The sequence below is a fragment of the Aythya marila genome, assembly GCF_965140915.1.
Source record: "Aythya marila genome assembly, contig: HAP1_HAP1_SCAFFOLD_173, whole genome shotgun sequence".
NCBI lineage: Eukaryota > Metazoa > Chordata > Aves > Anseriformes > Anatidae > Aythya > Aythya marila.
The window spans coordinates 93,503-165,035 of NW_028137021.1; the positions used below are offsets into that span (position 1 = coordinate 93,503).

General features: G+C 44.0%; 1 pseudogene across 1 annotated transcript; it reads left to right on the forward strand.

Moving 5' to 3' along the window:
* The first annotated feature begins 2,496 nt into the window (after positions 1-2,496).
* On the forward strand, positions 2,497-38,870 carry LOC309891231 (ATPase family AAA domain-containing protein 2-like; annotated as a pseudogene). Its single transcript has 5 exons — positions 2,497-2,507; positions 5,576-5,735; positions 6,596-6,687; positions 7,115-7,353; positions 38,751-38,870. The product of its transcript is annotated as an ATPase family AAA domain-containing protein 2-like (transcript).
* The last annotated feature ends 32,663 nt before the right edge of the window (positions 38,871-71,533 follow it).

Consider the following 71,533-nt stretch of genomic DNA (forward strand, 5'->3'; position numbering starts at 1 on the left):
GGCAGTTTGGGGTCCAGGTATCAGTGGTTATGCGTGGTTTTCTCTGCTTCACTTTCTCCAAAGCTGTGAAAAAATAGTTCTTTTACAGCACTGTACAGTCACACGTTACGGATGGAACCAGCTGCATCAACTTCCAGTACGACGGTGTTGGAAAAAGGTGCCTTTGGTGGTCAGGAGCACAACAGCTCTGGTGAGGTGTTATTTAAGTGTGTTCTTACATCTGAGTTTCCTCATAGCAGTATGTAGCTGAGGGGGTCCAGGTTTCCCAGGTAAGATTGATGTTTTTTCTCCTACCAAGCACCAGCTCAGTATACAAAGCTCTGTTAATAACACCCAAGCGTGTAGATGTTAAACTGAAACTGCTTTTAAACCTATTTGTTGTTACGAAAATAGCTTAATACACCATCTTCACAGGGTAAAAATTCACATGGAAGGACAAAAAAACCCAGAAGCGCTTCCTGAGCTTCAGTTTACCAACAGCACCATCGGATTTAGATCCTGGCCTGGCAGCCAGGATGCAGGGTCTGTAAGCATTGCTGCGATGTGCAAGTGCCAAGGCAGGTTTCTGGCCTGCCCTGAATAAAATACCTTTTTTTTTTAATACAAACAGCGTGCCAGGTACGCTGTAATGCCAATGTGCCAGCTCAATAGAGGATGTCAAACAACAGAGGCGTTTATCCTAATTTCTGGCATGAAAACACTTTTAACAGCATTCTTTTCATGAAGAAAACCCTCTCTATCTTCTCCAATGCTCCAGGATCTGCTGCAGCTGCAGCAGCCGCGCTGGTACAACCCACATCTTTGCCAAATCTTTTCAATAATTGTGCTTTACCTCGGCAATGTTGAGGTCACTCCTCTTCCTCCTCCAGCTGAGCAAGCAGCTCGCTGGCTCTGCCACACCGCAGGTGCGGAAGCGAAAGCTGGGAACACAGGAGTCAAACTCTCAGTGCTCACAAAGCCACCAGGGCAGAGGGCTGACACAGAGGCACCCCGGATCCGCTCTCCCTCCCCGCTGCGAGGCTCGCAGCAGCCCCAACCCGAAGCACACACAATGCTTCGCATGGTGATGTCACCGCTGATTCTGAGTCCCCACGTGAGGATCTGCTTCACCACTCTCAACGTTGGTGTTGGTTTTTGATTTTTGTTTTTTTTTTTTTTTTCTTTTAAACATTCTCAGCTTATGGGAAACCATCAGGTAAACCACAGATCGCTAGGGAAGAAGGCCCACACGAGGGAAGTCCGTGCTTTTCTTCCAGGCAGTGGCACGTGCTTTAACACGCCGCGTTCGACAAAGCAGCTCTCCCCGTTTTGCTCAGTGGCAACAGGCACGACTGCAACGCACACAGGTGTAGGCAGCACCTGCAGGTCCCAAACCCTTAACCCGTTTTTAGAGAGCACCAATTTTTTAAGTAGTGCTTTTCCCTTAATCCATGACCCCTTCTTTCCTTTATTTCTATCGGGTGGCTCTCCTCCATTTTCCTCCTCAGTGTCTGAGCAGACACTGGGAATCGTTTCCGGAGGAAGGGCACGGCTGAAGCTCCTCCATCTACTCTCCGAGAAAAGAGAGTATGTTAAAGAATACATCTTTCCTTTCTTTTCCCTTTTTTAAATACAATTTCTGAAATCAACGCTGCGGCCTGGCAGCAAATACCTACGGGACTAAAGGTGATTCCTCATCCTCACTGTAACGTTGTAGTTAACCTCCCAACGAACCCATCTCCCCAGGAAGCGGCCATTTGAGATGGGAAGGGGCAGAGCAAGAGGAAGCTCTCCTTAGCCTAGCTCTTCCCCCAACACCACCTCGCCACCCAGCACCAAATTCAACTCACCTGCTCCGCCCGATCACTCGAACGGGCGTCCGACGCTGGCACACGCTGCAGCGGTGGTTCTGACGTGCCTTAAATCACCTCTCCGCAGAATATCTCGGGTCTGTACGCTCAAATAACGCAGTATTTGAGAAATAACGCCCAGAGCTCACACTCTGAGTGCAGCCCAACAGCACCGAAGCACCGGTAGGCTAAACATTCCAAACCTGGCAACAAGGCTGACCCAAGCAACAGCACGGAACCCTTCTGCACCTTCAGCGTGGACATCAGCGTAAGGAAACACAGACCTCCTCGATCCAAATTTTAAGCGAGAAACGCAAAAGGTCACCCAACCGGCTTGTTTTCAGCAAGCTAAAGGAGAAATTAAGGCGACAACCGGGTGCATCCAGAGTTAGTCAGATCCTGAAGGCAGTTCCTTGGGGGAACGGAGGAGCAACGCGCCAGATGAGGGCTGCCTTACAGCACACCCCTTAGAGGCACTGCTACGGAAGGAAGGCAGAAGGTTGGAACTCGAAAGAACTCGCAAGGCGCCCGTTAAGGGGGAAATCTTTCATTTTTTTCTCAGCAGAACCTCCCCTCTCCCTCCCCCCTCGCCCCCCCCATGAAGGCAGCCCGGGGACTCTTTGCTTCCTTAGGGAGAGGGCAGGGACGGGGCAGGGTGGTGGGACAGATGGCCAGAGGGTCAGATGCACGGACAGACAGACAGCCGGACAGAGGGCCCAGCAAGGCCTGACGAAGGGTTCAGGAGCGGGAGGGAAGGGCAGGGCGAGGGGAAGGGCGGCCCCGGGCCTGACAGGAGACCTTGGGCCTAACACCGGGCAGCGGCTCCGCGTCTCACAGGGCCCAGAAGGGGCTGGTACAGGGGGAGGGAACACCCCAGCCCCCAGCCCTGCCTCCAGGCCCTGCGCCCTTCACCCCCCCCCCTCCCCTAAGGGCACCCCGACCCACAGGGCCCGCGACACGGCCTGCTCCCCCTCAGGGCAGCAGAGGGGAGCCCGGCCGGGCAGGAGGCCTTTCCCCTGCCCCCCGCTGGTCTATGAAGGGCTCTAGTTACCGGCGAGCAGGGATTTTTACTGATACTGGCCGGACAACAAAGACTACTTATTAGAGAAGTACAATTCTTTTTTTTCCTTGTGATAACTTTTCTTGACCAAAAAACACGATTGTGAATGAGGGAAAATGAAAGATGTAACATGGGAACGTGCGGATACTCACGATGATGCAGCCTTCTATCCGCATGTTCGCTGCGCTGCTGGGATAGCAGCTGCGGGAGCCTGGCAGCAGAGGGCAGTGAAGCCAAGCAGCTGGGATCCGTCTCTGGGGAAGGGGGCACTGAGAAAGCGCTTGCAAACGGGGCACAAGCCCTCAGCCTCTGGAGGCGGCGCCTGTCAGGCGTGAAGGAAAGGGATCCCTTCTGGGAAGATGCTGTGGGCTTGCTGAGGCTCGAAGAACAGACGGTGCTGGCTGCTACCAGCGTGCTGCAGCAGCGGCAAGACAGAGCCGTGGTGGTTTTCCTCAGCTGGGCAGCTGAGCTCCAGCACAAGCGCTCTCTCCCTGCCCCTCCTCCAATGCCAAGGGGAGAAAAGAGGCTGGCAAGGGCTCAAGGGCTGCCAGAAGGACAGGGAGATCACTCCACAAGGAGCGTCACGGGCAAAGCAGGCTCAGCACAGCCTGTTCCAGTCCAGCCCGGGGCCTGCTCCTGCGGGGGCTCTCCACAGGCCGCGGCCTCCTCCAGGCCACAGCCACCTGCTCCACCGGGGGCTCCTCCACCCGCAGGGGGGCTGCAGCGTGGAGATCTGCTCCACGGGGGACCCATGGGCTGCAGGGGGACAGCCTGCTCCACCAGGGGCAGCCTGCTCCACCAGGGGCCTCTCCCTGCACAGGCCGCAGGGGAACTGCTGCTGTGAGCCTGGAGCACCTCCTGCCTCCTGCTGCACGGACCTTGGGGACTGCACAGAGCTTTCTCACTCCTCCCTGAGCCAGACGCTGCTGGGCAGCAGCTTTTGTTCCCTTTCTTAGATGCAAGATCTTCTTAAATTCAGTCCAGCCAAGTAGGAAAAGTAAATGTGGACAGCTGTATCTTGGCAAAGAAGATAGTAGGGAGCAAGGAGGTTCAGCAGTCAAGGTGGAAGGTGATGCCATGAGGCTTACAGGCTAGTAATGTTCTAGTGAAACCCAGCCTTCCTAAAGAAACCTGCCTGACTACTTGATGTGAATAACAGACTCTGTTCAGCTCTTTCCTAACATAGAAACGGTGCTGACTGCTTCTTCAGAGTAACAGAAGTTCGTGATACTACTGAAGTAGTTGTGGTTCAGATGTAGATCTGATTTCTCGTAAGCACACTGAATTCACAACTGTTGATCCTCCAGAGGAGGCTTTGCAATTGAACACCTGGAGAATAGGTAAATTTCCCGCTGTTGTTCTCCTCTCCTCTTGTTTTGTTTTGTTTTGTTTTGTTTTGTTTTGTTTTGTTTTGTTCCTAGTAGCATAGGCTTAAGACTCTGAAGAAACAGGCTGCTTTTTTTCATTTCCAGCACTGGCTGTTTCTCCTGAGCCCCGCCTTCTATTTTTGCAGTCATAGGATATGTGGATGTAAATTCGTGGAGAGAGGTAGAAAACTCTTTCAACTGGTGTTTTTTCGGCTATGTGGGGAGAACAAATAGAGTGGCTTTGAATATTCTGGCTCTTATTCAGAGCAGCATGTGGAGGGAGACAGATGCGTTTGCTTTTTTAGTGCAATGGCTTCAGAAGCAAGAGGGGAAAAAGCACTTTCTCTGGGAGCTGAAGAAGGTGTCCTAATCACAGGAGAGGTTTCTAAATGGCATATCTTTGCGAGGGTTCCTGTAGTTCGGAGGTTTTTGTTTGTTTGTTCGACGTTGGAAGGTTTTACTCTTAATATTCATGTCCTTCAGCAGAAGTGAGAAATGTGATTTTATTTTGTGCAGTGTCGTGGACCCTCCGAAATCTCCTGGGAATGATGAATACCTCGCCCAGTACCAATGTGATGACCGTGGAGACAAGGAGAAACCAAGAAGATCAAAACAACGTGACCTCATTTCAAAAGAAACCGTTTTGTCCGGCAAAGAGTCTTGTGAGCCTGGTGAGAAATTGCGGCAAACTTCCTCTCTCAAGTCTGACGCTGAATGTAGCTCTAAAAACCTTTCCTCCTCAGCTGTTACAGAGAGATGCCAAGATACAAAGGACAAGACTAAAACCACTGAGAAAGAGCATTACGAATGCAAGAGGGAACATGCTCCTAGTGAAGAGAAGGAGAGTCAAAAAGCAGGTCCTTCCAGCAAGAGAAGGGTAAAGTTGAATACAAAGAATACAAACTTGAGCTCCTGATTGGCTTCATGCTGAACTCTGTGCTGTTCTTGTCCTAATCTTGGTCTCTCCATAGATAATATGGTTTAAATCCAAATAGAATCGTGCGATGAGGAAGATCTCACTGCAACAAATTCAACATCTAAAATCAAAGTTGACATTTTCCGTGATTTTCTTCCTGAGCAGAAGTGTGCAGTACTCCTTTTATATTAACGTAGAGATTATTTCAAACAGTCTTGAAGTGCTTGATGACTTAACAGTCTGCAGATTTATTATCAAATCAAAAAAACCCCGACTTGGTAGACTATTTTTTTCCCAGTTTTGAATGACCACTAGGAAGAAGGTTATTCCGGCATCAAAAAAGTCATGTGGAATGTATCAAAATTTACTGAACCAGTAAGTAAAACTTATATTTTTCTATTAGTTCCATTGTTTCAACTCTTCAGACGCTTATGGATGGCATAGATAACAGAGGGGAGATCGTGGTAATCGGAGCTACCAACAGACTGGATTCTATAGATCCTGCTTTACGAAGACCAGGACGCTTTGGCAGACAGTTCCTCTTCAACTTGCCAAATTAAGAGGTGAGAACTTAAATTCAACGTTAGTGCTACCATGGCAAAGTCCAACTTTATAGGAAAAAAAAATAATTGACAACTTGAACAAAAGAGTGACACGTGGAGACACTGCGTTGTTCCATGGAGGGCAAATCTGGTACTGGATATATATGGTCAGGATGATACCACCAAGTAGTTAGTTCTATAATCAAACCTTTAATTCCCAAAGTTGTACCTGTTTGCTTAATTATTTAGTCCACTTGGGCGCTTTCATCATGAAGTTGTGTTTTTGGTCTCAATCCTTCACTTATGAGTGAATAGGGGATGTGTTTGCATTTGATTGTGCCCCGGATCAGTGGTAGTAGTTTGAGTCATAATTCTTTTCTTCTTTATAGTAATTGTAGCAATTGGAAGCATTGTGCCAGAAGTGCTTTCTGTGAATTTACTGGCTGGAAAGCAAATGTGATGAAGTAATGAGACTGTCCCAATGAAAGCTTGCTAAGTTTTAGAGAAGTTTTTTGGACAGCAAAGAAATGTTTCTGGATAAATTTTTCATTACAGTATTTTCCTCTGGGTCCTTAGGTCTCGTAGTTTGGAAACTTGTTATTGAAGCTATAAATGCCTTTTCTTTCACTGTAGGTTCCTAGAAAAAGTTCAGTATAACAAATAAGAACTATTCAATTTCCTGGTTGACAATGCAGAGTGTATATTAAATAACTGTAAAATACTTGAAAGTTGAGCAAGTAAGAAAAGTGTATTAGTAGATGAGGGGTTTTGAGGGAGGACTGTTTTTTTTGTCTGTTTGTTTGCCTTTTGGTTTGTTTGTTTCTTGTTGGTATTTTTAAGGAAAACTTGGGACAAGCTAAAATGCAATGATTTTGCTTCAGGGTTGGAAAAGAAATTTTCAAGATTCATACTTGTGACTGGACCCCTCAGCCACCGGACATGTTGCTTGATGAACTAGCTGAGAAATGCATTGGTAAGACTGAAACAGAAACGGATTCTTGCTTGTGACCAAGTTGTAAAGAACCTTAGCTTGTACCAGGCAGTACCCATGCTCTTGTGCCTTGCTGCACAACTAGTCAACGAGGCAGCTGGCACGCCTTCATAGCAATCTGAGTGAGATGCTTTCATCTATTTACTCTTTGTTATCGTTCCTCTTGTTGTCTGAGAACATTAAATGGTTCTGGGGCATCTTCCTCAAGAGTATAGTTTTTGATGAGGAGTCTGCTTCAGCTGCATAAGCGCAGGATATCAGGCAGTGAGCAACATGAAACACCCCTGCAGAGCGGTAGCACTTTGAATTCCCTGTTAAGCTGTTTGGTTTTGGCATTACAAATTCTTTAAATGTTGCATGTTGTAAACCTGGGCCTTGACCGATGTAACGTTTGATTTTTGTTTGTTAGGATACTGTGGTGCAGATATCAAATCCCTCTGTACTGAAGCTGCGCTGTGCTCTCTACGCCGATGCTATCCTCAGATTTATGCAAGTAGGGAGAAGTTGCTACTAGACGTTAATTCTATTAAAATAAAAGCAAAGGACTTTTTCATGGCTATGAAGAAGGTTGTTCCAGCTTCAAACCGGATCAAGGCTTCACCCGTATAAGCACTATCACCCATTTTCAAGCCACTTTTTAAAAGATCAGTAGAGAATATTTTACAAGTTGTGCAGAAGATCTTCCCGCATGCACAGCTTGCGCTAAAGAAGGACCGACAGCAAGGTATAACCACAGCATCCACTTCTTTATAATTCTGCTAAAGCAAAAACTTGCGGTTTGTGCAATCAACTTAAACCTTTCAGACATAATGGTGGTAGAATTTTATTATTTCCATGTGCATGTCTTTTTTTTGGGCAAGTCTGGAATACAACGCATAGGTTTTATTGTGGATTCGAAACTGAAATGCCAAATGGAAGCTCTGAATGACTCAAAACACAGTAAAGGACGATGCGTTCTCTACTGAAGCATCCTGCTTCTGACGGCAGCTAAGATAATTAGCATTTGTAGAGGTTGACTTGAGGTTTGAAGTATAAGGCACCTATTTTTCTTTAAAAAATCAAAACTCAGATCTTTGGAGGGGAAGCATTTCTAGGTCAATGTTTCTAATTCCTTTCTGAAGAATGTCAGGACCAGGATACAAGTATAACTGGTCTAAGCTAAATATTGTTTTAGCTATCATCATTTTTAACCAGTCTCCTAATTTAAATGTTTGTGGATCGTACTATACACGTGAGATCAATTAGCATTGATATTTACTAGATGAATGGAATTCTGTGGCCATCACATCCTTTATCCCCATGCTTTCATTGTGGGAACCTCCTCCAGAAAGAAATGGTCTTGTTTGTTTTTGTTTTATTTTAGCTATTTAGCAACTGCAGAAATTGTTCGTAATCTCCTTTATTCTAAGGGGGAGAAAAAAATCACCAAGAGTAGCGTACCTTATACGTACACATCAGTGGGACTTAGTACAGCTTTGTAGGGCCTTGTTCCATCTCCTTAGATCTGTGGTGGGCTGAACTCTAGGAAATAGCTTTCAGTGTGTGCTCTCAAATGAAGAAAGGGTTTTGGCACTGATTTAGAAGCTGTATTAATGGAAGAGAAAGAGACAAAGGCTATTCAGGAAAGTTAACAAACCTCTTTTGCCTTTCAGACCATTTCAATCCTATTTTACAAGATGATATGTTTGACAGTGATGACGATGCATCCTTGGTTTCTGGAGATGAATTAAAAGATGGAATGCCTAACGGACCAGAGAAAAATTGCCTCTGTTTCAGCAGGTAAAGAAAGATAGATCCCTGTTACGTTTAAATTCTCAGGTCTGCTGAGCCTTTGTAAACAGTTCCAGCTGTTAAAAGTGCGAGGGGTGGTAGACGAAGGGGCAACATCAAGTTTGTGTGTTGAAGGGGTGCTTGGTATTCACAAGAAGAAAGGGTGGAGGGACTAAAGTTGTAATGAAGTTGCTCTGAATGACCAAATTGAAAAGCCCAGGCTTCTCTTCGTAAGCCAAAGTGATCCGTAGACTACCAGAACACGTTGACTTAATCCATGGCATTCTTTGAAAGACTCAAGACCACATAAATGTGCAGTCTGTCCTTTTAGCTAAAAATACCCCAGCTTTATGGGTTTGTGTTGCCACCTTTTGCCCTTCTGTTTTCCAGGATTGTTAAACCAGTAGTGAATTATGTAGCAGAAAGAAAACTGAGAAAGGGCTTGTTAAAACACCTTGAGAGAAAATTGAATGGTGTCTTTATTTGTTAAGCCACCGAGTTGTGTTAATCTTGTGATATTTTAGTATGGAAGTCATGCAAGCCCACAGTTGGAAAGTTAGATCATGTTGTCACAGCTGGATCAGTTATTTTTCTCAGTTTCTATTGCTGTGCTGTCCAGAAGATTTTCTGTCCTCTAGAGCAAGGCTAAGTCTCTAGCATCTTTGATTTAAGCCAGCAGAGGTACAGCCTGATTGTAGTGGGGAAACAAATGCTCCTCACCAATTTATTTTTAAATAAAAATAAATTTATAATAAAGTAAATAATAAATATATAATAAATAATAAATTTATAATAAAGTAAAGCAAGATTGCAGGGATATTAATTTGCAGTCTTGGTTTAGTAAAGAATAGGAAACACAAGGGAAGAAGGTGAAACAATTGGAATGACTGAATAACTTAACTGGAAATCTTACATGTATTTAATGTACCGCTGCCATTTGGATTATTTGGGGAGGGAAAAGAAAGTCTATAGGAAAATTACTTGGAACATCTGTGTGTCTATTCAGCACCTCATTTATAAACTTGTTTTCTTAACTCCTGTTCTAGGAGTGCTTTCTGTGAACCAACATCATGCCAGCCCCGTCTGCTAATAGTAAAAAAGAAGGGTACGGCCAGGTTTCTTACGTGGCACCCGCGGTGTTGCACGCTTTGGAGAAATTTCCCGTTCACACCCTGGACCTTTCTGTTCTGCTTACAAACGTTGCATCGCCAGAAGAAATCTGTGGACAGGTACCTTTTTTCTTTTTCTTCTCATCGGATTCACTGACTGTATGTAAAGGATCAATGGAGTTGCAAGTAAGGTGAGCAAAATTCATTGGTAATGGAGGTGGCCTTGTTTTAATGTGCTGGGATGTTTGCTTCTGTCTGAAAATGCCCTTTTCTTTTAGACAGCACCACAAACAATCTGGATGTTGTACATGTCGACATTTTCCATACCCAGTTTTACAGTGAGGCTGTTGCTAGCAGCTCAGGAAGCTGGGCGGTGTTGCTAATAAACATCTCTTTGTGGAAAGAAATGCTGCTCATGTCACTGGGATCCAGAAAGTAGTTCTCATTGCCTCCTAAGACTGTGTGCTCCCAGTAGATGGCTCTGTATCAGACTGCATGTCGGCTACTTTTTGTAGCCTTCTTCTAAATTATATTAGTAAGGCAACCAAGGTTTGGGGCTTCTGTTTATTTTGTTTTCGCACGGACATACACAACTTGTGCTGTTGCAGTATGTGCAATAAAAGCATTAACATTCAGAAAACACTTCATTTGCACGGTGATGTGGTTTTAACTAGAAAAAATGAACAGATTTGGTGTTTTTACTTTTAGGCAGGAAATCCATTTTCTTGTTTGGCATCACTACCTTAAAATATTTTTACCTTTAGTGGAAACATTTGAGAGCCATACAAGTAAGGACAGACATGTTACACGACTGAATACTGATGTGTCCCTTAAGAGGGACATTTCCTTTCTTTGTTATGCGATGATTGTGGCTGTGGCCATATAGTTACGGTGTCTAGCCACTGCCTGAATATATCCTTCCCATCTTCTGACTAGAGTTCTCCGAATACTGATAATCTGAAAGGGTGCACAGAGAAATTCCTTATGTGAAAGGATGCTTGCCACTCTGTTCACGCAGTTTCATTTCATGGGGCAGTCAGATGGCTATGTAGCTATGTATTAAGAGGTTCTTGTACGTGTTTTAGTTTTCTTACCCAAGCTTTCCTTTTCACTAGCTGATCCGAAATGCTCAGAAGACAGCACCAAGCACAATTTATGTCCCAGATATCCATTTATGGTGGGACAACGCTGGACCTGCCTTGAAACTTACTTTTCTAACTCTACTACGTAACATTCCAGCATTTTCGCCAGTTTTGCTGCTTGCTCCGTCTGATGTACGTCACTCAGATCTCCCAGAAGAGGTATTTGTCAATACTTTTCTTACTATTTCTTCAGTGTCTTGTAATTTATATATGCTTTCAGCATCAAAATGCTGTGCTTTCTTAAATGCATGCTGTTATTACTCAGGCACCCTAACAAATCACTTAAAATTTGCTTAGAGAAAAAGAATACTGTGAAAGCATCTGCTTCAGGTTTTTTCTGAATCAAGCAAGTGACTTTCACCCCCTTCTCACACATGCAAATAATAAATTAATACAATAATTCTGGTGGCTACAAAGTGGTTCAGTCAAGAATATGAAGTGCTTGAAATGACAAGAGGATGTTCTTACTGAAGAGATTTCTTCTGACAGTCTGCCATTCCATGCTATGTTGGGTAAACTGCTAATAATGCAATTTAGTAGAGAATTGAAACACTTTGATTAAAAAAATAAATAAATAAATCAGTTTCTTTCTTCATATAGGCCAAAGCTTTCCAAGCTGGAAAGCTGAGTTCCAATTTCTGCTAAAGTAACTTTGGAATCGAATTCTAGTTGTAATCCTAAATAAAGTGTAGTAAAAGTACGTGCAGAACTTCATTGACTTCTGAGAGTTTACATTAAGGGAAGGTGCCCAAAACAGGACCACGCTGTTGTCATTGTGATGATTTGGTCTCAGTCATTGGGGGAAGAGAACGGGTCTTACCTAGACGTGTTTATTATCAACTGCTTTGAAAGTGCTTGAGTTCCCACAGAAGTTTTTGTACAGGCTGTAAATTCCTTCTAAAATAAGTAGTGAAATTCCTTACCTACCTTTTAATACTAGAACTTGAAAATGGAGGAAGACGTAGAGGTACTAGCTACTTCAGACACCTTTTGGGAGAGAAATAAAAACTCAGCAAAAAGCCCTCACTTGTCTGCTGAAGCCTTTCTCTTCCCTCTATAGCCATAAAGGTTCTAAGTAAGGGCTGCAGCAAGGCAAGTAAATACAAAGGAGGCGCTGTTGGATGTGGTGAAAGCCATTACTTTATCAGTGTAGCGTACAATCCCTTCACCGAGCATTAATTCTATAGGTGATTCTTAAAGGTGATATTTGAATTTGCCGTGCCAGCCTGTGAAAATGTAGCCTTTTAAGGCCAGGAAGATAACTTTTTTCAGTTTGTGTTCTTCAGGTTATTATTAATTTGAAAAGGTACTCGTCTTTTTGGAATAGAAGATGAGTTTTTTGTGGCCTTAAATCTGAAATGTCTCTCGTCCTTCTGCTTTAGATCCAAAAATTATTTAATAAGGAATTTGGAGAAGTGTGCAATATTGAGTTGCCTGGTAGGGCAGAGAGAGCATCTTTTTTTGAGGACCTAATTCTAAATGAAGTGGCTAAGCCTCCTGTAAAGAAAAGAGGTGAGGAGGATATGAGAAGTACATCTAAAACTTTCCTATCGAAGTTACTAGCTCTTTGGGCTTTGCTTTGGTGGTCATTTTCTGTCAGTAATTTGTCATATGCTTGTATTTGAGTACTGTAAATTGGCTAATTTTTCCTGATGAATTGAAGTTGATTGGACATTGGAAGTCGTGCCTGTAGCACCACCAGCTGAGCCTCAGAAGCCACAAGAGTGATCCCCACAAAAGTAGGGATGTTGGAGGAGGAAGAGGAGGATACCTTGCGTGACCTTAGAATTTTCTTGAGGGACGTTACTCACAGACTTGCCACTGACAGACATTTCAGGGAATTTGCAAAGCCCGTTGACCCACAGAAGGTAAAGTAGTGCTGATCTGTGTGTGTCTGTAACTTCTCAGTGTTCGTATTTCTCAGCGTTTTGGGTGAGGTTCAACTTTGTTTTTAGGGCTGCACTGTAAGGATTTTGCAAGAAGCAGAGGCAGTGCTTTTACTTCTGCTGACTCTCAAATGTCTCTTATGGGATTATTCGCTGAAAGCCCTGGTTTCATTCTAAAAAGCCAGTCCAAATGCCAACACAGTTTGCTCGTGAAAAGGCTTTGATATGTAGGCGTGTCACAGCACTGAAAAGCACAGAGATCTTTCCTTATAATGACAAACAGTATTTACAGGACTACTTTAATGAAGTCTGAAGCCCTTTCTTGGACTGTCAGTTCCTGTGGGAACAGGAATAAGAGCAGCAGTTTGTAAAAATAAGTTTTGAGATCCTGTTCTCTGTTTCATCTGGAACTCCTCAATAGGAATCAACCATAAGTGCAGTGTGTTTTCTTTTTCCTCCAATTGGCTGCTTAGATGCCTTTTTCTCCTTAATTTATGAGATAAGCCTAAACTAGGGGCGTATATTTCAAAGACAGATGTAACTTGAATATACCTGCGGATCAGCAAAGTCCTCTTCTTGTGGGCATCCACTGGCTTTTCTTCCCCTTTTCTCCTAGGTTCTTGAGCTGTGAAAAATCTAGACAGATACATATGTCCTCATCTGAACTGGTCATTAGTCTCCTCTTCTGGTCTGAGGGAAGAAATGAGCACCTCAGGGCCCAGTTATCTCATTCTAAAGTAGATGCCTGCAATAGGTACTTCACAGGTGCAATTCATGCACCTTTTCCTCAATGTCGACAACGAAGAGAATGCCGGATGGCTTGCTCAGCTTTCACTGTTGTGATTTTCTGAAGCAAAGTGAAATGAATCTCCCACCCTCAGTGTTTCTTCTCTACCATGCACGTGCTTCTGACCTCCCTACTTCTTGTTGTCCTCTCCTAGCCGCTCTAATGAAAAATGAAAGAGCCCTTCCATTTTTGAGAAGCAAACTGGTTAATTTCAGCGTCTTCTGATGCATCGCAAATGTTCAGGGTTTTTAGGAAGTCGTTTATTTAAAGTTTTCAGAATAATTTTAGTAGACAGTGTGCAAGGTTATGAAAACCTCTGAATGCTTGTATTTGATCTGCAGGTACCTGACTATGCCACAAGGATTAAAGAGCCGATGGATCTTTCAACAGTTCTGACTCAAATTGACTCGTGCCAGTACCTCGCTGCAGGAGACTAGCTGAAGGACATCAATCTAATCTGTAACAATGCCTTAGAGTACTACCCGGATCAAAGATCTACAGGTGAGGATGTGCTTTTTAGCCCTAGTTTAAAAAATCTGTCAAACGTATAGATGGAGAAATGCTGTGTGCGGACAATAGACTTCGGATGGATTAGATGATTTTGGACGTCCAGACTGTAAATATTTTATCATTTTGCTACTTGGGCATGGAATTGTGATATAAGTGTTCCCAAGGAACTAGTGCTTTTGTTTTAATTAACTTCGATGTTATGCTGAAAATATTCACTGAGAGAACCTTTCGGAACCAACCTATGAAGAAAGCAATTTTTTTCTGTGATCAAAACAGTTTCATTGGTTGGTAGACAACATTCAGTTAAAGTCTGTAAAATTTCAGATCGTCACAGCGCCTATGTTTTGGAAGGCACTGCATATTCAATGGTGAGGAACGAAACGGATACAGAGTTTGGACGACTTTGTGAACAAATTAAAGAATCTCGTGAGAAAAGAGGTACGTGCTTTAACGCTAAGGATTTGAAGACTTGTCTCTGCATTTGTAACTAAAAATGCACGACGAAGATCTTTGGTATCTATTCTTTCTTGCAAGGTCACACCTCTGCAGCGTGGCTCCATGCGACAGCTCCAAGTCACCACAGCAGAACCCTGCTACTGAAGACGAGAAACCAGATGAAGAGAGTAATGAAAATGAGGAGGTGCCAGCGGCACCTGTAGATGCCAGTACACCCATTTCTAATGGCAAGTTGCATTTTATTCAGCTGCTCTTGTCGTTCATACCTTCTCTGTTCTTGAGGCGCAACAGGTGTCTCTGATGCCTGGCTCTTTATGGCAGAGGTATTTTGTTTTCAAATTGACTTCCAAATGGGAGAGAGAAATCCAGAGGTCATTCATTCAATATAGTGATGAATTAAAGTTCAAAGAAAGTTGGTTCATTTGATGTACTCTTACTGGAACTTCATTTTGTAAACAGAACGACCCCCCACTCAAGGATATCACAGCTTCCCTCCTGTACTAAAAATGATAGTACTCACCCTTGTAGGAGCAGCAATGTGAAGAAGGTCAAGGGCAGTAAGAAGGGTTCAAAGCTTTGATATAACAAGCCTTACACTTTTTTTGACAGAGCTCCTAATAAGCATCTTTAGCAAGGTCTGGAGATGGGAGAAAAACTCAAACTAGATTTTAATTCTAGGATGTATAATGTCAAGCTTGACTGTTCCTCTGAACAGTCAATTGAATTTAATTTTTTTTAATTTAAATTAATTAGTTTAGTTTTTTTAATTTAAATTCAATTGAATTTAAAGTTTTGAATTTAAATTCCAATTGAATTTATTGAAAAAAATTCCAATTGAATTTAAAGTTTTTGTTGTTGTTTTTCACGAAACACTAAGTTTATGTGAAAGGTTTTGCTGCAATATCTTTTTGCCAAGGATATTAAGCTTAAGTTATCCACAAGAAAATGGTGGGGAGAGGGAAGCTTTAGTTTTGAAAGCTTTTTTTTTTTTTTTTTTTTTTTTCTCTCCAGGTTTTTCTTGAGCACAGCAGCGTTTCAGTGTCTGCCTGCCATTAGTTGCCCCACTACCAAGTCAGGAGGGTCAATTAAACTTGCGTGAGGCAGAATTTCTTTATCTGAATCTACGTGGTTCACATAAATATATTCTTGTTTCCTTCTTTCCCTAGGATTATTCTTCTCCCAGTATTGAATGTTTCAACGGACACCGTTTAAGATCAATGAGCAAAAGCATCCTGCGGTGTTCAGTCTCCAGCTTTGAAGAAAGTATGGCGATACTGAGGGGAAATGTCAAGAGAAGATGCTTTTCAAGGTACTGTATTTCTGTATGTTCAATCTCTGTTCGATTTGTAGATTGAAAAGCAAGAGAGAAAGCATGTGCAGTGAGTTGTGGCCTGATAAACCTCCGGCTAAAATCAGCAGAGGCCTGTGAGCATGCTGATGGCGTACCACTACCTTAAAACTAGAGTCCCTCTTCTCAGTGAAAGTCTCCCGCTTTTCTAAAAAAAACTGTTTTTTTTTTTTCCCAACCCCTTTGAGGTGTTCTTGTGGTTTAGCCCGGCCGGCAGCTAAACACCACACAGCCCTTCTGCAACCCTCCCACCTCCCTCTCTGGAACGGGGGAGAGAAATGGGAAAGTGAAGCCCACGAGTTGAGATAAAGACAGTTTATTAAGACAGGAAAATAATAATGATGATGATGATGATGATGATAGTACTGCTACTAGTAATGTGTACAAAACAAGTGATGTACAATGCAGTTGCTCACTACCCGCTGACCAGTGCCCAGCGTAACCCCTAGCAGCCCGGCTGCCCCGCCCTATCCATGGTGCAGCGTGTTGCCATAAGGCATAGAATTCTTTGGCCAGTTGGGGTCGGCCATCCTGAGTCTGTCCCCTCGCAGCTGTTGCTGTGCGCCGATTCTGATCGCCAGTAGGACAGTGAGACACCGAAAGGTCCTTGGCTTGTTGTAAGTACTGCTCTGCAGCAATTGAAACATCGGGGTGGTATCAGCACTCTTCTAAACATCCTTTCACACATTCTAAGCCAAAACATAGCAACCTACCCGCTACTAGGAGGAGAACTAACTCTGTCCTAACTGAAACCAGGACATGTATCTTTTCCACTTGGGTGCTATTGCTCATAATTTTGAGAATTCAACACGAGCAAGCTAGGAAATGTGGGTACATACAGAACCGCGTGTATATGGCACGCAACAGACTTGGGATGTGGATCCTGCGTGAGGCCTACAGGCTTCTCTTTGTATACCATGGAGCACTGGCTTGTAAACATGGTGAAATTTCCCATCCTTGATGGGTCTAATACAACAAGTCTTTTCTCCCTTCTCTGCCGTGTCCTCTTTCTTAATGTAGGCAGTTGAGAAAGCCAAAATTGGAACGAAAAAAAGAATATAACACAGGTAAGTGGCTGTAAGTCCCTGGGATACCTATTTACGCTGGTTACTGAAGAGGATGGCACTTGGTCACTCCATGGCTTTCATTTGGCCCCAAAGCCTTCTGTAGTCATCTGAATTCACTCCTCAGTGACTTTTCTGTGAAGAGAGGTAGGTGCAAATAGGAGATTTTATGAATTCCTTGGGGAGGGAGCAGTGTGAATTGCAGCTTGGTAGGCACAAAGCAAACTGTTCTAATTGTGCAAAGTAAATCGATACTTGATAAGTTCAAACTTAGTTTTATAGCTGGCAAGCACAAAAGTAAACCTTAGCTGTGATCCTACCAGCACAGTGGTGTAGCTCTTCCCTTCCCCTTGTCCTCTTGGCTCTTTTAATGACAGTGCAAGCAACCAACCTGTGCCAAAGGGTGCTGTATGGCAAACAATGGGCAGGCTTTTTTCTAAAAAGCACGAGTTTGAGTTATCTGGTGTTTGGGTGTTTCTCTTGAAATGATTCTTCCCTCCTTGAGCTGTTAGATCCTAATGCAGGAAATGGAAGTGCTGCATGCATAAACAGAGTAATCAAACATACACCTCTTAGGAAGAGGCTTGCAATGTCCTAGTGTTTGTTTTGAGCACTGTTAGATACAGTTTGACATGAATGGAGTGAAAACACCTTAGAGAAAGGTGTTGATTGTTCTCACTTTTCCAAGACAGAAATAAGTGGAGTAGATTTCCCTCCTGCATGGAACAAAAGTTGCACGTTTGTTTTTGTCTGGCTAGCTTTCAGTCTCTTTAAAAATTTCCCCACAGGTCCCAGTTTTAAGTAGACAGTTTAAACGTGCAGAGCGATAAAGAAGTGGAATGCAGTGGTTGTGACAACAACTTCTGATCTGAAATGTAAAGAAAAATCAATCCACTTCAGGGTGCCTTTTTTGTTTGTCTGTTTACATTTTACAAGAGCAACGGTGAAATAAGGAGAATCCCATCTTCACTGTTTCAAAATCCTTTGTTTCTGCGTTTCAGTCACCAGAACATTGAGGAGCAGAGCTGGTGCAAAAACTGTGAGACGAGTCCACGGAGAAAACAGGGACTTGGAGCTGCGCCGCAGCTGTAGAGTCGGACACAGTCAGTACTCGACTACTAACTCATCCATTCTATTTGACAAACTTATGACAAAGTAAGTCATCTTTTCTTGCAGACCTCTTAGAATGATCTTTCTTAGCAAGCCTTTGCACTATGGCATGATGTTGGCCTCGACTTGCTCTTTATTTTGACAGCAAAGAGTTATGGCTGCTCCTGGCATTTCCTTCATGTTTACAGGGAGACACCGTTACCTGGCTAGATAAACAGATTTTCTTGAAGGTGCTATTTCAGCATATAAGAATTGATTTAAAAAACAACAACAACAACAAAAGTGCTTCATGGCTTACTAGTTTTGTAATCTCACATTTCTCCAGGAATACTTGATTTGCTGCATTTCACCATTACACTCGTCAGCACCGCTGATTCTGGTTTATCACTATTTGCATTGCAAATATCCTTGTCCAAAGCTTAAACTGATGTATGCACTGCTTGAAAACAAAACCTGAAGTTGCAGAGCAGAAGACTCAAGTCATTATGTTAGCAGCTGTGTAACCATACTGCTTTCCAAGCATAAGATGTCCAGCTTATTTTGTTTCTATGAAGAGTTTAAATGGCTCCCGTTAAGCAAAGATGTCCCCACACTGATACTTACTATTAAGCAAGGATTCCACCTCCTTTGGCTGAGGTCTGCTCCCTTACTCATATTCGAACATTCATCCAAGTAGCCTGCAATTCCACACTCTCGGTGGAAAGTCCATAGAATAGAAAAGGTTCCTCCAGTCTCTTCCTCAGCCTTTTTTTTTTGAAGCATGCAATAAAGCAAAACATTCACAGGCTGCCCTTCCATGCAAAACAAGGCAAATTAGTAAGACAGGAGCCACAAAACTGATTGTCCTTTAAAGTTAAAATGAGATTTGAAATAGATCAAGTTAGCAAGTGTTGTAAGTCTGTAGCTAAGTCTGGTTTTGCCAATGCAGCACAATTCCCTATCACGTAGCCAGAGCTGCTTCTGTAGCTCCAAGAAGCAAAACTGCTTTGAACAAATACTGTGTCATCAAAGCATTCGTTGGCTCAGTAGGCACGGCTCAGGTTCAACAAGTTTGTGAAAAAATGAGTACTAACAGAAGCAGCAGGGTCCAAAGAAACACTTTATGTCCCCACTGCGAAATGAGGGGCTTTACCTTGAGTGTTATGCACACTGTCAATAGAAAAGCACTGTAACAGAATCTGCCACGGCAGTCTGCATGTTACTGAAAGACCATCGGAGTAGGACTGCAGCAAGATCGTTCCGAAGTTACAAAAAAACCATGGGGGTGGGAGTTTAGTTGCGTTAGATAACACAATCTTAGATAAAGATTTTGGTCTTAACGTAAAAGTAAGGATGTCTACTGATCTCTTCAACTCCAACAACTGAAGCCCAAGTCTGAAAAATCGCCTTTAAGAATGCAAAGAAAATATTTAACTCTTCTGTATGTTCATACTTTGCTATCAAGCAAAGGAATGAATGCTGATGCCTTAACTATGTAGGGCTGTAGCTTACAGAGAGACTACACCTTCCTGTTTTTTTCCCTTTAAAAATGTTAAATGCACGTGAAATTATTTGGGGGTGTTTTCACATGCAAAGCCTAATGCAGTGCATGCAAGCCCTGTCATCTTCTTCCTCTAGTAGTGTCGCGTTAAGGGGTGTAGCCAATTGACCGTCATGGGTCCCGTCGGATTCAGGGTGCTGAACTATCACGGTCACGGATTCACCAACAACGCAGTACGGCCTCGCTCTAGTCGCGTTCAAGGAGAACTCTCACAGCTAGGAAGAATGCAATTAAGTGCAATTTCTTACGGCGACAGGTACACAGGTTCTTTGGATTGTCAGTGATAAATTCACTGTCTGCAAAAGCAAGCTAGCATGCATGAAATGCACAGGCACACAGCCTAGGTATTAAGACATTAAAAAGCATCAAAACTCTAGAGATTTCTAAGATTCCACAGAGACGCCTGGTATAAGCAAGCGTTCAGATCTTACCCCACGGCGTCCCAATGGAGTGGGGGTGGGGGAGTGAGAGGCTCAGCCTGTCGAGTGATGTCAGAAGGAATCCTTCCTGATAGTATCTTCCCTAACATCCCCTTTCTCTTAAACCAATTGGTATTATTTTCTATCTTTAAGGTGGAGCTTGAGTGACTCTAGTCGTGCATATCTTGGTTGTGCTTGGTAGAAATGATCTCACTTGCGTTTAAAGGTACAGACTGTGAGAAATTCCGAGGGCGTGCTCAGTGAGGGGTGGTTGCACCTTGGAGGCGGGGTGCTTTTGGAATGGAGGTGTGCTTATGATGCCTAGTCGCTTAAGGCAATTACTCCACAAGTAGTAACTTAGTGTTGATTTAACTACAGCATATCTAAAACATAAGAAGGATGTTAGTAAGGAAGAAGCTGATGAAACCAGTCCTTAAATCTTACTACTTATTGTGCGTGAGCAGACTGGCGTGAGTTTTAGCTATACTGGCAAATATCAAACCACACCTGTGTCGTCCCAGAGCTGGGAAAAAAAAAAAAAACAAAAAAAAAAACAAGGAAATGTTGAAGCAAATAGGGAGGCCTGTAGCTTGTGCAGTCTTCTAGCTGAGAAAATAAAGAAGGAGAGAGACAGGTAGCCTTGAGCTAGCAGAAGCAAGGAAGAGAAGGGCTAAAAGGGAAAAAACAGGAAGGAGAACACGAGCTCCAGACTGACCTATAGTAACCTTTTTCTCATTAAGGGTCATTAGCACATTAAAAATCACACCTGTCAAAATGCTAATCTATGCTAATGTGGGATTCGGTGTGTGTGTCCCCTCTCCTGTTCCCCCTCCCCCCCGGTATTCCTCTGTAATGCACAAGCTCAGTGGAGATAAGTTAGGTGAGCTGTAATAACCAATCCAAAGGAGCCAAAGAGAGAGTTTTCACAAGTTTCCTGTGTATAAATGATGACGATTCCAGTCAGAGGTGTGCTTGCTTTGCGAAAGATGGCCAAGTACCTGACTCTGCAGAGTTCTATAAGTAATTATATAATTAAAAGACCTTTGTGTGCATTCCGACTCTGGGTGCTTATTGGCGTGGTGCACTCTGCACGAACCTGCGGACAACATCTGTACTCAATGTCATGCCTACAGACAACCCTTTACTGTTGGGACCTGCATATTTTTCTGTGCATTCAACACAACCCCTTTGGCACAACTAGTTAACCACATAGCTGCCAGTCCACCACTCAGTTGCACTTGTGAAGAGGAAAAGCTATTTCCATCTACTGGAGGAGCACATCCTCTAAATGCAAGCTTCACTCAGCTGGTCATTTACTGCAGGACAAGATTTGAAAAGTGTTGTTGAGTTCTGGGTTTCCTGCTTACAGGAAAAATTAAGTGCTAGATCGCCCTCTACTCCGCTTTGTCTGCTGCATTTAATGGAGATTAAACTGATTTCGTTTGCTCCTCCGTTTATGGACAATGAGCTGAAGGAACAGGTACAGCACATTAGCCTGGAATGCCTTCCCTCCCAACCAAAGTAAACTGGATCTGTAACTAACACAAGCAGAAGCAAGGCTTCCGTGTTTTCAGCTGAATAAAGTTCCAACAAAATCATCCTCTGGGATTTGAAGCTTACTTCACATGACACGCCAATGACTCTTTTCCCTCTATTGTAAAGCGGATCCCTGCTGTTAGTTGCTCTAGAAGCAAAAGAATCATCGTTTTGGTTAACAAATAGCCGCTTCTGCAAATGAGAAGTGTTGTGTTCTCTCTTCCCTTTGAATGACTCCACACTTCTCATCAGCTACTGGATTGCTGACCTAGAATCAGAGAACATCCCAAGGTGGAAAGGACTCCCAATAATCACCAAGTCCAACTCGTGGCTCCACACAGGACCACCCCAAAGTGAGACCCAATGTCTGAGAGCATTGTTCAACACTTGTTGACCTCCGTCAGGCTCGGTGCCATGAGCAGTGCCCTGGGCAGCTGTCTCAGTAGCCAGCCACCCCCTCAGCGCAGCACCTGAGGCGCACGGGGCTCGGCGGGGCGGCCCGGGAGGGGAGGACGGCGGGGCGAAGTGGCAGCTCCCTCAGAGCCGTCTCCCCGCCGCCTCGGCCGCATGTCGGGGCTTTTTTGTGTCGGGGCTTTTTCGTGTCGCGCCCTCAGGCTCTCGCCGTGGGTGAGATGCTGCTCCCCAGTGCGGACCCCTTGCACGCGGGGCCTGCCCGCGGTGGCGGTGGGAGGGAAACCCCAACCCCAAAGCCCTCCCGGCAGGGAGAGCTCGGGGTGAGGGCCGATCCGGCACCGACAGTAAACACACGCCGGAGGAAACGCTCTGGTTTTAGCCGTGAGCAGCGCGGCCAGGTTCAAAAGGCATCACGCTGGAGCTCGGAGTTTGGCGGCGTTCCGAGGCCGTTGTGGCGGTTGTGGAGACGGCCCTGGCTGAGGTGGCTGCTGCTGACGCTGCTGTCCCCTCTGTCCCTGCTGTTGCCGCTGTTGCCTCTGTTCCCGGACCTTGGAGACCCCCGGCGGCTCCCTGTGCCAGGCCCTGTGGCCCCGGGGAGCTGCCCGCCGCCTCGTCGGCCAGCCCGGCAGCAATCCTGCCAGCACAGAATAGCCCACTGTGTTTCAGGGTAAAGTGACGATTAATTTCTATTTCCTGGCCTGGGTGCTGCTTTCTTCTTTAAGGAAGCTTCAAGGTTAAAGGTTCAACTCAGTTATGTCAGGGTTCAACTCCGTTTCGTGAAGGGGCTCTTGTACGAAAGCTTAAGCTGGGATTGACTCTCTGCTAAGCGGAGGCCAAACATGGACCTACTGAGAAGCAGGTCCTAAGTGATAACATTTTCTAAAGAGACTGCTAAACACATCTGAAGAGTGCTGCTGCAGAACTCTGAATGGGGGGATAGCAACTGTCTTAACTGATCTGGAATCTTGAATTTACTTTTCAATGGACAAGAGGTGTGTCTCTCAAGGCAAACAAAGAGAGGAGTAACACCCGATACTCATGTCAACATAAATTTATGCTCAGAGCGTAGGTGTAGGAACAGCATCGGTATGTATATGGAACATCGGGAGAGGAAGCTCTATCGGTATTTACAGTTTTTCTACTACCTTGTCAGAGAGACGTCATCTCCAAATGAGAAATGGATGTATTTTGAAAAAGTGGTGGTGGATCGGATTTCTTCTTTCTAGTGTTAATATTTGCTTTTGAATCGTACTTAATACCTGGTAACACCTCAATCAGTTGTCAAAAATAAACTTAAAAATGTGTAAGGCTTATCTCATTGGTCAGTATAAAGATCAAGGTCTTCCCTTCCCTTCCCTTCCCTTCCCTTCCCTTCCCTTCCCTTCCCTTCCCTTCCCTTCCCTTCCCTTCCCTTCCCTTCCCTTCCCTTCCCTTCCCTTCCCTTCCCTTCCCTTCCCTTCCCTTCCCTTCCCTTCCCTTCCCTTCCCTTCCCTTCCCTTCCCTTCCCTTCCCTTCCCTTCCCTTCCCTTTCTCCCCAGTATTGTTTTTCTGTTCTCCTTCTCACTGCAGTCTTGATTTTGTTTCTTGTCCCTTAAGTATGTTTTCAATGTGTTGCTGAAACATTTTCCCTTTCAATCCTAAAAAAGGAGCTGTCACTGGTGAAGATCGGAGCTTATCCCTGAGCCCAGGAGCTGTCACCTTAGTCTTCCAATCGGACAAGGACGACTTCATTTCTCATGTAAATGCATTTGTCAGGTTTGCGTATTGTTTTTTCAGGAATGGAAAGTGTGTATAGAATGGATTTAAAATCAATTTTAAATGTAAAACGTCAAGGCAAAAAAAGTTCTAATTACAACCTCTGCACACAATTTGCCAGCTGTGGGACTAGGAGTTTTCTTATTTACTGTGTTTTGTTTAACGTGTCTGAAGTTTAATGGATAGCAATCAAGGCGTGCTAGAAATCTGAAAGCACTTTATGCTTTGTTCTCTCCGTCATTTTGGTATAACAAACTAGCTTATGTTTTAAACCCTCCATGAGGTTAGTGGTTTCCCTAAAGGTAACAAGTCCCTGTGTGCTACAGTAAAACAGTAACAAAACATGAAGTACAGAAGTTCATCCTGTCATTATTCAGCTTCTGCCTATGGACACACAGCTATGCTTATTTAAAGCGGTATCACCTTGAAACCTAATCAGCATTTTAAAAAGGACTTTGTAGCAGTTATTGGCTTTTGTCCTGGAGGGCTGAGGTTTGTTTTGTTTTGTTTTACATTCAGCATTTCCGTTTCTAGCTTACATTCCCCTGTTGTTTTGCATGAGGAAAACGTGCAACTTTACAAAGTAGAACGGAAAGAGCTGCTTTTTTCAGTTTGTCGTAGGAGTTTTAAATGTGGTAGGAGTAAAACACCAGAAGTACTGCTGCCAAAGTTATATTCAAACTCGTCTTTCTTGGAGAAGCAGAAGAAGCCCAGGGAGAAATAAATTTGCAAACATGCTCTTCATGCTCTCCTTTCCCAAGATTTCTCTGAGATATAGCCCATCCTCTGTGGGTTTTGAGGTATATGGTTCCCAGGAGTGAAAAGGAGGGCCAAACATCTCTCCTCTTGGATCTCAACATGCCAGGGCTTTAGTGTACTGCCACTTACGGCTCCGCTTTTTCACCTGGAAAAAGCGACCACATGATGTAGACTGAGGAGCCCTCACAAATTAACTTGCTATCACCAAGTGACGCCCATGAAAGGTGTATTTAAAAGCTAGGCTCATTATAGAATCACAACGAACCCCTCATGACTGGTGCAGTAGACAGTGAGGTAGAGGGCGAGCCCTGGAAAGACAGAAGAAAAGTAGCAGTGAGTTCTGGGTACCTTTGTGCAGACGAAACAGAAAAAGGCAGGCAGTGAAGTAATAGTGTTCCGTTACTCATGCCAGCAATAGATAATTGCAACAATTATCTATTAGATCATAGGTACTAATTAACAGATAATTGCGCAACTCCGGAAATCAATAAATAACTGATTCCCCTCAGAGAATGTCTTCTACATTTTTATATTAAAAAGACTCCAGAGTTGTAATGGATTAAAATCCTACGGAAGGGAAAGAAATGGCATCAGCCACTAGTTCTGCAGAAGCTAGAAGTAATACTGATAGAGTTTAGATGGAAATTTTCACTTTGTGTGTTTAGTTTGGGGATTCTTTTTAAATCATTCATACCAGCGATTTAGTTCTTAAGGCTGTTTCTTTGAGATTAAGTGACAGGACTTCTGCTACTCTTTTCTTCTTGGAATGCTTCTTGATATTCTTACGTCAACCAGAACTTCTGTCTCTGTCGCAGATGTGAACAATGACCGTAGCTAAGAAGCCCAAATCTTCAAAGCCTAAAAAGCCCTCTTCAAGGCGGTCTGGCAAATCCAAGAAACCAAGTCCTAAAATACTGATGTCACGCACCACCAACTGGGGCCGGATAGTGCCTGCAGAAGATTCAAGCCAAGTCTCTGTGGCCCAAGGACGTGGAGGTGCTATTTACTGTAGATCATCTGAAAAATCTAAGGCTTTTGCCCCAAGAGATCTAAGTAAGTGTGCGTTTTATCCTGCCTCCATTTTCTTCAAAGCAAAAGTAGAAAATGCAGTTCTTACTTGTTGCACTGATAGAGAAGGGGACTACTGTGAACAAAGACTTCAAAAGCGAATCCCCTAAGGCAACTGAAGTGACTGATGTTACAGAAATTAATTTTGATATATTTACAGTCAACAGAGAAATGTGGGGAGCTTTTTGTAATGCACAGATTCCTCCATGTCTTTTCTGTTTTGCAAAGAAAAGTGTTTGATGGTTGCTATTCACAGCTTCCATTCTTCACAGGTTTTTTGAATGATAACATTGCTCAGGAAAAAACCTGGTATCTGTAGGGGTACCGTCATTCCTAGTTCCTAGTTTTTACGTTTTTACCGTATAATTTCAAGTCTAAGTTTGTGGTTTAAGTTATAATAAGGAAAAAAACAGTAGTTGAGTTAATCAGGTTAAAGATTATAGATGGAGAGGAACTTGGCATTAGGTGCTACAAACAGAATGGCAGTTAGCCTTGCCTTAGAAAAATTAAAATGGTTGACTAAAGTTGTTTGTTTTTTTTTCCCCAAAACATTGTGTTGACCAGCCAATTTGAATTTGGTGGTATTAAAGCTGTCTGCAATAAGTTTTTCTGGTTTGGATTGTAGCTAGCTCCTCTAGGTGCTCCTGCAGAATAGTATTTTTTTAAATACCTTTCTTAGAAACAAACAAACAAAATCTCTTTTTAAATTTAACTTTCTTGCAGTCGTTAATGATGGAATTGCTCCGCCACAGAGCATTCTTTTTCCACCTGAGAAGATTTGTATGGATTGGCGAGAAACACAAAGTGTTGGAGTTGGCCTATACAATCTTGGCAACACATGTTTTCTTAATGCTACCCTACAGTGTTTGACCTACACACCCCCACTTGCCAATTACATGCTTTCTCTTGAGCACAGCCAGTCATGTGAGTACTTTCTAACAGTATTTTGAATCTGTTGGATAGCTCTGAAGGTGAAAGAACAGCAGTGATTCTGTGAGATAAGCTTATTTGCCTGATTTTACCTGTAGAAGCTGGCTTTGAGCACCGTATTAGCAGTGGGCTCCGAATAGCATATGGAGTGCAATTAATGCACCATGTTTTATTTAGTTAGTTAGTTATTTGTTTGTTTGTTTATTAAAGGATCATTTATTGCTTCATGGGAATAATGAAGTGCATTGGACAGTAATGCATTTAGTAGTAATTTTGGAGAGTAATACATTTTGCAGCCTGTGGAGTTCACATTCCTGTCAGCCTTTACAACTGCGACTTTGCAGTAGTCTTTTAGATTTCTCATCACAAAATGCATTTGAATACAGGCTTAGTGGATATTTTTCTTCTGTAAAGTTGTGTGAAATGAAATGTTACAAGACTGTTGGGACATTGGCATCTTGGGAGAATAGAATGTAGCAAGGAGAGTGGATATTGTATCTATAGTTTAAATTGTACTTAGATGTTTGTAGTTATGGATATTTCGCTGGACTGGGATGCTTTGTTCTTTCACTCTTCAGGTCGTGAACAAGATTTTTGCATGATGTGCACGATGGAGACTCACATTAACCAGGCCCTGCATTGCACTGTTGATGCCATCGAGCCTACGCATGTTATCAGTAATCTCAGTCGTAAGTGGCTTCAGATGTGTTTCTTTTCGATAGCTTGTAATCTTCAAATAATTATTTGATGCGTCTAAGTGGTTTTAACACTCAAATGAAGAGAGATTCTAGAAATACAAGAATGATTTCATTTTTAAATGGGGTCAATACTATCATCTTCTTATTTAGGAATAGGACAACATTTCCGTTTTGGCAGTCAAGAAGACGCACACGAGTTCTTACGCTATACTGTTGATGCTATGCAGGAAGCGTGCTTGAACGGAAGCACCGAGTAAGCATAAACAAGTTCACTTTCATACATTCTCTAGCACCTTCTAGTCCTTTATTTACTCTCAGAAATGATCTCTAGCACTTTTTAGTGCCTTATTTACTATCAGCAACGAAAGTCTACATCATCCTTGGTTTTCATCAAACTCTTTGAAGAGTTAACTCTGTGCCTTAAATCTTCTGAGGTCTGATTATAATTTATTTCCAGATTGGACAGATCTTCTCAAGCTACCACCATCATTCATCAAATATTTGGAGGATTTCTAAGATCGAGAGGTACTTGAAAAAATATTCCTGTCCTTAGAACTGATCTGTGTCTTTTGTCGGTAGTAAAGCAGTCTGTAGTTTGTCTAAAGTAGTATCTGTCAACAACTTGAATTTGGACAGTTAGTCTCCTTCACATAATGTTAAGCATTTATATTTTGCTTCCAGTGAAGTGCTTGAATTGCAAAGCAGTTTCGGATACGTATGAGGCATTTCTTGATATCACTTTGGATATAAAGGTAAGATGTTTTCTAAATATAATTCATGATGTTTAAGTACATGCATAACTTTCTAAATTAAACTTGTTTAACTTAAAAAACCAAACCACATATAATGTTAAAACATAAGAGCTTGGTGGTGCTAAGGAAGTGGATTGGACTTTGTCCTTCTGTGGAACCCATGTAAATAGTCTCCACATTTGCATTGGGTTTAAGGGGAAGGAATTCTCTTTCTGCAAAAATGATAATGCTGTCATACTTCTTTGTTGTTCTACCTCAATATACATCTAATTGTTAGACTGATGAATTTGTCCCCAGTATTGATGACAAAGCACACTATAGATGCTGTCTAGGCTACTGGAAAAGTATTTGTTCCAAAGTCAAATGCCTTCCAGGTGAGGTCAATGCTGAGCATGCTCTTTCTGCCTCCTTCTTCACAGTGCTCCTAGTAGATCGCTTGAGTATGTTAGTAAGATTCTCTTATAAACTACTAGTGTGTCTCTGGAATTTTGAATTACGGTGACTTTACGCTCTTCTTTCTCGCTGCTCTAGGCGGTTTCGTCTGTTAGCAGAGCTCTGGAACTCTTTGTGAAACCTGAAGAGCTGGATGGAGAGAATTGCTATAAATGTAGCGAGTAAGATTTTGACGGATTAGGTCTTAATCCTAGATGTCAGTTTTCTATGTTGCATGACTCTGTTGGACTACCTCTAAACTTTGGATCTACTTACAAGTTTTGTGGAAGTTTATAAAAGACTTGGATTTTTGTTTCTTTGGAGGGGGGAAGTCTTGTTCATAGGCATTCCCTATGGGTTTGCAATTCTCTGGCTTGTATTTTGCCATCAGAATTCAAAAAGAGGTGCTTTTGTTCTTTCTATTTATTAGCTCTCGACAGTACTTTTCTTGATGTAAACTGCCCAGTTTCCGTTGTTCTCTGGGCTAGTGGCTAATTTTCACTGCTTACGCCGTAGGTCCTACCTTGGAGCGGGCAATGTGTCAAACTGAACTATTTTGTTTCAAAGGATGGCAGATGGTTTCAGTGTCTTTCCAGACAAGCTCAGTACATGAAGACTTCCTACTGTTAAATGTCTCCCTCCTGTAGAATGACCATGTGCTTCTGTTGTATTTTTGATGTTGATAGTCGACCTATGTTGGAGATTATTTGCAATTTCTAGCCCTGGGGACCAAGGCTCTCTCGTTCCGCTTTCAGTATTTGTATTTCCCTTGAAAGCTGAAAGAATGTATCCAGGATTGGAGTTCAAATAGCCACTTTTGTAGACCAAGAAATGGTACCTTGCCATCCAACCTGGTCATACCCTTTTGTGAGAGATTCCTGTTCCCGCTATGCTCTGAGTTGTTGGGAAAATTGACCTTCTTCTGTGTATTAACAAACCTGACACGCAGTGCATGGGTTTATGAAAAGAAAAAAGACCAACCTATTATGCAAGTAAATATCATTCAAATAGCATAGGCATGCGTGAGACATTAAAAGGAGTTTGTTTTGGGGGCGAAAAAAGAAGATGCCTTCAAACACTTATCTCTGCTTGTTTTTAAGGTGTAAAAAGATGGTTCCTGCGTCCAAGAGATTTACCATACACCGTTCTTCCCAGGTTCTCACAATATCACTGAAAAGATTTGCAGATTTCACAGGTGGAAAGATCAACAAGGTATATTTACCACTGTAATGCAACTATATCATTGTGTAATGGGACATCCCCCAAAGCTGAAAGTTGTTAATATTTTCAGACAATAATTGTAGACTAACGACTATGGCTTATTCTTTCTCTTAATATCAATAAAGTTCCCGCTTGACAAGAAGCATATGCTTTCCTCTGAGAAGGCTGATTCATCAGGAAACAGTTCTCTGCAACTTCTAGTCTTAACCATTGTTTATGGGAAGACTTATTTGTAGTGAATCAAGAAATATATTCTAGAAATATATTCTAGAAATAAATTCTAGTCTGTGTTTTTTGGAAGTGTTTTTCTCTGGCTAGTCCACGAAGTACTCTGGGATAATTTTTCTATCTTCTTGGTGTCTCTTTAGGAGGTGAAATATCCGGAGTATTTGGACCTGAGAGCCTACATGTCGCAGTCAATGGGAGAACCACTGCTCTACGCCTTCTTTGCCTCTGTCTTCAATGCCGATGATGGGCTTCGGGACCCAGGGTGCCCTGAGCTGGAGGACCGGGACGGTGGGGATGACAAACTCCCAACTGACCCTGAACGTGTGCAGGATTTGCTACTCCACCTGGATCCCTACAAGTCCATGGGTCCGGATGGGATTCATCCCCGGGTGCTGAAAGAGCTGGCGGATGTCATCGCGGAACCTCTGTCAATTATTTTTCAACGATCCTGGGAATTTGGAGAGGTCCCGGTAGACTGGAAGCTGGCAAATGTTGTGCCAATTTTCAAGAAGGGTCAGAAAGAAGACCCTAGCAATTACAGGCCTGTCAGTCTCACGTCAGTGCCTGGTAAAATCATGGAGAAGTTGGTTCTCGGACTCATTGAGGCGCACCTGGGGGACAAAGCAGTCATTGGTCCCAGCCAGCATGGGTTTGTGAAGGGTAGGTCCTGCCTAACTAACCTGATTTCCTTTTATGATAAGATCACCCGTATGGTGGACCAAGGGAAACCAGCTGATGTGATTTTTTTGGACTTCAGCAAGGCTTTTGACACGGTTTCCCATAGGATCCTACTGGACAAAATGTCCACCATACAGCTAAATAAAAACATCATACGATGGGTGAGCAATTGGCTAACGGGCAGGGCCCAAAGGGTTATGGTAAATGGAGCTGCGTCAGGCTGGCGGGCGGTCACCAGTGGGGTCCCTCAAGGCTCCATTTTAGGGCCGGTACTTTTCAATATTTTTATAAATGATCTGGATGTAGGAATAGAGGGTATTTTGAGCAAGTTTGCTGATGACACCAAACTTGGAGGAGTTGTGGACTCAAATGAGGGCGTAAAGGCCTTGCAGAGGGATCTGGACAGGTTGGAGAGCTGGGCGATCACCAACCGCATGAAGTTCAATAAGAGCAAGTGCCGGGTCCTGCACCTGGGACGGGGAAACCCTGGCTGCATGTACAGACTGGGCGATGAGACGCTGGAGAGCAGCCTAGAAGAGAGGGATCTGGGGGTCGTGATAGACAGCAAGTTGAATATGAGCCAGCAGTGTGCCCTGGCAGCCAGGAGGGCCAATCGTATCCTGGGGTGCATCAAGAACGGCATCGCTAGTAGGTCAAGGGAGGTGATTGTCCCGCTCTACTCTGCGCTGGTGCGGCCTCACCTCGAGTACTGTGTGCAGTTCTGGGCACCACAGTATAAAAAGGACATGAAACTGTTGGAAAGTGTCCAGAGGAGGGCTACGAAGATGGTGAAAGGCCTGGAGGGGAAGACGTACGAGGAACGGCTGAGGTCACTGGGCCTGTTCAGCCTGGAGAAGAGGAGGCTGAGGGGAGACCTCATCGCAGTCTACAACTTCCTCGTAAGGGGTTGTCAAGAGGCAGGAGACCTTTTCTCCATTAACACTAGTGACAGGACCCGCGGGAACGGGGTTAAGCTGAGGCAGGGGAAATTTAGGCTGGACGTCAGGAGGGGGTTCTTCACAGAGAGGGTGGTTGCACACTGGAACAGGCTCCCCAGGGAAGTGGTCACTGCACCGAGCCTGTCTGAATTTAAGAAGAGATTGGACTGTGCACTTAGGCACATGGTCTGAACTTTTGGGTAGACCTGTGCGGTGTCGAGAGTTGGACTTGATGATCCTTAAGGGTCCCTTCCAACTCAGGATATTCTATGATTCTATGATTCTATGATTCTATGATTATATGCGGTGCTGGTACATCACGGTGTCAACTGTCACTCAGGACACTATATATGCTATGTAAAGGTAGAAGTCAACAGCATTTCTAACAGGGTAAAGGTTGTGCTGGCAAACCAATTAAAGCATGACTAGCAGCTACTGTTTCTAGGGAAAAAGATTTCATTATATTTTTATTGGACATGTGTGTATTTTGTTCCTATCCGTGATTTCAATTGGAAAACGTGCAATTCACCTAAAGAAATCGTTGTCTTTATTTGTAGGCTGGTAATGGACTTTGGTATCAGATGAATGATGCTAAAGTAGTGCGTACTGACATTAAAAGAGTTCTTGGTCAGCAAGCTTACATACTTTTTTATATCAGGTAATAACAAATCTTAAAATGTGTTCAGAAGAGATTTACTTTCCCGTTATTGATATTTTTATGTTTTGCAAGTGTTTTTCTTGCTATCCGGGGAGAAGATTATTATTTGTCTAATTCAGTTCTGTCTAACCTGAAATTCTCTGTGTCGTTTATTATCTTTTGTTGCTTGGCCTTAAACTGCAGCACTTGTGTAAATTGCTATCTATGTGTTATCTGTAGCTGGCTAATTTAGAGAAGGAGAGAAATGAAGGTCATCTGTGGTGTAAGAATGAATTATTGCTCTGCAAGTGATAGTCTTAGTAGGAAGACTGTTCTCTACTTTTCAGTTTGTAGTCTTGGCGAAGCCTTCTGTAGAGAAGGCTTCCATATCGTATGAGCTGTTCCTCTAAAATGATAGGATGGGATTTAATCCAAGAGTAGGCTGAAAGAAAAACTAAACTACGATCACTGCTCTTTTCTGAAGGCGCTATGATTTGACACTTGGAGAACGTGCGTTTTACTTGCCAGCTCCATCTTATCCCTGTTTATTCCCTCCTGGTCAGCAGGGGACTAATAGTAAGCAGGCTGGATTTATGGGACCACGACTTCTTCCTCATATGATTAAGGTAATTCAGGGAAGTGGGAGGGCAGATAACGGCACCAAACTGCTAGTGGGTTTGGGGTTTGGTGTGGGGTTTTTGGTTTGGTTTTCGGCATCTTAGTTTTGTTTTCCTTCCCACGCTGCAGCTTTCTTCACAGCCCTCATGCTACAGCCAGAGTCACTCAAACAGTGTTTACTGCTAAATTGTGCAGCCATGCGACTCCATTACTTTATACCTCCAAGACAGCTTTCTAAAGCACAGAGAGCTACGCTCTTTGACAATTTAAGCAGAGTGTACTAATCCTCAAATCATTTAAAAGAGGACTTGTTTTTCCTATCCTCGTCACTTTAGCTAAGACAGGGAAAACTAATTGTCTTATTCCTGAGCACCAGAACAATTATTTCAGGCTTTTCAGGGTATGTTTAAAGGGGAAAATAAATATATTTGGGAATAGCAGCAGGTAATGTTAAGTTGCTTGGCTGTTTTTCAAAGATGATGTTAATTTGATACCAATCTGCAGTAAACCAAAAGCAGGAATTGAATACGCTTATTGGACTTGCATTTATCCTTAAAGGGCAGTGTGTTTTTCTTTTTAGGTGTTAAGACCATTTGTAGAAACACTCAGTAGGAGAGTTTTGTGTTTCAAAATGTTACATGCAGTGTTTGTGTTAATCCATCTTGCAATTTCTTCTTTTTAAATACAGAATTCAAGCCGTTTAAATGGAAATGGATCCATAAAAGAGGACGCAAAGACCACTGGTGTCACCCTAAAAAGGCCATCTTCAGCACCACCAATGGCCTGTGTTCAAAACCAGGCAATTACCAGGCCTTCAATGACTGATACGTCAAGAAAACAGAAGATCACCATCAGTATTCACAATAAATTGCCTGCTCGTCAGACTGTGTCACAGCCTGACTGTCTTAGCAGTGCTGTGGAGGATGAAGATCTCTACCAGGCTGTTCCTTCATCCACAATTACAAATTCGGTAATGCAAATGAAGCAAATGCAAACAAACAAAAAAGTTTCTGATGAAATTTTTGTGGAGCCAACAGTGAATGAAAATCCTAAACTCAGCTCTGATAACACAGTCCCTTATGGTGCAGAATCTTCAGGAAAATCTGAGGAGGAGTCAAAGGGCTTATTTCAAAGGAATTGCAATGCAATGTCCTCTAATGGAATTTTGGTTGGAAAGGTAGTCCGTACATTGCAGCATTCCAACTCTTCCTGTCAGAATGCTGACAAAGGAAGATCCCAGCATGAGCTGCCAAAAACAGATTCACTAAATGGTGCTATTAGGTTAGTTAATGAATCTAAAGAAAACGGACTGAAACTTGATGATTCCACTTGCCGAGTTGAACATGTTAAACCTTCTGAGATGTTCTTTTCTAAAACAAATGGATTGCTTGAAACATAGATTTGCTCCATCGAGAATTTCTCACCTACGATGTATCCGGAAGTGTTTATTGTGTTCCTAATTCAGGTGAAATACTGAGAAAACACAGCACAAATGTGATCGTAAGACTTTGTCGTATTATCCCATTAGAATTTGCAGACCTGAGCTTACATTAGAACTTGTCAACTTAAGCTCAGCTGAGATAAAAATTCCTAATTTCATAAAGTAGATTTTGGGGGGTGAGTTGGGGTTATCTTTGAAGTGTAGATAACGCATACAACTCACAGCGGTCTTGCTTACCATTTAATGGAGACATTCTGACAAGACTAGTCCTCAGTACTACTACAAATAGTATTTTTTTGTCTGCTGACTTGTGCGTTTTAATTGCAGATGCCTGGAGCTATGCCTTCAGTCAATCGAGAAGTCATCACGGAGTCCCTCACAGCCAGCCAGCTGAACAGCTTGTCAGAGGAAATGAGGTAAAATGAGCACAGTCTTATTAAGAAAAGACTTTATGGAAGTTCGTTACAGTTTTATCTGTCTACTAATAGTACTTAATGGAAGGATTTAAATTAGTACAATTCCATACTGTGTGTCCAGTGTCACGAACAGAACTAATGATCAGCACTGAGCATATCACTCTGATGCAGGTTGGTGCCTCAAGGAGAACTTGTGTTCCTTTATAGAATGTTTTTCCGTTTTTCTCCACTGTCTGGAGAAACATTGGCTGTTCCCCGCTCGCCCCTATGCCTTTTTTCTCAGAGCAGCAGGTGGAAGGAGACAGATGCGTTTGCTTTTTTAGTGCAATGGCTTCAGAAGCAAGAGGGGAAAAAACACTTTCTCTGGGAGCTGAAGAAGGTGTCCTAATCACAGGAGAGGTTTCTAAATGGCATATCTTTGCGAGCGTTCCTGTAGTCCGGAGGTTTTTGTTTGTTTGTTTGCCTTTGGAAGGTTTTACTCTTAATATTCACGTCCTTCAGCAGAAGTGAGAAATGGGTTTTTATTTTATGCAGTGTTGCGGAACCTCTGAAATCTCCTGGGAATGATGAATACCTCGCCCAGTACCAATGTGATGACCGTGGAGACAAGAAGAAACCAAGAAGATCAAAAGAACGTGACCTCATTTCAAAAGAAACCGTTTTGTCCGGCAAAGAGTCTTGTGAGCCTGGTGAGAAATTGCGGCAAACTTCCTCTCTCAAGTGTGACACTGAATGTAGCTCTAAAAACCTTTCCTCCTTAGCTATTGCAGATAGACGCCAAGATACAAAGGACAAGACTAAAACCACTGACAAAGAGCATTACCGAAGCAAGAGGGAACATGCTCCTAGTGAAGAGAAGGAGAGTCAAAAAGCAGGTCCTTCCAGCAAGAGGAGGTGTTCTCAGAGCGTGGAATTTGTTGAGCAAAAGAGTCACAAGCAGGAGTACTGGGAGGGAAGCAGGTACAGATCTTTCCCTCGTGAAAGAAACAGCCCTGAGAATGGCAGAAGAGCAGTCAAATATTCAAAGTACAGATCTGGCAGTGGAGGAAGATCAGAACAAGGTAGCAATAGGTACTACCGATCCAAAGGGGAAAGAAGTTGGAGCAGAGAAAGATACTATCGAGACGAAGCACGGAGATGGGAAAGATGTGGCTATTACAAGGATTACTATTCACCTCATGCGACAGGAGACAGTAGAGAGAGAAAGTTCTCTCACGGCGATGCAGCCTTTGACAGATCGACTGCAACTTACTACAGCAGGTCACATAAGCATTATCGTTACAAAAGCGGATGGCCTCACGGTTCCCTCTTGAGAGAGGAAGATGTACGTCGCTTTAGCACACCCCGAGCAGACTTGCATCGTTGCTCGGTACCTCAGCAACATTCCGGAAGACATTCTCGTGAAAGACATGCGCTTCCACCTGTGTCAGCTCATTTGGAGAACTGTCGCCAGAAAAATGAAACAGAAGGAAACAGAAAAAGAAAATATACCCGTGCAGAAGGTAGTGAAAGTGAAATAGAAAGGAAAGACAGAAAGATAGAAAAGGAGCTTTTAGGTGGTGAAAAAAATGCAAAAATATCACAAGTTCTGGAAGAAAAAGAAGTCTAAGGATAAAGATGGAGAGAAGGATTCCAAGTAAGCAAGGATTCCAGCATACTCCGCATTTTTTATCCTAATTCTTTTCTGGGTGCTTCTCATGTCTTCCTTTTTTTTTTTTTTTTTTTTCCTGGTAGTTTCTAAGTTATTTAGATAGCATCAGCTGGCTGGGGATCATGTTGTTAGGTTGATCAGTGAAGATAGGAAAGCTCTTGCTGAATTGTGTCAGAGCACTAGCTTTGGACCACATAGTTCGAATCACATCCGTACACCATTCCAGATTAGGTTAAAAGATTTTTTCTGCTTGCACGTATTCCAGAGCTAGCCATTGTTAATGATCTGTGTACAAACCAGGACCTATGGTCCTTCAATCTGATGGCTTAAGTTTGCTGCATCTAAAATAAGTTGCGTGTGCACAAAGCACCACAAAATAGCTGGCATGCTGCAAATCATCACCTGTGGTAAAATAAATCAAGTTTCATATAGGCAACAAGTGCCACATCTTTTTTTCCCTTTTTAACTTGCATGTTTCTTTCAGACTTCATGATCTGTGTTTCTGTGCGCTTCACTTTGACAATGCCAATCGCAAGCGTAAGAAAAAGAAGAAAAAGGAGAAGAAAAAGAAGAAAAAGGAGAAACACCAGGAAAGCGAAAGGCTCCTTGGAACACTTAGATCCTCGTTTCCAGAAGATAACGCGGGAGAAGAAGGAAGAATGCCATCCTCCAGATGGCTCTTCATGTCAGTAATGCAGAAGTGAGAGCAGTAAACAACCTTACAAGGAAGGGAAGACTTCCAGTGCAGGCGAAAGCAAGAAATACTGCTCCATCGCATCCAACAACTATACTAAAGGTAAGCGGCCGCAGCGTGTTTGAGGAATTCCTTTTATATTAATCTCGAGATTATTTCAAACAGTCTTGAAGTGCTTGATGACTTAACAGTCTGCAGATTTATTATCAAATCAAAAAAACCCCCGACTTGGTAGACTATTTTTTTCCCAGTTTTGAATGACCACTAGGAAAGAAGGCCTGAAATAAAGAGGTTAAAGGCAAATGGTTTTCATCTGGTTTGATGATGAAGTGGCAAACAAGAGGAAGAGTTGCAAGCTCCCTTCTTAAATTCAGTCCAGCCAAGTAGGAAAAGTAAATGTGGACAGCTGTATCTTGGCAAAGAAGATAGTAGGCAGCAAGGAGGTTTAGCAGTCAAGATGGAAGGTGATGCCATGAGGCTTACAGGCTAGTAATGTTCTAATGAATCGCAGCCTTCCTAAAAAAAAACCTGCCTGAATAATTCATGTGAATAACATACTACCTGCAGCTATTTCAGCTTCTTGCTGTACAGCTGAATGCCTTTTACGTAATGTTTGGAGAAGTAAAATCTTGGAAGAGGTTTTCATATCTTTTGCCCAGTTTGGATGATGAAGTAAATTGCCAGAGTCAGTAGATTCTGGCACTGACAAGCTTCTTCAAGCTTAAGAGCGAGTGCAACTGTTTCCAAGCATTTTTCTTTTCTGAGACAGGGAGCACCAGAAGTTGTCATCTTAAAATACGACATGGAGGGGAGGCTGGTTGTTCACACATTCTTGCCAACATTCATGCAATCTGTCCCATTATCAAGAACAAAATTAGGGACTGAACGGAGGTCTTTCAATTTCCAGTGTTGCAAAAATGGACTTTTTACGATACTAATGTCAAAAGAATCCTGATTGTACTGGACTGGAAGTATCTCTTCTAGCTGAAAAATCAGGAAGAGCACAGAAGAAAATGCCTCTGCTCTACTGCTCTTCGGGCTTCAGTGAATTCTCTGGCCAGCAGATGGCGAACTCGTTCTTTCTAAACCAGTCCAAAGTAGAGGAAGAAAGTAAACGTCTTGCATGCATTACACAAGCGCGGGGCATGGGGATCCCTGGGCTATATACGTGAAAGAGATGTTCGTTGATAAATACAGCAGTACCCACCCCACTTGGATACACTGCTTGCAAGGTAAGCAGGATAGGAGGGCTGTGCAAAGCAATTCTGTTAAATTGAGGAATTCAAGTATTTCGTCAAGCCTAAAGATACTAATTAGTTTCCTTTTGGGGAAGGTCAGTCTTTCAAAGCAAAGAAAAAATGTCTCTTAAGCAGGATTTTCTGAATGGTGGAATCTAATCTGAAAAACGACCACTTCCACATGTTAATTATTTGCTAGTTTATTATTTTTAATTTTCTACTGTATTGAAGCTCTCAAAGAAGCTAGGGACAGACTAGGAGCAACGGAGGACTTGTTAGAGTGCCTTTTCAACCGGAATCATGTTCCTTTGAATAAATGAACAAGGATAGCTAGTGACAATTTGTGATTTAAGGAAATTGCAGATACGTGAGAGAAAGAGCAGCATTAAAGCAGTTAAATTCCTGCATTCCTAAGTGTTCTCTCTAGCAAGTTTCTGAACGCTTCTGTTCTGTGGCTAGGATTTGGTCAGCTTTGATCACTAGTAAACCAAGGATGCCGTCCAGTCAAACCTTCAAATGACTGTAACTTACCTAAGGGCAACCATTTGCTATCAAAGCAGGTAGCTTTGTCCTACTATTCTGTACAGCTCACCAATTTTAGCATAGAATTCAAATGTAGTCCGTTTAATGGGAGGGCTTTGGAAGCCGCCTTCTCCAGTCAGTTCAGCCCTGTAGTCAGAGAGCAGATCAATCCGTGTACAGGGTTGTGACTTCTCTCTTTGGAAAGAAAACCAGTGAGCCAGACAGTTCCATGTAGACTATCACAGCAGGGAATGACATTTCTTCCCTTTGTCTTTCAGATGCAGAGCTTACTGCTGGAAGCCTTCAATACTCAGACTAAACCTACCATCAAATCCGACAACCTTTTTACCATCGAAACGCAACAACTTCTTACCGTCAAACCCAACAACGTCTTATGACTTCTTACCATCAAAAACCCAACAACTTCTTACAATTTCTTACCGTCAATCCCAACGTCTTCTTACCGTCAAAACCGACTGCCTTTTACAGTCAAAACTGACTGCCTTTTACCTTCACAACCGACGATGCAACCTCATCATGTTATAAATGAAGTCTCAACTCCCTCTGAATTTAGTAACATAAAAGAATATTTATAAAAGGCAAGTAAACAGCGCTGGGTGCGTGGGGAGTCTATGCTCTACCACCATGCGCACCCAACTGTCAAACTTTCCAAATATATAGAGGACATTGCTGTTACATATTTACAAGAAACCCAAGTACACCTATACATATGGATATCCTATCCCCGCTTCATATTAGAATTCTCTTTGTGGCGGTCCTTGTGGGTGAAAGGCTCACGGTTTCCCCATCACCATTAGCAACCTTTTGTTCCAGACTGCAGGAGCGGCTTCGACTGTCTCCCTCTTCTTCTGCACATGCTCTGCCCACCACAAGGTTCCCAAAAGCAACAAAACGGGATTGCTTTTCCCGCGTTTCATTAACCCTTGAAACCACACTAATAATATTATTATCATATAACATAAAACAATAAATGTTAACAGTTCTAACCAGCAACCCCCCCAGCAACTTCCGTGCCTTGTGCCTTAACAGAGGGGAAAACAAGCAACCCCAGACAGCAGGGCGTTGCCTCAATCCCCCTTCTTTATTTCCTCTAACCTCTTTACATTCCTGATGACCTCACCGTTAAGAGTCTGATGTTATCATCAACCAGGAGGCTTTCCGACCCCCATTGCCACATTCCCAAATCTCTCCCTTCTTTATTAATATCAGCCATTTTTCTGACACAAATTACCACTCCATATATAACAATCCCTCCTCTTCTTTTGAATGTCATTAATTCGTGTCCTGGCTTTGAATTTGGCCAAGGCCAATTGAACCATAAAAGAATGCTTTCACAATATTCTCTGTAAGATTTATAAACAAGTTTTTAGCAATGGTTGGAATCCCATAGTTAGCTCGTGTTTCAATTTCATGATTCCGCAGGGTGTATAATAATTGTACTTTTCCCAGTTAACCCTCCTTCATTATTAGCTCTTACCTCTATCCGCCATTGATAGGGGACCTCTTTCAGCTTGTAACTGGTTATCTTATTGCTTTCATTACATCGAGCATACTCTGGTTTCCATAGCATAGGTTTAACAGGCATAGTAGTGTTTGTTCCTGAATTCTTCCCCTCCGGGTGTTAACAATACATTCACTACAATTCTGAGACCAATAACATGTAATTAGGAGAGGTCCGGTAAAGGCCATGTTACCCGGTGGTTATTACCCTAAGGGGTTGCAGCCCTTGGTAAACCTTCTTGAGCCACAGTACTGGTCCCTTCTCCGGTCTTGCCCTCTCCCTGATGCTTCTTAGGAAATGGTCCAGACTTACACACGCAATAGTTCTTCTATTTGCGTTCAACTTTTCCACGAGTTAGTGGGGGCTCGATTCAAAGCAGATAACCAATCATCTAGGTAAATTTTCCCACCTATTATTTTAAATTTTTCAGGTAATTCAAGATGTTGTGGGTATCTCTACTGGAGGTGGCACTCCCCCTATGGGATTTTGGGGTCCCCCAATCCTTCTATTAGGGCCTTTATATGAGTTTCCAATGATGGCTAATATTCTAATCAGTACAAGATTTAATATACATACAATTAGCATCCAAAGGGTAGCTATGCCCTGATATGCTTCAAGTTCTTTTAAGCTTAACTTTCGGATCTCCAGAAGTAGACTCAACCTTCCAGGTTCCTGTTACGGGTCCCTTTACTCGTGATGCATGTGTTCACCCCTTTTCCACCGTTCTTCTAGCCGTCTCTTTCGTAGTTCAGTAAAGTCCACCTGTATTCTCTCAAATGGTCGATATGCAATTCGTCTTCCTCCAGCAGGTGCTTGCCTAATCACCTTCTTATTCACCTTTTGACATGTTAAGCATCCTTGGATGGTTTGTTTGGCTATCTCATATATTCCTACAGACCCATAAAATTTTAGAAATTGATCACTCAATGCTTTTGTTCCCCAGTGGGTTTGTAGGTGTAGCTGTAAAAGTAGACACCTAGTTTGTTCCTTTGGCAGTATTTCTCTTCCATCAGGCAGAATCCATTTTCCTTCTTTCAGTTCTGCTCCTATGGTCTTTATAATTTTTATTTCTGCTTCTGTATACTTTTTCTCTTGTGTCCCTTTTCCGTTATCCGTTTCTTGTAGGGTGAGGACTACATCATGCTTCCTAAGAGCTGCTTCCCTAGCTTCTCTATCCACTAGGTTATTCCCTCTTATGTGGAAGGCAGTTCCCTTTTGATGTCCTCTGACATGTACCACAGCAATCTCCCTAGGTCCTCTCAGTGCCTGCAATATTTGAGTAACTAAAGTTTGGTGAATCAGCCCTTTTCCCTGTGTGCCTATGAGTCCCCTTTCTTCCCAAATTTTCCCAAATGGGTGGACTATTCTATAAGCATATTTAGAGTCTGTATAAATAGTGCCACTTTTTCCTTTCAATAGTTCTAGGGCTCGTAATAATGCATAAAGTTCACATGCTTGAGCGGACCAGGCAGCGCTGAGTGGTCCTGACTCTATTAGGACCATATCCCCATTTACGATGGCATACCCTGATCTTCTTTTTCCATCTACTACTTTGGATGATCCATCAATAAATAATTTTTCCCCTGTTTCTAATTCTGTCTCCTCGAGATCGGGTCGGATTTTGGTTTGCAATTCAATCACTTCCACGCAGTTATGTTGTAGTTCTGTTAGGGGTTCCCCATATCGAAATTGTGCAGGGCTCTGTGCAGCAGCTATTTTTCATTCTAAATCAGGGGAGTCGATCAGGATGGCCTCATCCTTCAGCATCCTACTATCAGTTAACCATTTTTCAGCCTTCTGCTGGAGTACTCCCCTAACATTATGTGGAGTATATATCTTCAGAGGTGCCCTACAAGTGACTTTTCTAGCTTCCTCAATCAGTAAGGCAGTAGCCACAATAGCCTGGAAGCACACTGGCCACCCCCTCCTCACAGGGTCTAATAGTCTGGAACAATATCCCACAGGTTTCTTGATTCCTGCCCATTCTTGACTTAGCTGTAATTGCAACTAACATATGCAGTTTGGTTAGAAACATTTACAAATAAATAAAAGGGTCTTTGTAAATCTGGGAGGCTCAGCACTGGCGCTTCTGTTAACGTTTTCTTGATCAACCTCAACTTTTCCTCATCTTCCTCGTTCCACTTAATTTTTTCTCCAGTCAATTTTTCATATAAAAACTTTGCCTTTTCACTAAACCCTTCAATCCAGGGTCTACAATATCCCAAGAGCCCGAGCAGTTGCCTCACTTCCTTCTTCGTTTTGGGTGATGATAGGGCTAAAATCCCAGATACCCTGTCAGCATCCGATTTTTTCTTTCCTTGGCTAAGCCCATGTCCTAAGTACCTTACTTCTTTTTCCACGAATTGTAATTTAGATTTTGAGACCTTCAACCCTTTTTCCCTAAGAAATTAAGTAATTCGATAGTGGTTCTCCGTGTCTCTTTTTCAGTCTCCCCAGCTATTAATAGGTCATCCACATATTGCAACAATTTCACTTCCCCCTTTACCTCAAAAAGTTGTAATAATTTTTCTGAGGTTTGGCCAAATAACTTTGGGTATTCAGTAAATCCCTGAGGAAGTACAGTCCATCTAAGCTGTTGTCGCCTTCCTGTTTCAGGGTCTTCCCATTCAAAGGCGAAGTAATTCCAAGACCCTTCACTTAATGGGCAGGCCCAGAAAGCATCCTTCAAATCTATTACACTATACCATTTATGCAGAGGTGTTAGGTGGTTTAATAAAGTATATGGGTTAGCCGCCACTGGAAATTTGGTTATGGTTCGCTGATTCACAGCCCTAAGATCCTGAACCAACCTGTATGATCCATCAGCCTTTTTTACTGGCAAAATGGGGGTATTATGTGGGGACATACATGGTTCCAGCATCCCCTTTTGGAGCAACCTGTCTATAACTGGTGTTATAAATGGCTAAATCCCCAAATAGGATTATAATCAACGTTTACAATTTATTAAAGGAATAGAAGTAAGCAAACAGTGCTGGGTGTGCCAGGAGTCTCCGCTCCACCTAGACGCACACCCGTTACATCAAGATGATGATTTTTTTTTGCTCCTAGACTAATACATATTCATTACTACTTCTAAAAAAAGCAGGGTTATTATAATTAGTTCCAGAATCTGAACCCCCCTACTGGAGCATGCGTATCAGTCTCTGGTGGTCCTTCTGGGGGTCTCTGGGGGTCTCCCATACTGAAGGCTCATAGTCTTCCTCTCAGGCTTTTTTTCTTGTCCTTCTTCTTTGTACTTCTTGGGTGCATGTCAAAAGCTTGCACAGCGTTCCCTGCAAGCTTTGTCTTGTAGCCGTCCTTCAGCTTTTCCCTTCTCCTTCATCTCCTGGCCAGATATCAGGGGCTTGCATAGTGTCCCATGCAAAAGTCGTAATAGTTAGCAGTTGTTCTGAAACCCCCGGATATCAGAGACTTCAAGGAAAAAACTTACGAATACATTTTCCTTCAAGCTCTCTATTGACAAGAATTGTTCAAACATTCCTCACACTGGTTTGAGTCCTCTTTTCCCCTCCAGTGGGATAGGATATTACCTAATCCTTATTGGCTGTTGTGGATCCACTATTTCTACTACCAAGGGTTCCATATCTAATTTTTCTGAATCTCCCTCTTGGTACCATACCTGTGGGTCTATTTCTCCCTCATCTTCTTGGGTTAGGGTATATAGCTGAATTTTAAATTCTCCCCCCTGGCTCTTGATTTCCAACCCTAATCTTATTATTAAGTCCCTTCCTAATAGATTGTGCTCAGCCTCAGGCACCAGCAATAGGTCATTGAGACATAGTTTCTTTTCTGATTCTATTTCTATATTTTCCAATATAGGAACCTTAAAGGGCTCCTACTACCATGGTATTCCCCTTTCCTTCCTTAACCCCTTTTGGTAATTTTCTCATAGGTGATTTCTCTGCTCCAGTATCTACCAAAAAATACACCTCTTCCCTCTGGGGACCTATTAATAATTTTATCAAGGGCTCATTCGATGTTCGGGTCCCCAAAAGATATAGCCCCTGACACCCCTAGTCTTCCTTCAACATTTCTTCATCCTGTTTCTTTTTTCTACAGTTCCTCTGAAGATGCCCCTTTTTGCCACAATAGTAACAGATAAGGATTCTATCTTGTCCATTCCATTTATCCATGGGTTCTCTTTCACCCTGTTTTTCTCCTGATCCTTTCCTGCTTTCCTGTCCACTTTGTTTTTGACTTTCCCTTATTGCTGCCACAAAAACTTGCTTTTGCCTTCTGTTTTTCCCCATCTCTCCTCACATAGACCTTTTGTGCTTCCCTCAATAATTCTTCTAATCCTTTTTCATGCCAGTCGTCAAGTTTCTCCAATTTCTTTCGGATGTCTTCCCAGGATTTTGCTACCAACTGGGTTCTCAACAGTGCCCCTCCTGCAGGGGAATCAGGATCTATCCCCAAGTACATCTGAAGGCTTTTTCTCAGCCTGTCTAACCCTTCAGTTGGAGATTCGTCTCTGCACTGACACTCGTTAAAAGCTTTATTTATATTTTGTCCCCTTGGAACCGATTCCTTTATCTCTTGTATCATTATGGTCCTAAGATCCCTCATATTTTGCCTCCCCTGAGCAGCCTGATGATCCCACTTAGGGTTGGTATTTGGCCATTTCACATCCCCTGGAGGACCTCCCTGATTTTGTCTTTCCCACAGTCTCATTCCTGCTTGCCTGATCATTCCTCTTTCTTCTATAGTGAAGAGGATTCCTAATATGGACTGCATTTCTTCCCAGGTATACGTGTTTGGACCTAGGAACTGGTCCAATCTTTCGGCAACTCCTAAAGGGTCATCTAAAAGGTTTCCCATTTCCTTCTTAAAATTTCTTACATCTGACGTGTTCAAAGGAACCACTACAAACCCTATTTCCCCCTGGTGCCCCCCAAGGGGTACCTTCCTCAAAGGTGATTCAAAGATTGAAGCCGAAATTCCTTGAAGTGGTATATTCTTTATTGCAGCGCTGGATGCACGGGGGATCTCTCCACCTATCATGCATACCCAAAGCGGAAAGCAGTCTTGAATTTATACAATCAATCTATTAATGTTCTACAAGCGCCTGTACATATTCATCACCTATCCCCACCTTCCCTCGTTTCTCATGCTAATTAGCTTTTTGGCACCTTGCACCTGTGTATAGCCTCCCAAGAATTGCAGGCAGGGGTCTTTGGGATGTGGGCAGTGGTCTTTGGGAGGAAGAGCCCGAGTCCTCCTCACAGTGTACTTTTCACCATTGGTCAGAATTCTGCTGGGTTGGCATGTTTCTGAATTGCAAGAGCTGGCTTTTGCTGATTCTTCTGTTTGTTGTATCTTTATCATGAATTCCAATGTTCTGTTTTGAGATTTATAGTCCTTACATCTGTTTCTCTGTCTGTCTGCCGCTTCCTTATCGGGGGATTGTCCTTGCCTCCCCAATGTCTATTGCCCTTGCCTCCCCAATGTCTCCTTAATCAATCCCCCCTTTTCTTTTCCCATGCAAATTCTTTTGCATCAGATTTATTATTCGCAGTAACACAACAAAGCAGGCATCTAAACAACATGTACACAAATATTCCTAACACCACTAGCGCAATTAGAGCAATGAAAACTTGTTTCAACCATTGGAAATTGGGCAACCAGGAGGTTAACTTATTCCATATTTCACTAAAATTCCATGAAAGATCATCTTTACTGATTTCATGTATGATCTTTGTTTGCTTCCCTATTTCTTCCAGGTCAGCAGAGATTCTTCCGCTCTGATCTACATACAGACAACAACTTGTGTTTATTACTGTACAGACTCCCCTTTGAACGGCCAATAACAAGTCTAGGGCCATCCGATTTTGTAATGCTACCTGTGATAAGCTAGATATCTCTTCTTGTTGAGCCTTTATAGCATCCGGAGTTTTGTTTTCTAACTTCTCTATAATTGCAGAAATATTAACTATTGCCTTTTCCAATTCACTCACTCCTAACCATGGGATAAACCATCGAACAAAACTATGAAAAGCGGTGGGTCTCTCTATCAACGGATTGTTAATTTGTCGTCTGATTCTCCTGATATGATCACTCAAGTAACCATCATATTGGGGACTGCTGCTCCAAGAGTGCAAGTTCCCTTCCAATTCTCGGGCAAGACCTTATGGGCTGTATCATTGCATAGCCAATACCACCCTTTTCCTTCTGGAACCGGCCAGCTGGTTGAATTTGCCCAACCGCTAGTCGTACTAATATCAATTGTTCGATCACAAGATGTCTGATTTCCCACAGAAGTAGTTTTTGTATTTATACAATCCTGTTTTCCCATGCCCTTAGGCAGGTTACACCTTTGTACACATGCATAGTAAGATTCCAACGGCAGGAAGCTACTCACTTCTAGTTCCAAAACTTCTTCATATTTTCGACCCCAAGATGTGTTTTCCCACAAATTAGTCCAAGATAAATCTGCAGGCAAGGGAATCCCGATTAACGATACACTCTTATTCCCATGCTCTGGCAGATGGGTGCATACCCAACATCTCGTCTTATTAATTACTTGAGATATTGTTTGTATCAGGGACAGGTGTAAGTTCTCATCCCAAGTTGCCCACCCCAAATCCGAGAACATCACCCCCGCAATCATTAGGATCTGGAAAACCGCAGTTTTGCTGGTCCAATTGGGGTGGTGCTCCATATCCTCGCCGGGGCCTTCTTCACCCTTGAATAGTGGATCCAAGCTGCTTGCTCCTTAATCTTAATGGCAGCGTGTGTTGTCAGTAATACCTGGTATGGTCCCCTCCACTTCCCTTCCATTTTTCCTCTAGGGGTTGTCCTGAAAAAGTCTTTATATAATCCCCAAGCTTAAAGGGGTGGATTGGTTGATCCAACCCTCTAGCCCTGGTCCCTAAAACAAATTTATGTACTTTCTTTAATTGTTTCTGAAGTTCAGATATATAAGCATATAAATATTCTGATCCTAACTGCGTTAGGTCTTCTCCACTAAATAGAAATTGATACGGCCTTCCATATAAGATTTCAAAGGGACTCATATTCCCTTTTATTTTAGGTTTCACTCTGATTCTAAGTAATGCTAAAGGGAGGGATTGAGGCCATGACAAATTAGCCGATTTTAGCTATTTGTTGTTTAATTAAACGGTTCATTTTTTCCTACCTGTCCACTTGCCTGCGGTCTATAAGGAGTATGCAGCTGCCAATCTATCTTTAGAATCTTACTTATCTGTTGTACCACTTGCGCACAAAAATGTGAACCTCTATCAGAAGACATTGCTACTGGAATCCCAGAGCGTGGTATTACTTCATTTAACAAGACTTTAACCACTTCTCTTGCTTTGTTTGTTCGACAGGGAAAGGCTTCAGGCCATCCTGAAAACGTGTCAGTCAGAACCAGTAAATCACGATACCCCCCCTTTTCTAGGGAGTTCTGAAAAATCAATTTGCCACCGTTGCCCCAGATAATTTCCTTTATCGATTATTCCAAATTTTATTCTATTCTTGGTATTGGGGTTATTGTGTAAGCAAATGCTCCATTGTTGAGTTACTTGTTTTATCATTGTATATAAATTTCGTCCCACTAATGTCTGACTCAGGCTCTTATGCAATATGTCAGCCCCCGGTGTGTTTTATTGTGTTCTGTAAGAACTATGGGCCATGTCAAATTAGAGGGTATTATTACGCAGTTATCTTTTAAATATACCCATCCATCTGGTTTCATTTTACCTTTCAAATCTTCAATTAATTTTAAGTCTTCTTTTATATAATTTGGCTTTTGGTTCATGTATATAGTTTGGATTTTACCATCTGGTATCAAAGACCATACCTTCACTTCAGTTATTTCAGCTGCCCGCTTAGCCTCCTGATCTCCAATCGATTTCCAATTTCAAAATCGGCGTTCCCCTTTTGGTGTCCCCGACAATGCATGATAGCTACCTTTTCTGGTTGTTTTATAGCCCCTAACAATTTTAAAATTTCTTCAGCATGTTTTATCTGTTTTCCCTGAGCAGTCAGCAATCCACGTTCTTTCCAAATCGCTCCATGAGCATGTACCACGCTGAATGCATATTTAGAATCTGTCCAAATATTGATTTTCCATCCTGCTGCTAGTTCCAGCGCTCGCGTAAGAGCAATTGTCTCTGCTTTCTGGATGGATGTCCCAGGGGGTAATGGTTTGGACGCGATTACCTGTTGAGTGGTTGTAACGGCGTACCCTGCCTTACGTTGTCCTTGTTTCACAAAGCTGCTTCCATCAGTATACCAAGATTCGTCAGCATCTTCTAAAGGTTCTTCCTTAAGATCAGGTCTCCATTGTTTCTATACAATCATGGGTTATGGGTTCATCCAGAGTTCCACTAAGGAAAGAAGCTGGATTTACGATGTTAGTGAGCACAATTTCCACATCATCTTGTTCTACTAATATTGCTTGATATTTTAAAACCTCTGAGGTGAAAGCCAATGGTTTCCTTTTTGTTCCAAAAGTGCTGAGGCCATATGGGAGACTAACACTGTCATTTTCTGTCCCATTGTAAACTTCCGAGCTTCTTGTATATTGATAACAACAGCTGCAACAGCCCAAAGGCATCAAGGTTATCCTTTACTTACTCCATCTAATTGTTTAGAGAAGTAAGCTACTGCTCGTTTACAGGGACACAATCTTTGTGCTAGTACTCCCAAAGCTATCCCTTGTCTCTCATGAGAGAACAATCAAAAGGGTTTTGAGAGATCCGGTAATCCCAAAGCCGGAGCTTGCATCAATTCTCGTTTAAGTTGTTTAAAGGCTTTTCGTGCTTCTCCAGTCCAGACTAACTTTGACTGGTTAATCTTTATCAATTCATATAGAGGCTTTACCATTAGCCCATAATTATAAATCCAAAGGCGACACCAACCTGTCATTCCTAAAAAGGTTCGTAGCTCCTTTACCGTTTGAGGTTCTGGAGTCCGGCAAATGACTTCCTTACGTTCAGTTCCTAGTTCTCGTGGTCCTCCCGAAATTTCAAATCCCAAATAGGTCACTGTCCTGGTTTCAGTTAGAACAGAATTAATTTTCTTCCTGGTAGCTGGTGGAATGCTGTGTTTTGGCTTAGGATGAGAAGAGTGCTGATAACACCCCGATGTTTTAATTGTTGCAGAGCAGTGCTTATACCAAGCCAAGGACATCTCAGCCTTTTGCTCTGTCCTGCCAACAGGCAGGCTGGGGGTGCAGTAAGAGCTGGGAGGGGACAGACCCAGGGCAGGTGACCCAAACTAGCCAAAGGAGTATTCCATACCATCTGACGTCATGCTAAACAATATATAGGGGTGGCTAGCTGGGGGGAGGGGGCCGGACTGCTCGGGGTTAGGCTGGGCATCGGTCAGCGGGTGGTGAGCAATTGCATTGTGCATCACTTGTTTGTACATATTAGTAGTAGTAGTACTATTATCATCATTGTATTATTATTATTATTATTATTATTATTGTTATTATTATTTTCCTGTCTTATTAAGCTGTCTTTATCTCAACTCACGGGCTTCACTTTCCATTTCTCTCCCCCGTCCCAGAGAGGGAGGAGGGAGGGTGAGCGAACGGCTACATGGTGTTTAGCTGCCGGCCGGGTTAAACCACGACAGGTCTGCATCTAGAGATGTCTTTTATATTTATCGTGCTGTTGTGGAGATGGGTCCTCTGGCTTTGGTCATGTTTTTTCATGTTCTGCAATTCTCTCCCAAGAAGAAGCCCTTGTTGGGCAGAGAGGTAGAGGTGTGCTCCAGAAACACAGTGATGGCAAGGAGTCCTCCACTTCATTCTTCCAATTTTTTCCAGCTGGAAGCATTCATAGTTGTCAACTGAATTGGTTTAGAGGAGTAGGAAACACAGCATTGCTGGATTTCTGCTTTCTCCTAGATCTTAGCAGACCACATGATGATAGTTGTTCTTGTTTTATGTTCTTATGGTACATTATGTTATTATACATTTTTTCTATGTTATGTTATTTTATGTTCTTATGTTATGTTATGTTCTTATGTTCACAACAGAACTAATTTCCAATACTGCCTCAGAGACACCTGGGCCAAAGAGCAGAGCCTTGAGCGGGTAGCTCACCTTGAGCAAGCTCATTTCCTTCCCAGTAGCTGAAATGTGCCGTTTTGGGGGCATTTGGGGGCTACAGCATGCTGCTGAGAGGGATGTTGGAGCTCCTGCAGGGCAGTGCTTCCACTAAGGCAAGGCCTTTTCTGCATCTTCTACTGCCCTGCAAGCAAGGATGCTTGGGGCACACAAGAAGCTGGCAGGGGACACAGCTGCAGGGATTGCAGGGATTCCTAAAGTCATAGCCAAATACAAGAAAGACAGGAGGACGTGGTGCTTCCGAGAGAAAGGAGCTCGCTTTGGGGTCCAAATCCGTCCATTTTTCAAATAAAAATATTTTCATATTTTTTTGGGGGGGCCTCCTCCTCCACCATCACTTCCTCCAACACATCCTCCTCCTCCTCCTCATTTTCTAGGATTTTTGTGTTTTTTATTTTTTGGCCTCCTCCTCTCCCACCTCCTTCTTCTCGCCCATGTTTTTTTGTATTTGTGATTTTTTGTCCCCCTTCTCAGCAACCTCCTCCTCCGCCATGTCGTCCTCCTCCTCTTTTTCGTCTTTTACATTTTGGCCTCCTCCTCCTTTTCAACTCCTCCTCCACCACCTCCTCCTCCTCCACCTCCTCCTCCTCCTCCACCTCCTCTTCCTCCTCCACCTCCTCCTCCACCTCCTCCTCCACCACCTCCTCCACCACCTCCTCCACCACCTCCTCCACCACCTCCTCCACCTCCTCCTCCTCCTCCTCCTCCACCTCCTCCTCCACCTCCTCCTCCTCCACCTCCTCCTCCTCCACCACCTCCTCCTCCTCCACCACCTCCTCCTCCTCCACCTCCTCTTCAACCTCCTCCACCTCCTCCACCACCTCCTCCACCTCCTCCACCTCCTCCTCCTCCACCTCCTCCTCCTCCACCTCCTCCTCCTCCACCTCCTCCTCCTCCACCTCCTCCTCCTCCACCACCACCACCTCCTCCACCTCCTCCTCCTCCACCACCTCCTCCACCTCCTCCTCCTCCACCACCTCCTCCACCTCCTCCTCCTCCACCTCCTCCTCCTCCACCACCTCCTCCTCCTCCACCTCCTCCTCCACCACCTCTTCCTCCACCTCCTCCTCCTCCACCACCTCTTCCTCCACCTCCTCCTCCTCCACCACCTCCTCCTCCTCCACCACCTCCTCCACCACCTCCTCCTCCACCTCCTCCTCCTCCTCCTCCACCTCCTCCTCCACCGCCTCCTCCTCATCCTCAACCACCTCCGCCTCCTCCTCCTCCACCTCCTCCTCCTCCTCCACCACCACCACCACCTCCTCATCCTCCTCATTTATAGGGAGGAGCAGCTACACTCCCGGTTGATGACAAGCTATTTGCATAATAGCTAACAATCGCTACCCAGGCATCCAGGCCACAAGCAATGCATCACAGAGCATCATGAAGTTGCTAGGAGCAGCCAGCTGCTACCTTACAGGGCTACGGTGCCATGGTCCTGTGGGATTACAAACAGAACTAGAATTAGGAGCAGTGGTCAACGCTCAGCACCAGAGAGGGTGTTTTGTTTTGGAGTCCTCCGCCTCCTCCTCCTCAACTACCTCCTCCTCCACCTCCTTCTCCTCCTCCACCTTCTACTCCTTCTCTTTTGTTTTTTGTTTTTTTTTGGCCTCCTCCTCCACCTCCTCCTCCTCCTCCTCCACCTCCTCCTTTTTGTTTTTCTGTTTTGCCACCACTTCCTTCTCTCATATTCTACTATTTCTCCACCACCTTCTTCTCTCCTCTTCCACCTCCATCGTGTCCCTCTGCCTAGCCCTTGCTCACCTCCTCTTTTGTCACCACTTCCTACTCATCCGTCTCCTTTTCCAGAAATGCCGCCACCTCCTCAATCTTCTCCGCCACCTCCTCAGTCTTCTCCACCACCTCCTCCTCCACCACCTCCTCCACTGCCCTCTTCCCCTCTTACCCCCCCCCTTTTCCACCTATGCCTCTTCCTCATCCTCCTCCTTTTCTGTTTCCATCTTCTCCCATCTCCCCTCTCCAGCACTCTGGCTCCCACTGCCCCCCTTTGGCCCTTTTATAGGGAGGAGCAGCCACACCCCTGATTGATGACAAGCCATTTGCATAATAGCTAACAATCGCTACCCAGGCCACAAGCAACGCATCACAGAGCGTCATCAAGTTGCTGGGAGCCGCCAGCTGCTACCTTACAGGGCCACGGTGCCATGGTCCTGTGGGGTGACAAATGGAACTCGAATTAGGAGCGGTGGGCAGCGCTCACAACCATAGCCTCCCAGAGAAGCCGCCTTGGCACACCTGGTTCGTGGCAACTCCTCCTGACATCTCTGGGCTCACCATCATTGCTACCAGCATGCCTTAGCAAGGAACATGCAGAGGAAGTTGGCCAGGAAGTTTCTGCCGAGGTGGAGGAGGCTGTGGAGGAGGAAAAGTCAGTAGGGCTGGAGAAGGAGAAGGAGGAAGAGGCAGTGGAGGTGGAGGAGGTGTTGGAGGTGCAAGAGGCAGGGAAGGAGGAGAAGGAGGAGGAAAATGAGAAATAGGATTAGCAGGCGGGGGACGAGGAGGATGCGGTAGACAAGGAGGAGGCAGTGAACGAGGAGGAGGCAGTGGACAAGAAAAAGGCCGTGGACGATGAGGAGGAAATGGTGGAGGAGGACGTGCTGGAGGTATCATAGAATCACAATTGTTAGAGGAGACCTTCACATTTGTCCGGTCTAGTCCTCACTGTACTACCAATGTCACCCAATAAACCATGTTCCTAAGCACCAGCTCCAACCTTTCCTTGAACACCCTGCTCCTCTTGGGCGTCCTCCACAGGTCGCAGCCTCCTCTAGGGCAGATCCACCTGTTCCACCGGGGGCTCCTCCAGCCACAGGGGTGCTGCAGCGTGGAGATCTGCTCCACGGGGGACCCATGGGCTGCAGGGGGACAGCCTGCTCCACCAGGGGCCTCTCCCTGCACAGGCCGCAGGGGAACTGCTGCTGTGAGCCTGGAGCACCTCCTGCCTCCTGCTGCACAGACCTTGGGGGCTGCACAGAGCTTTCTCACTCCCCCCTGAGCCAGACGCTGCTGGGCAGCAGCTTTTGTTCCCTTTCTTAGATGGGCTCTCCCCCAGGCGCAAACATCATCCTTTTGCTCTGCGTTCTGGGCAGCAGCGGGTGGGTCCCTCCTGGAAGGAGCCTCCTGGCAGCGGCCCTGAGCTCCCATGGGGCAGCTGCTGCATTCTCCTCACAGAGGACACCCCTGCAGCCCCCTGCTCCCACAGCCTGGCCACGCAAACCCAAGCCAAGACACCGAGCGAGCCTCCCTGATTGCCAGCCAGCAGCTGGCTCAGCCTGGGACCCCAGGCCAGTGCCCACAAGACGCTCCTGGGCCTTGAAAAGCAAGCCTTGTGGGGACGGAGCACCCACAAAGAACGGACTCACACAACAGGACTCCTTGCCAACACTGCCTCACAGACACCTGGGCCTTGAGCGGGTAGCTCACCTTGAGCGAGCTCATTTCCTTCCCAGTAGCTGAAATGTACCCTTTCGGGGGCATTTGGGGGCTACAGCGTGCTGCTGAGAGGGTTGTTGGAGCTCCTGCAGGGCAGTGCTTCCACTAAGGCAAGGCCTTTTCTGCATCTTCTACTGCCTTGCAAGCGAGGATGCTTGGGGCACACAAGAAGCTGGCAGGGGACACAGCTGCAGGGATTGCAGGGATTCCTAAAGTCATAGCCAAATACAAGAAAGACAGGAGGACGTGATGCTTCCGAGAGAAAGGAGCTCGCTTTGGGGTCCAAATCCGTCCATTTTTCAGGGAAGCAAGAGATGCTGTGCATTTCTCTCGTCCCCCTGAGACAGCCACTGGGTGACGATGGTGCCAAGTGTCTGGAAAGAGACCTTGCTTTCTCAGGCCCAGGTGTCCAGCTGCACACCAAGGCCGTCCCTGGCTTCCAGGCGCAGTTGTCAGGCCCAAGGCCGAGCTCCCCTGCGAACCCCCAGCCCAGCAGACCTTGCTCCTGGCATTGTGGAGCAGCCATTTCACGGCAGCCTTTTCTCCTGGCAGCCAGCTTAGCACCAAAAGCTCTGCCACCGGGACGCCTGAGAGCACAGGAAACACACACACAAAGAAAACAACAACAACAACAAAAAAATACCATTGGGTGACTTCTTGTGAACGCAGCGATCATTTAATCCCTTTGTTTTCCCAGGTGGTGTGGATGATACTGGCTGCACTGTTGGAGTTTGGATTTGGAGAGGTACACGTGAGCACAATAGTATGTTGCATCAGAAGTAGTCAGCATTGTGGAGAAGGTGGGCGTCATTGCCGGCGTCCTAGTGAATGCTGATACTCTTTTTGCAGCTGATGATGAGCCTGGCACTTGACTAAGATGACAATCAGTGCCTGTGCGTTTCTGTCGTGGTTCCGCTCGAGTGGGCAGCCGAGCTCCACCACAGCCGCTCTCTCACTCCCCCTCCTCAAAGAGGAATGGGGAGAAAATATGTGAAAAGGGCTCAAGGATTGAGATAAGGACGAGAAAATCACGCAATAATTATTGTAACGGGCAAAACAGACTCGGCATAAGGAGATAGTAAGATTTATTGCCTACAACTAACAAGCGAGAGAAGTGAGAAAACAAAGGAAAAAAAAAAAACCAAAAGCACCTTCCCCCCCCATCCACCCTTTTCCACCTCCTCCCCCCGAGCGGCGCAGGGGAACGGGGAATGGGGGTTATGGTCAGTCTACAGCACTTCTTCTCTGCCGCTCCTTCTCGGTCACTCTCGTCCCCTGTGCTGTGGGGTCCCACCCACGGGATGCAGTCCTTGATGAACTGATCCGGCGTGGGCTTCCCACAGGCAGCAGCTCTTCCAGAACTGCTCCAGATATGGGTCCGTACCACGGGGTCCATCCCTCAGGAGAAAACTGCTCCAACCTGGCTCCCCTACGGGCAGCAGCTCCTGCCAGATCACCTGCTCCTGCGTGGTCTCCTCTCCACGGGCTACAGGTCCGGCCCGGAATCTGCTCCGGCAGGGGTCTTCCACAGGCGGCAGCCTCCGTCGGTGCAGGGCCACCTGCTCCACCATGGTCTCCTCCACGGGCTGCAGCGTGGAACCCTGCTCCACCGTGGTACTCCATGGGCTGCAGGGGGACATCCTGCTTCACCATGGTCCTCACCACAGGCCGCAGGGGACTTCTGCTCCGGCGCCTGGAGCACCTCTCCCCCTCCTTCTACACTGACCTTGGTGCAAGGCTGTTCTCCCACTCCCTTGACTCTCCCGGCTGCTGTGTGGCGCAGCGTTTTTTCCCTGTCTTAAATATGCTCTCACAGAGGCGCAAAACAACATCGCTTATTGGCTCGGATCTGGAAAACAATGGGGCCCTTCCCAAACATGGGGCAGCTTCTAGATCTTTCTCACAGAAACCACCCCTATGGCTCCCTGCTACCAAAACCTTGCCACGTAAACCCACGACAGTTTCTTGAGGAGGAGGGACTTTACCATCCAGCAACATGAGAGCTAAGTTGGGGGGCACCTGGTATTTGCATATCTGGGGTGGCTAATGGGAGCTGGGAGTCAGAGCAGCGTGGAGCCAGCTGGCTGAATATACTTGGTGCCATGGTGAGGGTGGTTCAGGCTGGGTCATGTTCAGGCTGCTTGTGGCTGGGTCACCAGCCTAATAGAAGCAGCGGGATTATTTTGTAGCTTGAGTGCGTGTGCCAGGCATGACAGTTTCCTTCTGTTCATCTGTCCTGTAGTGTTGCTTCTGCAATGTCTGTTCTGTGCTTCTCAGGTCTTGATATCCTCCTAGCTTTTTACACTGGACTGACTAGACATGCGACTTGATAGCGGTGCTGAAGGGCCTCAATGCTTGTTTTGTCATCATGACTCTGATCTGAGCACTTCTTGTCTTGCAGTCACTGCTTGAAGTACAGATCTGTTTCAGGTCTTGTGCATCGTGTTCAGTTTGAGATCACATCTGTTTCCATCCTCACTCTTGAAGAAGTCAACTGGGCTGCATCAGGAGCTCTTGCTTGGGAATTGATTTCCTAAGCGTCTTCCTATGGAGTTTTTACTCCCCATCCTTCTGGTCTCTTGTCTTGAAGGCAGGTTTCTTATGCACCCATCTTCCCAGTTCTGGCAGTTGCTTCCAGTCACATGTCGTGACATTTGAGTCTCTCCTTGGGTCTGCTGCAGAGCACCTGTTCTGACTTGCTGTTGCCACAGGGCTTCCCTCTGGGGGTCGCTTTTTCTTGTGCCTTGTGTTGTGTGTTTTGTTTGTAGTGTTTGTGGTGTGCCTGTGTGTATGTGTTTGGTCTAGAACTGTCCTGCCTGGCAGTTAGTGATGGTAGCTAATGTCCATGGGTATACTAATACATTGTCCGGACTGTTTTGGCAAAGACATCCGGTCTGCCTCTGGGCACGTACTGAAGGGCAGCTGGCACAGTCATCTCTGTGGTGTTTGGCAAATGTGGAGGTGGGAGACTATATCTTGTTGCGAGCAGCTGCTCACATAGCGCTTGAACGGTGTGCTTGAGGAGGTCTTTTGAATCTTGAAAGCTTACAGATATGGGGTTTTGAAATTCTTATTTTTATTTCTTTCCTGTCCCCAGTAGAGTGTACAGCTTTGGAGGAACCTGTCACAGGGAAGAGCTCCTTCTGGAACTGTCCAGCACTCGGTAGGCAACTCGGTGACTGGCCTGATCCCCTTTCCAGGTGCTGAGGCAATGGGGCTGCTGTTTTGAAATGATAATATTGTAAATGGGGTTCCTTTGTGTTGTTGAGGGATGGGTGCTAATGCTGGCAGCTGAATGATTATCTTGTGACTGTGTTTTCCTTTGTTCAGGCTGAAAGGCAGTGTGTAGTCCATGACATCATGACCCGAGGTGCCTCTGGAGTGAGTGGTGTGTGATGAGCAGAGGTAGCTGTTATTTTTGGGGTGCGGTTGTCACTGCAGTTATTTTTTTACATCCAATCGAGTAAAATACACATGTTAATTCGAAAGAACCTTTTTGCTGGGAAGAAAGTGATTATGCAGGATTGTGGATCAGGAGGACTTCATGTCCTTTTCCAGCCTCAATATTTACACTAAAAGCAGATAAGAAATTTGAAGAAGAACAGGAAAAAGAAAAAGAAAATAAACGGGAGCTGTTGCATAACCTACCATCTCCATATCCTACCAATCCACCTCCGGTGGCTGTGGTATCTCTAGCAGTACCACCGTTGCCCCTGCTTCCACCACCATCAGCACCAGAATGAGACCGACCTCCGGCTGCATGCAGGAGAAGTAGGACTGCCATATCTGAGAGAGGTTCTCTATATCCCTTAAGGGAGGTAACTGGTGTATAACTGGGTTTCATGGTTATTGTGTTAGGGTTTTAGAATTTTTTGGGTTGTAGTGTTGATAGGTTTTTTAGTGTTAGGGTCCTAGGGTTTTATTTTTGGTCAGTTACTTAGGGTTAGTGTTTTATGATCTTTTTTTTTTTTTTTTTTTTTTTTTTTTCAGGTTAGGTGAGGTTCTCCAGGGTTTGGGTTTTGAGCGTCCTACTGTTTTGGATTAGGGCTTTGCACATCCTACTGCTTTGGGTTGGCTTTGGGTTTTAAGCATCTTAGGTTTTGGGTTATGGTGTTGAGCGTCCTAATGTTTTGGGTTAGGGCTTTGGGTTTTAAGCATCTTAATTTTTGGGTCAGAGTTTTGTGTGTCTTAATGTTTTCAGTTTGTGTTTAGAGCGTCCTAAAGTTTAGGGTTTTGGTTTGTGTTTTGAGCATCCTAATGTTTAGAGTTAGGGTTTTGAGCATCCTACTGTCTCCAAAACCTCAGCACAATAACACACCCCACAGGTTTCTGACTAGATGAAGAGATGCCCAGTCATCAGTCACACTGGGATAGCAATATTTGCTGTTCAATATTTTCTTCGTTTTTAATCACGATCAGGGAACTTGTTGACCATAAGGGAAACCTTCTGTGATGTAAGTGTTATTAATATTTATATTAAATCATGTTTATTCCTCTCCAAACAGTACTTTGTTCACGAAATAAAATTATTGTAGCCAAGGCCTTAATGCCAACAGGTATTTGTCTAATGGGAAGAGTCGACCATAAAAGAGAAGCAACCTTTACTTGTCCTGGTCAAAAAAATAGTGTTTGATCTCTTTAAAATACATAAGAATGCAGGAGGTATTTGTACAGATGCTACCCAATTGCAGTGGGTAGTGAAGTCTTTCTGCAGGCTACATTACATTATAGCAAGATGGACTAGGTAACTGACAACCTATCTTTTGCCTACCCAGACCTCCAATTTTCTTTCATCAGAAGTCTGAGTGAGTCAATTACACATGATCAGGTTGATAGAAAGAACTGCAAGATTTGGCAAAGGGAATACCAGGAAAAATGACAAAAATGAGGGGCAATTGCCCAAGACAGTCAATCTAGAAGATTGTTCAGGTTATTATAACATTGTTCTATAATGAACTGCGGCATTTAAGGACATCTTGAAATTCCTATTTGCTTCTTGCATTTTGTGCTTTGTTTATAATTCATCACTAAACGTAACACAGAAACATTTCATTGATCCTAAATGCTATGAGAAAACTGGTTTTGTTCTAAGGTACAGATCACCTTTAAAGGCCTATGCCCCTATCTTATATGGTCATATAGAAAATATTATATGAAAATATGAGTGTCTGTAAATTACAGATACTAGGCAATTTAGTTCAGTCTAAACTGTAGTTTCCAGAGAACAAGTGCAACCCCCTAAAACCTATATTAATAACTACATCAGTATTGAGCATATCATATTTATATTAATATATGTGCGGTGTTTTCTCATGCATTCTACAAGCTACAGCTCACACTGGACCATGGGAAATGGGATATATTTAAGAAGGCCACAGGATATGTTGGATGGAAGAGTATGAATTCTTTTTAAGAAGGAAGGACAACACGTAACACACAAGGACTCACAAGACGATAGAAAACAGCAAAATGGGCATGCGATAATCTGCAATACTGACAGCAAAATCAGTTTGTAAACACAGTTTGCATACAGTCTTTGAAAAACTGTAGAAAAGAAATAGAAAAGAACGATACAAAAATCCCTGCCAACTCTTCTGTTTATGTACAAAGCACTGTACAGGTACTAGACAACCCAGGTTGTGTGATGCTGCCTATGGCACTTTCCCTTCGTGTAAAGGTGTATGCCACAGAGCATCATTAAAAACAATTGCGGGGCTCCTGAATTTTGAAAAATCAAACTAGAAGGATTCGACACTCCAGCATCAACCAGTACTGGCTCTGCAGCAGAACACAGATATAAAAGGGGATCAAAGGTTGGTTGAGAAATGTCACGGGTCTTTATGCCTTCCCAAATCCTGCCTTAGTTTAGTTATTTCCATCCTGGCCCATCAGAGACCCATCCGGTGGCTCAGTAATATGCTCTAGGTTGTTTTCAAAAAAACCTAGCTGCAAAAGCACAACCACCTTATCCATGAGGATTTGTATCAGCTTGGTAGTGGGAAGCCACCAGGATTCGCCAAATATGGAAGAAGTCTCTGGGATGGTGGGCAACACAACCCGATGGTTACCATGGCAGCACAACGCTATGGTTGCCACGGCAACACTGTAATGGTCCCTAAAACAACGTGGACTTGTGTTGCCGTGGCAACCATGGTTTTCTGCTGCCATGGTAACCATGGGGTTGTGTTGCCATGGTAACCATGGGGTTGTGTTTCCATGGCAACCATGGGGTTGTGTTGCCATGGCAAACATGGCGTTTTGTTCCCATGGTAACTACGGGTTCGAGTTGCCATGGCAACCATGGGGTTGTGTTGCCATGGTAACCATGGGGTTGGGTTGCCATGGAAACCATGGGGTTCTGTTGCCATGGCAACCATGGGGTTGTGTTGCCATGGTAACCATGGGGTTGAGTTGCCATGGCAACCATCACATTTTGTTGCCATGGTAACCAAGGTTTCTCTTGCCATGGCAGACATGGGGTGCCATGGCAAACTCAGGTAGGTTTAGGGGGACTTTTGTGGTGGATCTATGGATTTTGGGGTTTTGTTCCAGTTTTGGGGGTGATCGTGTTCTTTTTTGGGGTGTTTTTGACATGTTTTGTGGTCTCCGTTGGGTTTCGCTGGGTTCTCGTTGGTCGTTAAGGTAAATGGGAGTGGATTGTGGGTTTTGGAGAAGATCAGGTGAGTTTAGGGTGGTTTGGGGGGAAAATTCATAGTTTTTTTTGTTTGTTTGTTTTGTTTTCTTTTGATCCAGTTTTTTTCTGGGGTGTTTTTGAGGTGTTTTGGGGTCTCCGTTGGGTTTTGTTGGGTTCCTAATGGGTTTTATGGTGTTTGGGAGTGGACTTTGGGATTTGGAGAACATCCGGTAGGTTTAGTGGGAGTTTGGGGGCAGATTCATCGTTTTTGGTATTTTCTTCTCTTTGTTGGGGTGGTCCCGTTCTTTTCTGGGAAGTTTTTGAGGTGTTTTGGGGTGTCCGTTTGGTTTTGTTGGGTTCTCAGTCATCATGGTGGAAAAGGGTAAATTGTGGGTTTTGGAGAACATCAGGTGAGTTTAACGACTTTTGGGGGGTGAATCTTTGGTTTTGGGGGATTTCTTCTTTTTTTTTTTATTGTTTTCTTCTGTTTTAGGGGTGGTTTCGTTCTTTTTTGAAGTGTTTTGTTGGGTTTTCAGTTGTCATCGTGGTGGAAAAGAGTAAACTGCGGGTTTTGGAGAACATCAGGTAGGTTTAGGGTGGTTTTGGGGTGGATCTATGGTTTTTGGGGTTTTCTTCTGTTTTTTTGGGGAGATCCTGTTCTTGTTTGGGGTCTTTTTGACTTGTTTTGGGGTCTCCGTTGGGTTTCGTCGGGTTTTCCGTGGTCGTCATGGTGGAAAAGGGTAAATTGCGGGGTTTGGAGAACTTCAGGTAGGTTTAGCAAGACTTTTCAGGTGGATTCATGATATTTGGGTTTTTCTTCTGTTTTTTTGGGGGTGATCCTGTTCTTGTTTGGTGTGTTTATGACGTGTTTTGGGGTCTCTGTTGGGTTTTGGTTGGACTCTTATTGGTTGTCATGGTGGAAAAGGGTAAATTGTGGGTTTTAGAGAACATCAGGTAGGTTAAGGGGGACTTTTGGGGTCGATCTATGGCTTTTGGGGTTTTCTTGTGTTTTCTGGGGTGATCCTGTTCTTCTTTGTGGTGGTTTTGACGTGTTTTGTGGTCTCCGTAGGGTTTTGTTGGGATCTTGTTGGTCATCATCGTGAATGGGAGTGAAATGTGGGATTTGGAGACGATCAGGTGAGTTTAGGGTGGTTTTGTGGGGAAATTCATGTTTTTTTTTTTTTTTTTTTTTTTTGTTTTTGTTTTTGTTTTTTTTTTTTTTTTCCTTCTGATCCAGTTCTTTTTTGGGGTATTTTTGAAGTGTTTGGGGGTCTCCGTTGGATTTCGTTGGGTTTTCCGTTGTCATCATGGTGGAAAATGGTAAATTGTGGGTTTTGGAGAACATCAGGTAGGTGTAGGGTGTTTTTGGGGTGGATCTATGCTTTTGGGGTATTTTCTTCCATTTTTGGGGATGATCCCGTTCCTGTTTGGGCTGATTTTGACATGTATTGGGGTCTCCGTTTGGTTTCGTTGGGTTTTCCATGGTCATCAGAGTGGAAAAGTGTAAATTGTGGGTTTTGGAGAACCTCAGGTATGTTTAGGGTGGTTTTGGGGTAGATCTATGGTTTTGGGGGATTTTCTTCCAGTTTGGGGAGTGATCCCATGCTTGTTTGGGGTGTTTTTGACGGTTTGTTGGTCTCCGTTGTGTTTTGTACGTTTTCATTGGTCATTATGGTGAAAAAGGTTAAATTGTGGGGTTTGGAGAAGATCAGGTGAGTTTACGGTGGTTTTGGGGTGGATCTATGTTTTTTGGGTTTTTCTTCTGTTTTTTTTGGTGTGATCCTGTTCTTGTTTGGGGTGGTTTTGATGTGTTTTGTTGTTTCCGTTGCGTTTTGTTGAATTCCTAATGGGTTTTATGGTGGTCGGGAGTGGACTTTGGGATTTGGAGAACATCAGGTATGTTTAGGGTGGTTTTGGGGTGGATCTATGGTATTTGGGGACTTTCTTATGTTTTTTTTGGGGGGGTGATCCCGTTCTTTTTTGTGGTGGTTTTGACGTGTTTTGGGGTCTCCGTTGGGTTTTGTTGGATTCTTGTAGGTCATCATGGTGAATGGGAGAGAAATGTGGGATTTGGAGAAGACCGGGTGAGTTTAGGGTGGTTTTGTGGGGAAATTCATAGTTTTTGTGTTTTTGTTTTTTTGTTTGTTTGTTTTGATTTTTTTTTCTTCTTATCCAGTTCTTTTTTGGGGTATTTTTGACGTGTTTAGGGGTCTTCGTTGGGTTTCGTTGGGTTGTCGTTGGTCGTTAAGGTAAATGGGAGTGGATTGTGGGTTTTGGAGAAGATCAGGTCAGTTTAGGGTGGTTTTGTAGAAAAGTTCAAAGTTTTGGGGTTTTTTACTTCTGATCCAGTTGTTTTCTGGGGTGTTTTTGACGTGTTTTGGGGTGTCCGATGGCTTTCTTTGGGTTTTCCGTGGTCATCAGTGTGGAAAAGTGTAAATTGTGGGTTTTGGAGAACATCAGGTAGGTTTAGGGTGGTTTTGGGGTGGATCTATGGTTTTTGGTGTTTTCTTTTGTTTTTGGGGTTGATTCTGTTCTTTTTTTGGGGTGTTTTTGACGTGTTTTGGGGTCTCCGTTGGGTTTTGTTGGGTTTCCATTGGGTTTCCTAATGGTTGGGAGTGGATTGTACATTTAGGAGAACATCAGGTAGGTTTAAGGGTTTTTTGGGGGGTTATATCATGTTTTTTCTTCTGATCCTGTTCGCTTTTGGTGTGTTTTTGAGGTGTTTTGGGGTTTCCATTGTGTTTCGTTGAGTTCCTAATCGGTTTTATGGTGGTTGGGAGTGGACTTTGGGACTTGGAGAACAGCAGGTAGGTTTAGGATGGTTTTGGGGTGGATCTATGGTTTTGGGGGATTTTCTTCCAGTTTTGGGGGAGGTCCCATTCTTGTTTGGGGTGTTTTTGACGTGTTTTGGGATCTCCGTTGATTTTGTTGGGTTCTCGTTGGTCGTTAAGGTAAATGGGAGTGGATTGTGGGTTTTGGAGAAGATCAGGTGAGTTTAGGCTGGATTTTGGGGGAAATTCATAGTTTTTTTTGTTGTTTTTTTTCTGACCCCGTTCTTTTTTGGAATGTTTCTGATGTGTTTTGGGGTCTCCGATGGGTTTTGTTGGGTTTTCTGTGGTCATTGTTGTGAAAAAAAGTAAATTGTGGGTTCTGGAGAACATCAGGTAGGTTTAGGGTGGTTTTGGGGTGGACCTATGGTTTTGGGTGATTTTCTCCCAGTTTTGGGGGTGATCCCGTTTTTGTTACGGTTGTTTTTGACATGTTTTGTGGTCTCCGTTGGGTTTTGTTGGGTTTTCCGTGGTCATCATGGTGGAAAAGTGTAAATTGTGGGTTTTGGAGAACATCAGGTAGGTTTAGGGGGACTTTTGGGGTGGATTCATGGTATTTGGATTTTCTTCCAGTTTTGGGTGTGATCTCGTTCTTTTTTGGGGTGTTTTTGACGTGTTTTGGGGTCTCCGTTGGGTTTTGTTGGGTTCTTGTTGGTCATCATGGTGAAAAAGTGTAAATTGTGGGTTTTGGAGAACATCAGGTGAGTTTAATTTTTTTTGGTCGTGAATCTATGGTGTTGGGGTAATTCTTCTGTTTTTGTAGGGTTTTCTTCTGTTTTTGGGGTGGTCCCGTTCTTTTTTGGGGTGTTTTTGATATGTTTTGTTATCTCCGTTGGGTTTTGTTGGGTTCTTGTTGGTCATCATGGTGAAAAAGTGTAAATCTTGGGTTTTGGAGAACATCAGGTAGGTTTAGGGTGGTTTTGGTGTTTATCTATGTTTTTTGGGGTTTTCTTTCACTTTTAGGGGTTATCCTGTTCTTGTTTTTGTTTTTTTTTGGCTTGTTTTGGGGTCTCCGTTAGTTTTCGTTTGGTTCTCGTTAGTCGTTAAGGTAAATGGGAGTGGCTTGTGGGTTTTGAAGAAGGTCAGGTGAGTTTAGGGTGGTTTTGGGGGGAAATTCATCGTTTTTGGGTTTTTGTCTTCTGATCCAGTTCTTTTTTGGGGTGTTTTTGACGTGTTTTGGGGTCTCTGTTTTGTTTCGTTGTGTTTTCCGTGGTCACCATGTCGGAAAAGGGTAAATTGTGGGTTCTGGAGAACATGAGGTAGGTTTAGGGTGGTTTTGGGGTGGACCTCTGGTTTTGGGTGATTTTCTCCCAGTTTTGTTGGTGATCCCATTCTTGTTTGGGGTGATTTTGACGTGTTTTGGGGTCTCTGTTGGTTTTTGTTGGGTTTTCCGTGGTCATCATGGTGGAAAAGTGTAAATTGTGGGTTTTGGAGAACATCAGGTAGGTTTAGGGTGGTTTTGGGGTGGATCTATGTTTTTTGGTGTTTTCTTTCGTTTTTAGAGGTTATCCCGTTCTTGTTTGGGGAGTTTTTGACTTTTTTGGGAATCTCTGTTGGTTTTTTGTTGGGTTTTCGTTGGTCGTTAAGGTAAATGGGAATTGATAGTGGGTTTTGAAGAAGATTAGGTGAGTTTAGGGTGGTTTTGGGTGGAAATTCATAGTTTTTTGTGTTTTTTCTTCTGATCCAATTCTTTTTTGAGGTGTTTTTGACGTGTTTTGGGGTTTCCATTGCGTTTTGTTCAGTTCCTAATGGGTTTTATGGTGGTTGGGAGTGGATTGTACATTTAGGAGAACATCAGGTAGGTTTAAGGTTTTTTTTTGGGGTTAAATCATGTATTTTCTTCTGATCCGGTTCGCTTTTGGGGTGTTTTTGAGGTGTTTTGTGGTTTCCGTTGCGTTTTGTTCAGTTCCTAATGGGTTTTATGGTGGTTGGGAGTGGACTTTGGGATTTGGAGAACATCAGGTAGGTTTAGGGTTGTTTTGGGATTGGATCCGTGTTTTTTGGGAATTTTCTTCCAGTTTTGGGGGTGATCCCATTCTTGTTTGGGGTGTTTTTGACGTGTTTTGGGGTCTCCGTTGGGTTTTGTTGGGTTCTCGTTGGTCATCATGGTGAAAAAGTGTAAATTGTGGGTTTTGGAGAACGTCAGGTGAGTTTTGGTCGTGAATCTATGGTGTTGGGGTAATTCTTCTGTTTTTGTAGGGTTTTCTTCTGTTTTTGGGGTGGTCCCGTTCTTTTTTTGGGGTGTTTTTGACATGTTTTGTTATCTCCGTTGGGTTTTGTTGGGTTCTTGTTGGTCATCATGGTGAAAAAGTGTAAATCGTGGGTTTTGGAGAACATCAGGTAGGTTTAGGGTGGTTTTGGTGTTGATCTATGCTTTTTGGGGTTTTCTTTCACTTTTAGGGGTTATCCCGTTCTTGTTTGGTTTTTGTTTGACTTGTTTTGGGGTCTCCGTTAGTTTTCGTTTGGTTCTCGTTAGTCGTTAAGGTAAATGGGAGTGGCTTGTGGGTTTTGAAGAAGGTCAGGTGAGTTTAGGGTGGTTTTGGGGGGAAATTCATCGTTTTTGGGTTTTTGTCTTCTGATCCAGTTCTTTTTTGGGGTGTTTTTGACGTGTTTTGGGGTCTCTGTTTTGTTTCGTTGTGTTTTCCGTGGTCACCATGTCGGAAAAGGGTAAATTGTGGGTTCTGGAGAACATGAGGTAGGTTTAGGGTGGTTTTGGGGTGGATCTATGTTTTTTGGTGTTTTCTTTCGTTTTTAGAGGTTATCCCGTTCTTGTTTGGGGAGTTTTTGACTTTTTTGGGAATCTCCATTGGTTTTTGTTGGGTTCTCGTTGGTCGTTAAGTTAAATGGGAATTGATAGTGGGTTTTGAAGAAGATTAGGTGAGTTTAGGGTGGTTTTGGGTGGAAATTCATAGTTTTTTGTGTTTTTTCTTCTGATCCAATTCTTTTTTGAGGTGTTTTTGACGTGTTTTGGGGTTTCCATTGCGTTTTGTTCAGTTCCTAATGGGTTTATGGTGGTTGGGAGTGGATTGTACATTTAGGAGAACATCAGGTAGGTTTAAGGTTTTTTTTGGGGTTAAATCATGTATTTTCTTCTGATCCGGTTCGCTTTTGGGGTGTTTTTGAGGTGTTTTGTGGTTTCCGTTGCGTTTTGTTCAGTTCCTAATGGGTTTTATGGTGGTTGAGAGTGGACTTTGGGATTTGGAGAACATCAGGTAGGTTTAGGGTTGTTTTGGGATTGGATCCGTGTTTTTTGGGAATTTTCTTCCAGTTTTGGGGGTGATCCCGTTCTTGTTTGCGGTGTTTTTGACGTGTTTTGGGGTCTCCGTTGGGTTTTGTTGGGTTTTCCGTGGTCATCATGGTGGAAAAGTGTAAATTGTGGGTTTTGGAGAACATCAGGTAGGTTTAGGGTGGTTTTGGGGTGGATCTATGTTTTTTGGTGTTTTCTTTCGTTTTTAGAGGTTATCCCATTCTTGTTTGGGGAGTTTTTGACTTTTTTGGGAATCTCCATTGGTTTTTGCTGGGTTCTCCTTGGTCGTTAAGTTAAATGGGAATTGATAGTGGGTTTTTGTGTTGGTTTTACCGTGCTGGGCAGCTAAACCCCACAACCGCTCTCTCACTCCCCCTCCTTTAGATGAGGAGGGGGAGAAGTAAAGCAAAGAACAACTCACGGGTTGAGATAAGGATAATTTCATTAAAGGGAAATAATTATAATAATTAAATAAAGACTACCATGAACTAAACAATTTAACTAAGGGGAAATAAAAGGGAAAGGGGAAAAAGGGAGGAAAACAAACAAACAAAATAAATGAAAGCTATATGGAAGTGCAGAGGAAAGAAATTACTCTCTACTTCCCACAAATGAGCCATGATTGACCACGTCCTTGAAGCAAGGCCTCAACGCACGCAGCCGGTGTTCGAGAGGAGGACCGACGTCTTCTCAACGAGAGCCCACCCCTCCCCTCTTCTTCCTGTTTCCACCTTTTATTGCTGAGTGTGACACCACATGGTATGGAATATCCCTTTGATTGGTTTAGGTCAGCTGCCCTAGTGATGTTTCTCTCCTCACTTTTTTGCCCACCCCCTAGGAGGGTTAGAGAAAGGCCCAATGCTGTGCCACTGCTGCTCAGCAGTAGACACAACACTGGTGTGATAACACTGCTGTTCCAGCTACAAGTACAGAGTACGGCACTGAATGGGCTGCTGCCGGGAAAGTTAACATTCCAGCCAGACCCAGTACAGTTTTGAAGAAGAAGTTCCTTTGCTGTTTCTTTCCTGACAATGCTTTGCTTTTCCTTGTGCTACGTTCCTTTGCTCTGCTTTGACTTGCTCTGCTTTCTCTTCCCTGGCCATGCTTTCCTCGGTTTAGCTTTGCTTTATAGACCTGGCACTGCTTTGCTTTTCCTACCCGTGCTGTGCTTTGCCTTGCCTCTCCTCAAACTGCCTTGCTTTCCTTTGTTTGCTTTATCTTTCCTAGTTATGTTTTCCTTTTCCTGGTGCTACTTTCCTTTGCTCAGCTTTGCCTTCCCTGGCTGTGCTTTGTTTTGCTTTACGGGGCCACGCTTGCCTTTTTTTACCTTTGCCTTGCTCTCTTTTGCCTCACCTGCTCCTGCTCTCACTTCCATTTTCCGGCCATGCTTACCTTTGTTTTGCTTTACTTTGTATTCCTGGCACTGCTTTGCTTTTCCTTTTGCTACTTTCTTTTGTTCTGCTTTGCCTTGCCTGGCCATGCTTTGCTTTGCTTTGCTTTGCTTTGCTTTGCCTTGCTTTGTATTCCTGGCATTGCTTTGCTTTTCCTTCTCTGCTCTGCTTAGCTTCTCTTCACCCTGCTCTGATTTGCCTTACCTTGAACTTTTTCGCTTTGTTGTGGTTTTATTTATTTTTTGATTCTTTGTTTGTTTTTATTTTTTTTTTCATTAATATTTTTTTTTCTTTCTCTTTACCAGCACTGCTTTGCATTTCCTGGTACTACTTTCCTTTGCTCTGCTTTGCCTTCCTGTGCTTTGCCTTCCCTGGCCTTGCTTTGTTTTGCTTTATCAGGCCATGCTTTCCTTGGTTTACCTTTGGTTTACAGACCTGGCACTGCATTGCTTTTCCTACCCGTGCTGTGCTTTGCCTTGCCTCAAACTGCTTTGCTGTCCTTTGCTTGCTTTGTCTTCCCTCGTTATGCTTTGCTTTTCCTGGTGCTACTTTCCTTTGCTCAGCTTTGCCTTCCCTGGCCATGCTTTGTTTTGCTTTATGGGGCCATGCTTGCCTTTGTTTAGCTTCGCTCTGCTCTGCTTTGCCTTGCTATGTTTTGCCTTTTCTGGACATGCTTTGCATCTATTTTTTTTTTATTCTCATTATTTTTCCTTTTTTTTTTTTTTTTTAATTTAAATGTTCATTACATTCTTTTGTTTTTCTTTTGGACCTATCTGATGTGTTTTTACAGGCCATGCTTTCCTTTTCCAGGCCCTGGTTGTCACTGCTTTTCCTTATGCCGCTAGGTCTTTTTCTTAGCAGGGTTTTACTCTGTCTTGCTCAGCTTTTATCCGCATTGCTCTGCTCTCCTGTGCTGTGCTAGGTTTCTTTTAGAGACTGTCCCACTGGTTTTACTGGGCTAGCCGCAAGCTCCTTACGTTTGCTTTGCTTCTCTCTGTTTTGCCTTACTCCGCTTTGCTTTGCTCTTCGTGGCACAGTTTTGCTTTCCCATACCTCCTTTCCTCTGCTGTTCTTGCCCCAGCTTTGCCTCAGACTGCTTTGCTTTTGCTTTCCTGAAAATGCTTTGCTTTTCCTTGTGCTACGTTCCCTTGCTCTGCTTTGACTTGCTCAGCTTTCCCTTCCCTGGCCATGCTTTCCTTGGTTTACCTTTGGTTTACAGACCTGGCACTGCATTGCTTTTCCAAACCATGCTGTGCTTTGCCTCGCCTCAGACTGCTTTGCTGTCCTTTGCTTGCTTTGTCTTCCCTCGTTATGCTTTGCTTTACCTGGTGTTACTTTCCTTTGCTCAGCTTTGCCCTCCCTGGCCTTGCTTTTTTTTTTGCTTTACGGGGCCATGCTTTCCTTTGTTTGCCTTTGCTTTCCTCTATTTTGTTCTGCTATGCTATGCCTTTCCTGGTCATGCTTTGCATTTTTTTTATTATTATTATTTTATTTGATGTTCATTCCATGCTTTATGTTTTCCTTTTATATCTTTTTCTTGTGTTTTCTCTGGCCGTGCTTTGCTTTTCTAGGCCGTGCTTGTCATTGCTTTTCCTTAGGCCGCTAGGTCTTTTCCCTAGCAGGGCTTTGCTTTGTCTCGCTCAGCTTTCATCCACATTGCTCTGCTCTCCTGTGCCGTGCTAGGCTTCCTTTGGAGACCGTCTCACTGATTTTGCTGCTGAGTCGAATGGTAAATTTCTGAACGCATAAACCGTCAGACACAGAACTTGGCCTCCCCGCAGCCCAGCCACTGTCCCCTCGGAACTGGAGGCCGGGTGCAGGAGGCCTGGCCGCCCGACATGGTCCATTCTTTGTCCCTAGCCATGCGGCGAGCCGCCAGGGGACCCCTAACTGCTACTCGTGTGGTGATAGTGTTCAGTGAGAATTTCAACGAGAATAAGTAACTACATGATTCCCACAACTACGGTGGAAGAAATCCACAACAAACAACAACAAAATGTATATAGATATATAAAACCAGCTAAAGCAAGACATGGTTCTTGCCGGCTGTCACAGTGGACTAGGAGCTGTGAAGAAGGCTGAGGAGTGGGCGATCAGGGTACAGCCACTGTCCAAGTCTGGCTGCCACCTGCACACAACATGAGAGGCCCTCCGGTCTCCCCCCAACAGGCACTTGGAACCCAAAGGAGGGCTGGCCGCCAGCTCGCTACGTTCGCTTTACTTCTCTTTGTTTTGTCCTAGCTCTGCTTTGCTTTGCTCTTGCTGGCACGGTTTTGCTTTCCCATACCTCCTTTCCTCTGCTGTTCTTGCCCCTGCTTTGCCTCAGAGTGTTTTGCTCTTTCTCTCCTGAAAATACTTTGCATTTCCTTGTGCTACTTTCCTTTGCTTTGCTTTTCCTTGCTCTGCTTTGCCTTCCCTGGCCATGCTTTCCTTTGCTTTATCAGGCCATGCTTTCCTTGGTTTAGCTTTGCTTTATAGACCTGGCACTGCTTTGCTTTTCCTACCCGTGCTGTGCTTTGCCTTGCCTCAAACTGCCTTGCTTTCCTTTGTTTGCTTTGTCTTCCCTCGTTATGCTTTGCTTTTCCTTTTGCTGCTTTCCTTTGCTCAGCTTTGCCCTCCCTGGCCTTGCTTTTTATTTGCCTGATAGGATCATGCTTTCCTTTGTTTGCCTTTGCTTTCCTCTATTTTGTTCTGCTATGCTATGCCTTTTCTGGTCATGCTTTGCATTTTTTTTTTTATTATTATTATTTTTTATTTATTTGATGTTCAATCCATGCTTTATGTTTTCCTTTTATATCTTTTTCTTGTGTTTTCTCTGGCCGTGCTTTGCTTTTCTAGGCCTTGCTTGTCATTGCTTTTCCTTATGCCGCTAGGTCTTTTCCCTAGCAGGGCTTTGCTTTGTCTCGCTCAGCTTTCATCCGCATTGCTCTGCTCTCCTGTGCCGTGCTAGGCTTCCTTTGGAGACTGTCTCACTGATTTTGCTGCTGAGTTGGTTGGTAAATTTCTGAACGCATAAACCGTCAGACACAGAACTTGGCCTCCCCGCAGACCAGCCACTGTCCCCTCGGAACTGGAGGCTGGGTGCAGGAGGCCTGGCCGCCTGACATGGTCCATTCTTTGTCCCCAGCCATGCGGCGAGCTGCCAGGGGACCCCTAACTGCTGCTCGTGTGGTGATAGTGTTCAGTGACAATTTCAACGAGAATAAGTAACTACATGATTCCCACAACTACGCTGGAAGAAATCCACAACAAACAACAACAAAATGTATATAGATATAAAACCAGATAAAGCAAGACATGGTTCTTGCCGGCTGTCACAGTGGACTAGGAGCTGTGAAGAAGGCTGAGGAGTGGGCGATCAGGGTCCAGCCACTGTCCAAGTCTGGCTGCCACCTGTACACAAAATGGAGGCCCTCCGGTCTCCCCCCCACAGACACTTGGAACTCAAAGGAGGGCTGGCCACCAGCTCGCTACGTTTGCTTTGCTTCTCTTTGTTTTGCCTTGCTCCGCTTTGCTTTGCTCTTGCTGGCACAGTTTTGCTTTTCCATACCTCCTTTCCTCTGCTGTTCTTGCCCCAGCTTTGCCTCACGTTGTTTTGCTTTTGCTTTCCTGAAAATGCTTTGCTTTTCCTTGTGCTACGTTCCTTTGCTCTGCTTTGACTTTCTCAGCCTTCCCTTCCCTGGCCATGCTTTCCTTGGTTTAGCTTTGCTTTATAGACCTGGCACTGCTTTGCTTTTCCTACCCGTGCTGTGCTTTGCCTTGCCTCAAACTGCCTTGCTTTCCTTTGTTTGCTTTGTCTTCCCTGGTTATGCTTTGGTTTTCCTGGCGCTACTTTCCTTTGCTCAGCTTTGCCTTCCCTGGCCGTGCTTTGTTTTGCTTTATAG